This window comes from Argopecten irradians, chromosome 13 (assembly GCF_041381155.1).
Source record: "Argopecten irradians isolate NY chromosome 13, Ai_NY, whole genome shotgun sequence".
Lineage (NCBI taxonomy): Eukaryota > Metazoa > Mollusca > Bivalvia > Pectinida > Pectinidae > Argopecten > Argopecten irradians.
In genome coordinates this window covers 10,572,591-10,644,679 of record NC_091146.1, presented here as the reverse complement: position 1 = coordinate 10,644,679, position 72,089 = coordinate 10,572,591, and the positions used below count along the sequence as shown (strand labels likewise).

Below are 72,089 nucleotides of genomic sequence, written 5' to 3'. Positions count from 1 at the left end.
TTTGAGGAGTCCAAGTCTCAAGTAAATCAAGTACCTGTACGTTTTGGGAAATCTGCAAGACATGAAAGATGAGTTCTGTACATATATGCCACGAAATAATATTAACAAGGGCATCACAAAACAGCAGATCCACTTGCTAAATTTTGACCTTAATATTCAATAGGTATCGCCTTTGGACCATTGTACTTCAACCCACCAAATCTAAAAATAGATCTATAAAACGGCTAGACAGCTATCGTTGACAAAAGGAAACATTTGATCTCTGGACCTCGCCTTGTAATATCAATACATATGTAACTACATGTAAATAAGCTTTCCCATTCACCTAAGTCTAGAGTTTTTAGGTTATCTACATTTAATTGTTACTTGTATTGCAAAACAACAATTCATCAACATGACCATCAAAAATAGTTTATAGTCATCACACGATTTAATAGGCTTTCAATTTATTTTTGTCAAATCCAGCAGTTGAACATACTAAATAGTTATTGAAAGTATCATACAATTTTACATCAGGTATCCCTGTAAAATCTGCTGTGTACCCTGGTCATCTGATTAACTGTGACCTATGGTTTGACACTAAGTCAAATTTTCCAAAATGTTTTATTTTCAACATATAAATGCATTATTAATTTTGAAAAAAAAAAACATTTTAAAATATCATTTGGTTCCAACAAAACTGGACAATTCAGAACAGAAAATTGTCCATCCTGTTTACCCCCCATAACTAACAAGGGACTCCGACCTTGTTTGTTTGATTCATTAACGTCCTATTAACAGCTATGGTCATGCAAGGCAGCCTCCAATGTATGCGGTGTGCTGCGTGTATGTTGTGAGAGGTGCGTGTTTTGGGAGACTGCGGTATATTCATGCTTTGTCTTCTTGTATAGTGGAACTGTTGCCCTTTTTATAGTGATATATCACTGAAGCATGCCGCCGAAGACACCAACCAACACACTCCACCCGGTCACACTGTACTGACAACGGGCGAACCAGTCGTCTCACTCCCTGTATGCTGAGCGCTAAGCAGGAGCAGAAACTACCACTTTTATAGACTTTGGTGTGTCTCGGCCAGGGGACAGAACCAAGAGCCTTCCTCACAGTGGCGAACGCTCAACTCAAGGCCAAAAGTGAGGCGGTGCCAAGGGAGGCATTTGGAAAGAGAAAGTCAGTTAGGAAGAAGAGACAAGAGAATCCAGAGGGATCTTGGCGCCCACCAAAGAATGATCTATGTCTGACAAACGAAAGAGGGATCTTTTCTCTGCTTTTAAAACTTTTACTACATATTACTATATATGAAATTTGAGAAAGATCCTTTGATAACTATCCGAGATATAAAACGGTAACAAATATCAATTATCAAATTCCAAGATGGTGGCCTGTCGGCCATCTTGTTGACCGATTGGTCCTAAAATTCAACATGCACAACTAGACCAGTAGGGAAACATGGACATGCAATTTGAGACAGATCCTTTCAGTACTTTTTGAGAAATAGTGGTAACAGGCTTCAACTAACCAAATCCAAGATAGAGGCCTTTCAGCCATCTTGTTCATCAATCAGTCTCAAATGCAATATGCACAACTAGACCCCTAGGGGAACATGGACATGCAATTTGAGACAGATCCCATCAGCACTTTCTGAGAAATAATGGTAACAAGCTTCAACTATCAAAATTCAAGATAACGGCCTGTCGGCCATCTTTTTCACCGATCGGTCCGAAAATGTGATATGCACAGCTAGATCCCAAGGGGAACCTGCACATGCAATTTGACACAGATCCCTTAAGTACTTTCTGAGATAAAGCGGTAACAAACATCAATTGTCAAAATCCAAGATGGCGTCCTGTCCGCCATCTTGTTCATCCATCGGTCCAAAAATGCATAATGCACAACTAGGGCCCTAGGGGAACCTACATGTGAAATTTGAGAACAATCCCTTAAGTACTTTCTGAGATTTTTGTTTGATTAATTAACGTCCTTTTAACAGTTATGGTCATGTAAGGACGGCCTCCCATGTATGCGGTGTGTTGCGTGTATGTTGTGCGAGGTGCGTGTTTCGGGAGACTGCTGTATATTCATGTTGTGTCTTCTTGTATAGTGGAACTTTTGCCCTTTTTATAGTGCTATATCACTGGAGCATACTGCCGAAGACACCAAGCAACACACCCCACCCGGTCACATTATACTGACAACGGGCGAACCAGTCGTCCCACTCCCTTTTTGCTGCGCGCTAAGCAGGAGCAGAAACTACCATTTTTATAGACTTTGGTGTGTCTCGGCTAGGGCACAGAACCCAGAGCCTTCCTCACAGGGGCGAACGCTCAACTCAAGGCCAAAAGTGAGGCGGTGCCAAGGGAGGCATTAGGAAGGATAAAGTCAGTTAGGAAGAATAGAAAAGATAAGATCCTAAATTTAGTCGCCTTTTACGATCATGCAATAGGGGCAGCAGGTACAATTCTAACGCCCTACATGCAGGGCCAACTTTCTGAGAAATAGCAGTAACAAACTTCATCAATCAAAATCCAAGATGGCGGCCTGTCGGCCATCTTGTTGACCGATTGGTCCTTAAATGCAATATGCACAATTACATCCCTAGGGGAACCTACATGTGAAATTTGAGAGAGATCCCTTCAGTACTTTCTGCGAAATAGCGTTAACAAACTTTAACTATCAAAATCCAAGATGGCCGCCTGGCGGCCATTTTGTTGACTGATTGGTCCCAAAATACAATATGTACAACTAGGGCCCTAGGGGAACCTACATATGAAATTTGAGAAAGATCCCTTTGGTACTTTCTGAGAAATAGCGGTAACAAGAATTGTTAACGGACGGAAGGACGCACGGACCACGGACGAAAAGCGATTTGAATAGCCCACCATCTGATGATAGTGGGCTAAAAAGATAAGATACTAAATTTAGTCGCCTTTAACGATTTTGCAATAGGGGCAGCACGTGCAATTCTAACGCCCTACCTACAGGGTTTGTTTGATTAGTTTAACGTCCTATTAACAGCTAGGGTCATGTAAGGACGGCCCCCCATGTATGCAGTGTGTAGCGTGTGTGGAGTGCGTGTTGCGTGTTTTGGGAGACTGCAGTATGTTCGTGTTGCCCTTTTTATAGTGCTATATCACTGAAGCATGCCGCCTAAGACACAAAGCAACACACCCCATCCGGTCACATTATACTGACAACGAGCGAACCAGTCGTCCCACTCCCTGCTTGCTGAGCGCTACGCAGGCTACTTTATAGACTTTGATGTGTCTCGGCCAGGGGACAGAACCCAAAGCCTTCCTCACAGGGGCGAACGCTCAACCCAATGCCAAAAGTGAGGCGGTGCCAAGGTAAGCATTAGGAAAGATAAGTCAGTTAGGAAGATACGATCCTAAATTTAGTCGCCTTTTACGATCATGCAATAGGGGCAGCAGGTACAATTCTAACGCCCTAACTGCAGGGCAGTAGATGATTGTGTGAGGGTGTGTATGTCCTAATCTGATTAAATACAGATCCTTACAACCACTCTGTTATATAAAGGATCTGACAATATCCCATAGGGGGTCACGTCCAGTTTTCAAAGGTCATCTGGACATGACCACCTAATGGGCTTTTCTCGGATCCTCTTATCTAACGTAGTGAGAGCCCTGCAGGTAGGGCGTTAGGATTGTACCTGCTGCCCCTATTGTATGATCGTAAAAGGCGACTAAATTTAGGATCTTATCTTATCTTTTCTTCCTAACTGACTTCATCTTTCCTAATGCCTTCCTTGGCACCGCCTCACTTTTGGCCTTGGGTTGAGCGTTTGTTTGCTTGTTTGATTTATCAACGTTCTATTACCAGCTATGGTCATGTAAGGACGGCCTCCCATGTATGCGGTGTGTTGCGCGTATGTTGTGCGAGGTGAATGTACTGGGAGACTGCGGTAGGTTCGTGGCGTGTCCTCTTGTATAGTGGAACTGTTGCCCTTTTTATAGTGCTATATCACTGAAGCATGCCGCCGAAGACACCAAGCAACATACCCCACCCGGTCACATTATACTGACAACGGGCGATCGCCCCTGTGAGGAAGGTTCTGGGTTCTGTCCCCTGGCCGAGACACACCAAAGTCTATAAAAGTGGTAGTTTCTGCTCCTGCTTAGCGCTCAGCAAACGGAGAGTGGGACGACTGGTTCGCCCGTTGTCAGTATAATGTGACCGGGGGCATGCTTCAGTGATATAGCACTATAAAAAGGACAACAGTTCCACTATACAAGAATACACAACATGAATTTACCGCAGTCTCGCAAAACACGCACCTCGCACAACATACACGCAACACACCGCATACATGGGATGCCGTCCTTACATGACCATAGCTGTTAATAGGACGTTAATTAATCAAACAAACAAAAAATAACGTAGTGATAATAAGGATCTGTATTTAAATCAGATTGTGTATGTCCTATAATTATCTGCTGGTGTGTATAGGTAGAACAATGGTTATGTGTATATTTCTATGTGAAATCCTATGTATGAAATAACTGTGTTAATGTGAGTTTTGTATATGTAAGTGTGTGTGGATGTGGTCACCTGCTGATGTGTATAGGTACATAACTTTATATGTATTTCTTTTCTCTTTTGTATCAGATGTGTGCGAGTACATATGTGTGGATATTGAGCATAAGCTTATGTGTATAGGTCTACAATGTTTAACAGGTATACATGTATTTGATGAGCGTACATGTGTGAGAGTGTATGTGGTTGTTGGATGTGAATACAAATATAGGTATAATGACTATTGATATATGTGTGTGGTTTTGAGAGTGAGTATCTTTAGTGAGAGTATGTGCGTGTAGTGTCATATACATGTTTTGGCATGATATATGTTTAATGGAAACTAGAAAAATAAAAAGTAAAATGAAAACAAGAAATTGGCAGTGTTTAAGTTTTCGGTATAAAACTATTTTATACTTGCTTTTTATCTATTTCGTTTTTTCAAAAAGCCTTAATATAAATGACCTAAAATGATGTTTTCTAACAATACTGTGGGTGTGTTGCAAGGGGACCCTTTGTGTCCAACCTTTGAACATTTTTTTTAATTATGTTTGATAAAAAAAGCATTTCATTATTTTATACACATTAATAATAATATTAACTAATTATTTTCAAACAAATTGATTTTTCAGGCAATATATTTCAAATTTTTTGCAGGATAAAAATTGAGAATATTGGGTTTAGTTGTGCATATTGCAGTTTGTAACTGCTCGGTTAACAAGATGACTAAATGGCCGCCATCTTGGATTTCTTTGTTGAAGTTTGTTACCACTATTTCTTAGAAAGTACTATAACGATCTGTCTCAGATTTTATATGTAGTGTGTTTGAAAAAGTGAAAAGCAGGGAAAAGATCCCTCTTCCAATTGTCAGACATAGATCATTCTTTGGTGGGCGCCAAGATCCCTCTTTGATCTCTTGAATACCATTATAAAACAACGGTTAGTGATGTAAATTTGTAGACAAACATATACTATAAAATTAGGTCATTTTTAATCTTGCATTTTACTTAACAGTACAAAAAAGCCTAAAATAAGATGTTCTTGGGTGAAATAAATTATTTCTTTTTAATATCATAGGATACAAATTAAGGTAATCCATCCATTGTATGTAGATAAAAAATATTTTAGAGATGCTCAACCGCTTAAAAATTGTAATTTTTCTCTATCAAAAACATGAGCAGACGATTTAGTATTTTTCTTTGGTCACAAACGTTATTTACTTTACACCATCACCACCATTGAAAGGTTTAAGCTTCTAATTTTACTATAAAATAAAAATATCATAAATAATTAATTGCAGTACTGATTGAGCATGTACCGAAAACAAAATAAATCATTTTAAATGATTTTTTGTGTTAATTAGACATATATATACCATGAAACACTAATTATTTTTCATATGATGGGTATCATTTATGCCTTGTCGGCGGTGGAGCATGTTTAAATTTAATTAAACATGATAAAAGAGGGAAACACTGATCAGTTCAATTTTCAAATAAAACATGTATTATCTACGTCCTGTTAACTGCCATGGACATGTGAGGACGGCCTCCCATGTATGCGATGTATAGCTTGTGTAAAGTGCGAGTTATGGAAGACTGTGGTATGTTCGTGTTGTGTCTTCTTGTATAGTGGAACTGTTGCCCTTTTATAGTGCTATATTACTGAAGTAAGCCGCCGAGGACACCAAGCAACACACCCCATCCGGTCACATTATACTGACAACGGGTGAACCATGTATAGACTATTGTGTGCCAGGGGACAGAACCTCTAATGTGTCCGGATAGGGTGTGCTTGGTCCGTGTGTCTGTCGGCACGCTTCCCTGACTATTTCAAGGAAAAGGTTCCACTATTACAAGAAGACTCAACAGGAATATATCACAGCCTCCAAAAATACAGACGTCCTCACACCTCATCAGAATGCACACCCTGGCTGTTGATATATAATAACCCAAATGATACCCAGAGTCCCCCCCACTGAGATGTTGTGTCGAGAGATTTGTTATTATAGAAGGTAAGTATATTTACCTCTGATATAGCGCTTCTCTTGGTGGCCCTTTAATATTCCCAATCTATCCTCCAAGGATTCAGTCCGAAGAATGATAAGCATCTTGGTTTTTCCAAGTGGAAATGCCGTAGTGATATGGTTCAAACAGAAATCGTGTAGAATATCTTTTTAAACAATTTGGAGATTTCATACCAGTAATTAAATTAGTTTGGTTAAAAAACCTTGGACATCGAAAGTTGTAGCCGAGATTATAAAATTTAAGCGTTAATTTTAAAGTTGCTTTAAACAGAATTATGATTAAATTATTATTCTGTTTTGCTAAAAATGATAATCGCATATAATTAATTACAATTGTAATAATAATAATAGACTTTATTTAAACTTGATTATACGTTGAGCTTAGCACATAGTCAAGATAAATATAAAATATATAGAAACATTTATATGCATTCATGAAAAATTTGCACATATGAGGAAAATATAGAATACACCTACAGGGCGAATTAAGACTTCATAAAAATTCCTTTGTTGCTTTCTTATAGGATAAAGAAATGTGTATTCCAAACATATTTTCTTTAATATTAAAACGATTTTAGGTCATCTGATACGTAGCAACTGAAAGTGTATATTTTATGGATAATAAAAACAACTTTATAAACAACAAATGATGTTAATTTAATGCGTTCTAATTGCATTTACATTGTTACCAAATTGGCCCCGGTCTGGACTACTTTCATATGTAAATTTTAAATAATTGCAAAACTTTACAAGGAACAACAAAAGGAAATCATTAAGTTAAAATGAAGTTAAGTATGATGAAAATTTTCAATAATAGTTTATTTTTCATTGCTGAAAATAGCACTTCAATGACAAAGCCATCTCATGGAACCCATCGCCAAATTGGACCTTTTTGTGTGGTTTTTAAAGTATGCATACCATTTGATAATTGATTTCACATATTGTGTATCGTAATACTAATTTACAAAGAAAATATCGATGCAAGATACCACTTACAATTTACACCACGTCCAATCACAACTTTTGTTATGTTGTTACTATGACGACTTGTAATAACATGAATATATTGTACATTGTTCCGATTGACAAAGAAGACATTCCTTCTGAATGTTTCAGATACCATTTGAATAATGTCATTTGCACCACAACCGAATCCATACAACTGATGTGTGTTTCCAACCTGTTTCTATGAAGACTTGTAGTATGTTTATACTTCAGATGGATGTTCGTCTAACTTCTTAAAATTTAAATTTTCGGTTATCAAATCAAATATAAAAAAGCATTGTTATTACAATATTACCACTATGTGTAAGATATGCGATTGATTTTAGGTTCCTTTTGCACCAGGCATGTATCCCTACGTTTTCTCAAAAAATACTCAGGAATTCTAAACAAGTTATACATTATATATTTGGCCGGATAGATAGCGATACAAACATGATTTCATCAGTGTTTGAGGTGGAATTGTTTTCTTTACTATTGTTTTTGACGTTGATGTTTTTCGCTGAAACTATTATAGAACTACGCACCACTAATACCAAGCCGCTTACTCATCAAGACATTCTGCTTATTCAAACTTCCACGTACTACCAATGTCTGGAGATGTGTGTGACCTTCAAATTATGTCGACACCTCCAGTATGATAATAATTATTGTGAAATGAACTCGGACGATGACGAAAGACAGGAAGTGTGGAAGAACGATTGGAGATATAGGGCCATAAGGAGAAGCGCTATACCAGAGGTAAATATACTACTATAATAACAAGAGGCCCAAGGGCATTTGACTACCTTGGTAATAATCGTATAGGAATCTAATTACACAGTGTCATGGTAGCGATCTTCGATTTGGGATCGCCCAGAGATGTAACAACACGTTGTCAGTACCATGTCAGGATCATTTCATTCAATTTTCAGCCAAATCGCACTGGTAGAACTATATTAGAAGAAGTTCAAAATATGTTTTCAAGATGGCGGCTGGGGCGGCAATCTTGGATTTCGGATCAACCCGAAATAACTCAGCACTTTGTCGGGACCATGTCAGGATCATTTCATAAAAGTTTCAGCCAAATTGCACCTGTAGAACTTGAGAAGAAGTTCAAAAGGTTTTTTTTTTTCAAAATGCTGTAGCGGCAATCTTAGATTTCGGATCAACCTGAAAAATAACAACACTTTGTCAGGACCCATTCCTATTAAAATACAGATCCTTACTATCACTACGTGTGATATGAGTATCTGACAGTATCCCATTAGGGGTCACGTCAGGATGACCTTTCCAAATGGCCAATCAAATTGGCACTGTCAGAATCTTGACAGGGGACGAACTAGTTTGAAAGCTGTCCGAATTGTTTTCGTGTACGTAGTCATCTCGCCCAAAGTGCACAACAATGCTCAATGAGTATGCTAACTTGGACGAAGTGGCGTTAACAATTGACGTGGAAATATGTAGAACATGTATTTGATCTGGAGTACTCGTGATAAAAGGTCATCCGAACGTGACCCCATATGGTTTGTTTGTTTGTTTGATTTATTAACGTCCTATTAACAGCTATGGTCATGTAAGGACGGCCTCCCATGTATGCGGTATGTTGCGTGTATGTTGTGCGAGGTGCCTGTTTTGGGAGACTGCGGTATATTCATGTTGTGTCTTCTTGTATAGTGGAACTGTTGCCCTTTTTATAGTGCTATATCACTGAAGCATGCCGCCGAAGACACCAAGCAACACACTCCACCCGGTCACATTATACTGACAACGGACGAACCCGTCGTCCCACTCCCTGTATGCTGAGCGCTAGGCAGGACCCCATATGGGATATTGTCAGATCCTATATTTAACGGAGTCGTTATAAGGATCTGTATTTCAATTAGATTGGTCAGGATTATTATATGCAAGTTTCAGCCAAATCGCACATGTAGAGATGAGAAACTCTGGGTTCTCGTTTTGCTTATTACATATCAACAGCCAGGATTATTTAATGATTTCCTCCCGTTGGTGCAGTCTGTTGAGGTGTGTTGGCGTCTTTATTTTTTGGAGGCTGTGATATATTCGTGTTGTGTATCCTTATAATAGTGGAACCTTTTCCTTGATATAGTCAGGGAAGCATGCCGACAGACACACGGAACAAACAACATCGTATCCCAACACATTAGGTATTCTGTCCCCCGGCCAAGACACGCAATAGTCTATGCATGTGGCGGTGGGAAAGCGGTGGGATAGGGGACTGGTTTGCGAATGTGTCGATGACCTTGTTTATCATCTAAAAACACTTGATAGAGTAGACATTTTTTTTGAAGTATCAAGTAAAATGTAACTGGTTTTATAATTCTATTGTAGGGCATTGGCGGTGTATGTCAAGGACACACGTGTGGTATAGATGAGATGTGTATCCAGGCTGGAACAATGTACCATTGTATTAAGCATGGTATTATGAACATTTCACTTACATTGTAATACCTTCACTAGGTAATCGAACCATGTTCCTCTCGTCTCGCCTTAATGCTGACAATGCAATTTAAAGATGCTCCACCGCTGACAAATGTTATTTTTTTCAATATCAAAAATAGGAGCAGACGATTTAGTATTTTTCTTCAGTTACAACTGTTAGTAACTTTACACCATTATAATCATCGAAATGTTTGAGCCTTTAATTTATTTTAAGTTAATATGAAAAAGAATTATTTGCATCCCGAAACAAATCCGTGGCACAATATTCTATATGGAATGAAGTACTGATTGCGCATGCACCAAAAGCAAAATAAATTTTATATTTTTTTTTTTGTGTTAATTAGTCATATATTGTTCAAATGATGAGTATGTTGCAACGGGCCGAGACATTTCGTACCTGCACACAATAGATGTAAACAAACATGTAGACGAACACGTTGTGTTAGTGTTATTTCGGACTGAAGAAGGCCCTATAGTGGCTGAATATATATCTTCCATAGAAATGATTTTGATTTTACTTTGAATTTATTTATTTTGGCCTTTTATTTCGGATTATTAATATACTAGCTTTATACCGTTTTTCCTCATTATGTTGCATGGTTATTTTTATGATAACAAGGAGACTGGTATGGTTATTTGTTTGGTTACATGGAGAGTAGTGTGGTTATTTTTAGTGTTACAAAGTATTAAACACCCAGTAAGAACTTTTGTTTTATCTGTAGGTTACCCTACCACAAGATGCCCGCGAGAATGGGGACGTATAAAAGATATGTGTTATATTGTATCATTGGACCAGAAGACATGGGCAGAAGCAAAGGTACTGTATTTTTTATGGTCATTTTCATAATTACACTAACCATTAACTTCAAGAAGGAAATCCAGCATAGTTACATACTAACCGCACGATCATAGTTACAAAAAATGCGCACCATTGATGACAGTACTGAATGATAGTATTCATTATAAGGTTATTGACTATTTCAATAATTCTTTGTCAGTATACTGTGACCTGGTGGGGTGTATTGCTTGGTATCTTCAGTAATATAGTACTATTAAAAGGCCAAGAGTTCCACTATACAGGCAGATACAACATGAACATACCACAGTCTCAAAAAACGCGCACCTCACACTTCACACATTGCATACATGGGAGGCCGTCCTTACATGACCTTGACTGTTTATAGGACGTTAAAATAGTCAAACAAACAAACAAACTTATTAAGGATGTTCCGAATTTTATGGTTTTTATTAGCTCACCTGGCCTGAAGGGCCGGTGAGCTTATGTCAAGGCGCGGCGTCCGTCGTCCGTCCGTCCGTCCGTCCGTCAACATTTCCTTTAAATCGCTACTAGTCATAGAGTTCTGGATGGATTGTAACCAAATTTGGCCAGAAACATCCTTGGGGGAAGGGGAACAGAACTTGTATAAATTTTGGCTCTGACCCCCAGGGGGCAGGAGGGGCGGGGCCCAATAGGGGTAATAGAGGTAAATCCTATAAATCGCTACTTGTCCTAGAGTTCTGCATGGATTGTAACCAAATTTGGCCAGAAACATCCTTGGGGGAAGAGGAACAGAACTTGCATAAATTTTGGCTCTGACCCCCTGGGGGCAGAAGGGGGGGGGGCCCAATAGGGGTAATAGAGGTAAATCCTTTAAATCGCTACTTGTCCTAGAGTTCTGCATGGATTGTAACCAAATTTGGCCAGAAACATCCTTGGGGGAAGGGGAACAGAACTTGTATAAATTTTGGCTCCTGACCCCTCGGGGGCAGGAGGGGCAGGGCCCAATAGGGGTAATAGAGGTAAATCCTATAAATCGCTACTTGTCCTAGAGTTCTGCATGGATTGTAACCAAATTTGGCCAGAAACATCCTTGGGGGAAGAGGAACAGAACTTGCATAAATTTTGGCTCTGACCCCCTGGGGGCAGGAGGGGCGGGGCCCAATAGGGGTAATAGAGGTAAATCCTATAAATCGCTACTTGTCCTAGAGTTCTGCATGGATTGTAACCAAATTTGGCCACAAACATCCTTGGGGGAAGGGGAACAGAACTTGTATAAATTTTGGCTCTGACCCCCCGTGGGCAGGAGGGATGGGGCCCAATTGGGGAAATAGAGGTAAATCCTATAAATTGCTACTTGTCCTAGAGTTCTGCATGGATTGTAACCAAATTTGGCCACAAACATCCTTGGGGGAAGGGGAACAGAACTTGTATAAATTTTGGCTCTGACACCCTTGGGGCAGGAGGGATGGGGCCCAATTGGGGAAATAGAGGTAAATCCTATAAATTGCTACTTGTCCTAGAGTTCTGCATGGATTGTAACCAAATTTGGCCAGAAACATCCTTTGGGGAAGGGGAACAGAACTTGTATAAATTTTGGCTCTGACCCCTCGGGGGCAGGGCCCAATAGGGGTAATAGAGGTAAATCCTATAAATCGCTACTTGTCCTAGAGTTCTGCATGGATTGTAACCAAATTTGGCCAGAAACAACCTTGGGGGAAGAGGAACAGAACTTGCATCAATTTTGGCTCTGACCCCCTGGGGGCAGGAGGGGCGGGGCCCAATAGGGGTAATAGAGGTAAATCCTATAAATTGCTACTTGTCCTAGAGTTCTGGTTTAGGTCGATAGATAGATCTGACGTACACTATTAATTGTGAACCGTATATAGAGATTTCTTTCCTTAATTGCTTTGTTTTGTAGGAAGCATGTGCAGACCTTGGGGCTGAACTTATCCGGATTACAAGTATAATCGACTACACATATCGTACATATATGATGTATATCAGGATGTTGAAATTATGTAAGTTTGCTTTGATATAAATATACATATATATATAGTAGGTACCATGGCCGATCGGCGATATTCGCCGTTCGTCTGAAGTAAGTAAATATTTGCATGATGTGACCGGTATGGATGTCTTGCTTGCCATTTTCGTCTTTATGCTTTAGTGATATAACACTATGAAAAGGGCAAGAGTTCAATTATGCAGGGCGACACTTCACGAAAATACCGCAGTCCTCCAAAAAATGTACCGCCAGTCATGGCCGATCACACTATATCAGGCAAGGCTGGCCCCAATCTGATTAAAATAATATCCTTATTATCACTACATTTAATAAGCGGTTCCGAGAAAACTCCATTAGGGGTGATGTCCCTGTAAACATTAAAAATGCCTTAATTATTTTCTCGTACGTAGTCATCTCCTCCAAAAAGGTAAACCAAAGCTAACAGTTTAAGAATACTAGAAATGACGTTTTCAATTGTTGTACAGTTATAGAAAATGCATTAAATCTGAAGTAAATGTGTTATAAAGGTCGTCCGAAGATGACCCCTAATTGGATGTTGTCAGAACGCAGTGGTCACAAGGATTTGTATTTTAATCAGATTTGGTTTTCCTGATGCAAGTTTAACGTCCCATGAACATGCAGGATCATTACAAAATGGCCTCCCGAGTAAGCAGTGTGTGAATGTATGTAGGTGATCGATTATTTTAACGTCTTTTTAACAGCAAGGTCATGTTAGGACGGCCTCCCATGTATGCAGTGTGTAGCGTGTGTGAAGTGCTAGGTGTGTGTTTTGGGAGACTGCGATATGTTCGTGTTGTGTCTTCTTGTAAAGTGGAACGGTTTCCCTTTTTATAGTGCTATATCACTGAAGCATGCCGCCGAAGACACCAAACAACACACACCATTCGCTCACATGATACTGACAACTGGCGAACAAGTCGTCCCATTCCCCGTTTGCTGAGCGTTAAGCAGGAGCAGAAACTACCACTATTATAGACTTTGGTGTGTCTCGGCCGGTCAGGGGACAAAACCCAGAGCCTTCACAGGGGCGAACGCTCAAATCAAGGTCAAAAGTGAGGAGGAATTAGGAAAGATAAAGTCAGTAAGAAAGAAGAGAACAGATTATATCATAAATTTAGTCGCCTTACACGATCATGCAATAGAGGCAGCAGGTACAATTCTAACGCCCTACCAGTGTATGTGAAGTGTGTTGAGGGTAATGGGAGACTGCGGTATAATATTATTTGTTCTTGTAGAGTGGAACGCTTACCACTTTTTATCAATCTGATTAGAATACAGATCCTTATAACCACTCCGTTATATAAAACATAGTGATAATAAGGATATGTATTTTAATCAGATTGACTTTTTATTGCTTTATCACTGAAGCATGCCACCAAACAACACACATCCCCGACCGGTCACATTATATTGTCAATTGGCAAAGTAGTCGTCCCACTCCCTTATCATGCTTCAGTGATACAGCACTATAAAAAGGGCAACAATGCCACTATACAAGAAGACGCAACATGAATATACCGCAGTCTCCCAAAACACGCAACTCGCACTTCACACACGCTACACACTGAATGCATGGAAGGCCGTCCTTACATGACCCTGCCTGTTAATATGACGTTAAATAATCAAACAAACAAACCCTTATCGCTGCATGTGAAGGCTTCAGTATATTTAGTAAGGAAGGAAGCCCAATCACCAGCTGTTAATAGAACGCAACACCACGTAACATGTTGTAATTTTAGCGTCATCATCGCCACGTTTGCCTTCTGTTGAGCGCTTTGCCCTGTGGGTGGTAATTTCCGATCCTGCTTAACGTTCAATTTAAAGGGAGTGTGGCAATAGGACGTTAATATGATAAATAAAATGTCCCTGGCTGTTAATAGAACATCAAAATGATAAATCAAATGTCCGTGGCTGTTAATAGAACGTTCATATAATAAACCAAATGTCCCTTGCTGGTGATATAGTGTTAATTTGATAAAACAAATTTCCCTGACTGTTAATAGAACGTTAATATGATAAATAAAATGTCCCTGACTGTTAATAGAACGTTAATATGATAAATAAAATGTCCCTGGCTGTTAATAGAACGTTAATATAATAAATCAAATGTCCATGACTGTTAATAGAACGTTAATATGATAAATAAAATGTCCCTGACTGTTAATAGAACGTTAATATGATAAATAAAATGTCCCTGACTGTTAATAGAACGTTAATATGATAAATCAAATGTCCCTGACTGTTAATAGAACGTTAATATGATAAATAAAATGTCCCTGGCTGTTAGTAGAACGTTAATATAATAAATCAAATGTCCTTGGCTGTTAGTAGAACGTTAATTTAATAAACTAAATGTTCCAGGCTCTTAAATAGCACGTTAGTATGATAAATCAAATGTCCCTGACTGTAAATAGAACATTAATTTGATGAATGTCCCTGACTGGTAAAAGAACGTTAATATGATCCCTGATTGTTAATAGAACGTTTATATGATAAATCAAATGTCCCTGACTGGTAATAGAACGTTAATATGATACCTGACTGTTAATACAGCATTAATATGATAAATCAAATGTCCCTGACTGGTAATAGAACGTTAATATGATCCCTGACTGTTAATAGAGCGTTAATATGATAAATCAAATGTCCCTGACTGGTAATAGAACGTTAAAGGTGATAAAAACAGAAGGGACATGGAAAATGAGATAATACGCTAGAAACATTTGTAATGCCTATCTAAACATATACCAGTTTGATATTTGCTTATATTTTGTCTCTAATAGTAAAATTAATGAAAGCAATCTTCACATTTTTTCGACGACAGATTTTTTTCTATGGCTTACCTCCCTTGAGTTCCGATGAGTTGTGACGTCATCTGAGACAATCAACTACCGGAAGCCGGTGTGCCGATCGCGGAACTGTCAACATGCATGTGTATTTTAGCCACATGTCTTAGTACTTACGGAAATACACACAGAGAAAAATATGTTATATTTCGACTTATTGGGTAGCGTGATTTATCCCCTACATAATGACACATTATTGACGTCATAACCTATGAAATGACGTCACTACATGTAAATAATGATGTCATTAATGTCGCGGGTACATATGTCATGTGGCTTATGGTGTGCCAGGGGTTAAACCACGAATGAATAAGTAGTTCTTTCCTATTCAGTCCATCCTGGAGTAATACGACTGTGCATGTACGTAATTTATAGTTTACACATAAAATTAACCGAGGAGTTTTGATATACATAGAATCTACTGGTAATTTTATGTGCGAAATAAGATCGTAGCGAAAATGGACAATTATTGGGGCCCACCTCTTTAGACCTACGTTTTGATAGAAAAATCATCTGTTACAAACATACGGCGACATGAAAAATACATGCAGATTAAAAGAAAAAAATCAATAATTTATAAGTTGTGTCTTTTTGCCCCCCACCTTCTGCACATTTTTCATTTTAGGGATTTTCATATTTATTTTGGGTTACACAACAATGTGCCGGTGGTGTGAAACCGGTATGTTCAGATCTAGTCCGCTAAACCTGCCTATATTATTAGGCTTTTTTAATTTATCTTTTTTTGCCTAATATATAGGCAAAAAAAGCCTAATTATATAGGCAGGTTTAGCGGACTAGTTCAGATCGAGCAGGGTTGCATAATGATATGACGACATTCACAGTTATCATTATTTAATTCAAATTCGAAAAATTACCATGTTAAGAACGCTCTAAAGTGATCAAAATACATCGTAAAACTCATCTCAGCAATCGTAAATACATTTAGTAATATTTTTCCTACCCCCAAAAAACAAAATCTCTCGCCTTCAGCCCTCGCAAAATCATCAAAATACATCGTGAAACTCATATCTCAGTCATTCTAAATTGTAATATCTTTATCGGGGTCTCCCCCGAACCTCCGAACCCCCAAAACACCACAATGCTCGCAAATTTGGCCAATTTTAGTACTCATTAATTTTCTGTTATATTCTACATAGTACACTTGCGTATATATATGTAGAATGCGAATTTTTACCGATTTTTTTTATTTATACCCCTAGATCTTCTCATAATGGTCAATAGGCTATCTAGTGTGCTGTGGTCTGTGCGTATACTTTTAAAATTTACTAAGGTCGACAGGTTTCTTATTTCCAAAACTCCGCACGGTTAGAAAATATAATGAAGCGGTCTTGTAAATGATTTGTGTTTTATAAGAAATATATGTTGTTTCATGGTCCTGTGTTAGTTGAACTATTACATGTGTATCTTGTCCACGAGTACATGTCATCCATATTAGGTCATTGTATCTAGTATCTGTGTTTTGTGTCCCGTCTTTTTTATCGGCCGTGCGTGTATTGTTACTACTGTACATGTTATTTTATTTCGTTCACATCCGTAAAACTCATTATAGAACTTTAAGAAAATAAATAAGTCTAGCTCTTTCTGTGCGGTGTTCTGAAGGATTAAGCTTCAAATAGGAAATATAGAGGTGTGCAGTACGTACATAAGGCGGGATAGGGGCACGTTTATCGCGGTATGATAGGGTTTTGGAAATGGTATGAAGGGTGGCGATTTTTTTTTTAAAATATGCATTACATGTACATGTATGTGCATGTAGTATGTAGTCTCATTGTAATTTGGGTCCATTTTCTTGTAAAGTTATATTTCTTCTTGTTAGTTTAACTTTAAAGTCTATGTTTTGAGTTTTAAGTTACAGACAAAAGTCAAGCGCAACCCCCTTGAACAGAACCTGAGTCAGTAACACACACGTACACGGTTTCAAACGGCTTTGAAAGATGCTCCACCGCCGACAGAGCATAAATGATATTCATCATTTGAACAATAATTAATCGTGTATATATATGTCTAATTAACACAAACAATAATATAGAATAATTTATTTCGCATTTGGTGCATACGCAATCAGTACTTCATTCCATATAGGATATAGTAACACGGATTTTTTTCGGGATGCAATTAATTATTTATTAATTAACTTGAAGTAAAATTAGAAGCTCACAAACTGTTCAATGGTGGTAATGGTGTAAAGTAAGTAACTTTTGTAACTGAAGAAAAATACTAAATCGTCTGCTCCTGTTTTTGATAGTTAAAATTTACCATTTGTCAGCGGTGGAGCATCTTTAACATATTGAACATAACAATTTTATAGCCCAGAATATGACGATAAGAATGAGTAAGCTATCGTTTTTATTATTCATTGTATGTTATAGATTATATATTATATACGGATTCATTTCCACTATTCAATATAGCAACTACACGTAGCGCCACTGTTTTAAATATCTATAATCGCCAATTCCGCAACACTGCCCCATTGAGTTTCCCGGCTCTTGTCACAGCTGTTGGTCTCAGATGACGTCACGAATCTACGGCCACCTGGTGATATCAGGGGCGATAAGCGATGCGATCGTTCTAGACAAGGGTCGTTGTGGACTTCGTTTCAAGCACATTTTATGGAATATACGTCAAATACAACCTGTATTTTTTGTTGGAAATCATAGAGTGCACCACAATAAACAAATATCAACACAAAAATAGCATATTTAAAATCTGTTTTTATCACCTTTAATATGATCCCTGACTGGTAATAGAGTTTTTGTTTGTTTGTTTGATTAATTAACGTCCTATTAACAGCTATGGTCATGTAAGGACGGCCTCCCATGTATGCAGTGTATTGCGTGTATGTTGTGCGAGGTGTGTGTTTTGGGAGACTGCGGTATATTCATGTTGTCTTCTTGTATAGTGGAACTGTTGCCCTTTTTATAGCGCTATATCACTTAAGTATGCCGCCGAAGACACCAAGCAACACACCACACCCGGTCACATTATACTGACAACGGGCGAACCAGTCGTCCTACTTCCTGTATGCTGAGCGCAAAGCAGGAGCAGAAACTACCACTTTTATCGTTAATATGATAAATCAAATGTCCCTGACTGGTAATAGAACGTTAATATGATCCCTGACTGTTAATAGAGCGTTAATATGATAAATCAAATGTCCCGGACTGTTAATAAAGCGTTTATATGATACCTGACTGTTAATACAGCGTTAATATGATAAATCAAATGTCCCGGACTGTTAATAAAGATTTAATATGATCCCTGACTGTTAATAGAGCGTTAATATGATAAATCAAATGTCCCTGACTGGTAATAGAACGTTAATATGATCCCTGACTGTTAATAGAGCGTTAATATGATAAATCAAATGTCCCGGACTGTTAATAGAACGTTAATATGATCCCTGACTGTTAATACAGCGTTAATATGATAAATCAAATGTCCCTGACTGTTAATAGAGCGTTAATATGATAAATCAAATGTCCCTGACTGGTAATAGAACGTTAATATGATCCCTGACTGTTAATAGAGCGTTAATATGATAAATCAAATGTCCCTGACTGGTAATAGAGCGTTAATATGATAAATCAAATGTCCCTGACTGGTAATAGAGCGTTAATATGATAAATCAAATGTCCCTGACTGGTAATAGAACGTTAATATGATCCATGACTGGTAATAGAGCGTTGATATGATAAATCAAATGTCCCTGACTGGCAATAGAACGTTAATATGATCCCTGACTGTTAATAGAGCGTTGATATGATAAATCAAATGTCCCTGACTGTAAAAAGAACATTAATAAACCAAACCAACCAAATAACCAGTCGGACAGGTTGGCGTTATAATATGATACTACAGTAGTGCTTGTTGTTACAGCCAGATATAGCTACCCTGAGGGGAAGGTCTGGACAGGGTTGAATCTTACACAAATAGACCAACGACTCGTGCAATTATTGGATCTGACGGCGACCAACGATACTGAACCCTGTATGGGTTTAAATTATACCAGGGAACGACTATTGAGAGGGGATTATTTTGATCATGTTGCTGCCAACTGCACTGAGAAGAATGGTTATGCATGTCAAATGCGGTAAGTTTTATTGTGGTAGAAGCTGTGTACGAGCATTATCCGATCAGACTAACTCTTCCTGTCTCATTCTGTTTATTATCAACAATAATTTGAGACTTGATCTGCTTCGCGTGGAATTAACAAAAGCATGAAATATAAACATGAACATATGAAGGTAAATTGTATGATTTTTATGATAAAGCTAATCACTGATAGAAAGGCACTGGAAATTGATGCCAGGTAACTTTCTGTGGTCAATATCAATTAATGAGTTGTGATCTTTATGTTCTGTCTTTGTCGGCAACCTTCATTGACATAGCGCCTCTATTACAAAGACACAACACTAATGTACTTTAGTATACATACATACTCACCAATATTACAAACAGGGGAGGCAATCCCTAATGGTATTCATCTCGTATCTCCGTTTTCAAGTGACCCAAATCGTTATATGCTGCCAAACAGGCGCTTCGTCCAGAGTTAATTAATTTTGTAGACACAATAGTTATATGTGCCGTATTTTTCATACTCACGAATCAAGATGAGCTTTTAATATGTTATTCAATCACCAAAAATTACCAACTTTTTGAAAATTACAGTGCTTTCAATGCATAGGTTTTAATTTTACATGTACAAATAAGAACATTTATTTACATCAATAGTGAAGTGAAGTGAGTACATACGGTGAAGACGGTGGTCTACAATTTCTTTTTACATTTTTATAATGTTTTTAGTAATTATAAAGTGCTTTCTGCAGGTATGTTTTCATTTAAACATATTTAAGGCATAAAAACAACAATTTTTCAGTACGAAATGTCTGTGTTATAACTAACGTTTATAAGTCATCTGAAGTCATTTGAATGGTGTTTACAGCTTTATTCATCAAAAATCAATTCATCCAGTTAAGGCACATATAGCTTTAAATTCACGATCAGTTGTTACACCCAAACAAATACAAAGAGGGACTCGACATGAACGCATCGAACTGCCCCTACAAACACGAGCATCATACAAAACATACCACATACGTCGGAGATTTTAGTGATCTAGCTTTTAAAAAAATATTAATAGAACATATTATCAACCAGTCTAAAACAATCTGGTTTTTTCTAGGTCCACCGATCACTGGCCGTAAATGGGACAAGGCATACATCGAGTTACCGCATATATGGACATGGTGGAATAAATGATCCTTAGTAGATAACATAGTGGGTAATGAGGCACATATGATACATGGATAAGTAATTTTATCACATAATACGCCTGATATCTATTGACTTTGCCCTTGTAATACTTTTGCATTCTCAATGACGCACAAAAACAATGAAAAAACGCCCGCTTCAAGATGAAATTCGACTGAAATTATGACATAAAAGCAATGTTATGTATGACACTAAATACATGTAGTTATTAGATAAGGGAGATAACTCATATAGCTTTATTATCAATACATCCTATAAAAATCATATTAATTATCATGTATAAACAAATATGTTTGTAAACATGTTGATTATAAGTAGCCTATTGCATGATCGTAAAAGGCGACTAAATTTAGGATCTTATCTTTTCTATTCTTCCTAACTGACTTTATCCTTCCTAATGCCTCCCTTGGCACCGCCTCATTTTTGGCCTTGAGTTGAGCGTTCGCCCCTGTGAGGAAGGCTCTGGGTTCTGTCCCCTGGCCGAGACACACCAAAGTCTATAAAAGTGGTAGTTTCTGCTCCTGCTTAGCGCTCAGCAAAAAGGGAGTGGGACGACTGGTTCGCCCGTTGTCAGTATAATGTGACCGGGTGGGGTGTGTTGCTTGGTGTCTTCGGCGGCATGCTCCAGTGATATAGCACTATAAAAAGGGCAAAAGTTCCACTATACAAGAAGACACTACATGAATATACCGCAGTCTCCCCGAAACACGCACCTCGCACAACATACACACAACACACCGCATACATGGGAGGCCGTCCTTACATGACCTTAGCTGTTAATAGGACGTTAATTAATCAAACAAACAAACAAGTAATCTAGAATGACCTATTTCCAGAAAGTTCTGTGTGTTTATTTGTTTACTGTTTTTAGTTAAATATTTCTAGAAGTAGAAGGTTTTCCAATATTCTTGAATTAGGGTTTAGCTATATATACTCCAGCTGTCCAAGGCTAATAAGAACTGAAATGAGAACTGTAATGCTCCTGCTTAGCGCTCAGCATACAGGGAGTGGGACGACTGGTTCGTCCGTTGTCAGTATAATGTGACCGGATGGGGTGTGTTGCTTGGTGTCTTCGGCGGCATGCTTCAGTGATATAGCAATATAGCTATAAAAAGGGCAACAGTTCCACTATACAAGAAGACACAACACGAACATACCGCAGTCTCCCAGTACACTCACCTCGCTCAACATACACGCAACACACCGCATACATGGGAGGCCGTCCTTACATGACCATAGCTGTTAATAGGACGTTAATAAATCAAACAAACAAACAAACAAAATAATGAGACCTGTAATGAGACATATCAAGAATTGTACTGTGCCATATAAGATTCTATTGGGAGAGCTATTGTGACTTTATCTGTGGATTATTACAACACATTCTGTGAATTTATTCATATTGCTTGGAACTTTACAAATCATTTGTGGACATCCATTTTTCTCGTGGATTTGTGATTATTGTTAATTTGAAACCTGGAAGGATCAAGGATTATACCAGGACATTCGCATACAGATAAGTAACACTTTAAATCATCGTATTACTCTTGTACCACCACCAATTGCTTTAGATATTGTGAACCATATCTGTATAATATTGTATATGTAATTAAATTGTGTTTTGAATTTAGCTGTTGATTTCTCATTTCTGTTATTCGTTCATGTAACAGGAATTGGGGGCTCGTGTCCGAGATCGATATTTTAATTTGTGAAATCTAATTTTGAAAAATTAATTAAGAAATTTTCAAAATATGTGTACAAACTTGGAGTTTACACTTGAAACCAACAGCTAGATAAAGATGACTACTATGCAGGTAGAACAGTTTGTTAAAGCGCCATCCCTGGATGTTCTTTTGCAAGTTAGTAAGAAGGATTTACTGTTATTGGGTAAAAATTTTGGCCTTACTATCAAAACTAATTTGAGGAAAGCTGAAATTAGGAATGTAATTATAAGATATTTAGTTGACAATGGCAAATTTGACTCTAGTGCATTAGATAGTATAAAGGAAACAGTCAGCTCAGAAATTCAAATTAGACAAATGGAACTTGAACATGAAATGAAACTAAGACAAATGGAAATAGAGAAGGAAATAAAAGAGATGGAGTTAAGAGACAAAGAAAAAGACAAAGAGAGAGAGTTAAAAGCAAAAGAAATTGAAAGAGAATTAAAAAAAGAAATTGAAAGAGAATTAAAAGAAAAAGAGATCGAGAGAGATCAGATGATAGAACTAGAGAAGCAGAAAATTCAATCTGAAACAGAACTTAGAATTAAAGAATTAGAGCTAGCTTCTCAAGACGGTTCAAGTAATCCAACTTTTAGGGGTTTACAAGGAAACAGAGGTTTTGATGTTAGTAGAAACATAAGGTTAGTTCCTCCTTTTTCAAGAGAAAGAAGTTGACAAGTATTTTCTGCATTTTGAGAAAATAGCCGATAGTATGAAATGGCCTGAAGATAAGCTTACAATGCTTCTTCAGGGTGTCTTGATTGGTAAAGCTAGAAACATTTATTCTTCTTTGTCTGTAGATGAGATTTCAAATTACCAAGTAGTCAAGAAAGCTATTTTGAAAGCTTAGTTTCTGAGGCTTACCGCCAGAAATTTCGAAACTCGAGAGATGAAAAAACTGTAGAATTTGCCAGAGAAAAAGAACAATTATTTAATAGGTGGTGTGATTCTAAAGAAATTGAGGAGGACTTCGGTAAGTTGAGGCAATTATTGTTGATAGAGGAGTTTAAACGTTGTGTCGACATAAATATAAAAACTCACTTAGATGAGAGAAAAGTTGAAACACTTAGTGAAGCAGCGTCAATGGCTGATGATTACGCTCTCTCCCACAAAGGCTCAATTGTTCAAAACAGTTCTCAAGACAAAAACAGTACCACAGGTACAAGTAAATTTGGTCAGCCTAGGAACCCAACCTTTAGTGGCCCTTCTAACGACAAACTTAAATTAGGTGATAAGACTAAGTCTGATTCTAAAACAGATCTTAGGGCAGGTGGGGGGTCTCCTTCTGGTCCTGTTTGTAATTACTGCAAGAATGTAGGACATATTATGTCTGAATGTTATTCTCTCCAGCGTAAGGAGCAAAGGCGTAAACAGTCAGTTCCTTCTGTGTTAGCTATGTCAAAGCCTTGTCAGAAACTTAGTGATATCGTGGAAGATTCTAAAATGTCTGTTGAGATTACGAGCCAGAGTCTGATAGTGTCTTGGAGAAGTACTCTCCCTTCATTTCTGAAGGTTTTTTTTCACTTACTAGTGATATCACCAACTTGAAACCTGTGAAGATTTTGAGAGATACTTGGGCTTCTCATTCTTTAATATTAGTTGGTGTAGTGCCTTTGTCTGAGGAGACCTCATCTGGTAGTAGTGTTTTGCTTTAAGGTGTAGAGTTAGGTTTTGTAAATGTGCCTCTCCATTGTGTTTATTTAAAGTCAGACTTGGTTACTGGGCCTGTCACCATTGATGTTAGACCGGAACTTCCCATAGAGGGCGTGTCGCTCATTTTAGGCAATGACTTGGCTGGAGAGAAAGTTAGGGTAGATCCCTTAGTGTCCAGTATTCCAGATAAAACAGGTAATGCTGAGACTATTCAACAGGAATTTCCTGGTATTTTCCCTTATAGTCAAGGCTTTGGTTAAATTCTTTACATTGGTTTGTCTTCCAAAAGCTGTCCAATCGGACCAAGGTTCGAATTTCATGTCTGGTATTTTTCAACAAGTCATGTACCAGCTCCAGATCAAGCATTATAAGTCTAGTGCTTATCATCCAGAGTCTCAGGGTGCTTTAGAACGTTTTCATCAGACATTGAAGAATATGATGAGATCTTATTGTTTTGAAAACAAAAGAGATTTGGACGAAGGCATACACATGTTGTTTGGCGTTAGAGAATCTGTACAAGAATCTCTTGGTTTCAGTCCCTTTGAACTTGTGTTTGGACACACTGTACGTGGTCCTTTGAAAATTTTGAAAGACAAAATTCTTGACGAAGATTCTAAAGTGAATCTCTTAGAGTATGTGTCTAACTTTAAGCAAAGGTTGACAAGGGCATGTGAACTGGCAAAAGAAAATCTGGCCGTTACTCAAACCAAAATGAAAACATGGTATGATAAAGATGCCCGTGCAAGAAGTTTTGATCCAGGTGACAAAATTTTGGCTCTTTTACCAATACCGAGTCAGCCTTTGCAAGCTAGATATTTTTGACCTTATGTTGTTGAGAAAAAGGTCGATGATGGTAACTTCATTGTACAAACTCCAGGGAGGCGCAAGAAAACTCAATTATGTCATGTTAATATGCTTAAGAAATATGTAGATAGAGAAGAGAGCAAGACCTCTCAACCTATTGCTACTTTGGCCTCTGTACCATCACAAAGTGAAAGTACAGCTGATATTTGTAAATTAGACTTAGATGGTGGTGTACAAGATGTAGGTTTAGACTGTGGTGTTAAGTTACGGAACTCAGATGTGCTCGCGAACTTGGACAAGAAACTGTGTCATCTATCAGAAAAGGAACGCAATGAACTGAAAGATTTGATACTTGAGTTTAAACATTTGTTTCCGGATACACCAGGCAGATGCTATCTATCACGACGTATATGTGGGCGATGCGCCACCTGTCAAGCAACATCCTTACCGTGTCAATCCTTTGAGAGAAGAACATTTAAAAAAGAAATTCAATACATGTTGGACAATGATATTATTGAACCAAGCAAAAGTGAATGGAGCTCGCCATGTGTTCTGGTACCAAAGCCAGATAAGACATACCGGTTCTGTACTGACTTCAGAAAAGTAAACTATATCAGTAAAACAGACTCTTATCCAATTCCAAGGATTGACTCGTGTATTGACAAAGTTGGGAAAGCTAAGTACGTAAGCAAGTTTGACCTGTTGAAAGGATATTGGCAGGTGCCATTAACAGAAAGAGCTAAAAAAGTGTCGGCATTTGTAACCTCACAAGGTTTGTACCAGTACAAAGTTATGCCGTTTGGCATGAAGAATGCCCCAGCAACATTTCAACGTCTTCTTAACAGCGTGATATCAGACCTGGAAGGCTGTGATGGATACATTGATGACATCATCAACTACCACGACACGTGGGAAGACCATCTACGTGGGATTCGTGAATTCTTCGAGAGACTCGCTACCATGAAATTGACTGTAAACTTATTGAAATGTGAATTTTGTCATGCAACTGTTTATTTTCTAGGTCATGTTGTAGGACAGGGGCAGGTTAAACCTGTTCAGGCCAAAGTAGAATCAATTATAGATTTTCCAACTCCTGGAAGCAAGAGAGAGCTGATACGATTTCTTGGTATGGCTGGATACTACAGAAAATTTTGTCAAAATTTCTGTTATAGCAGCTCCACTTACTGCTTTGTTAAAGAAAAATGTCAAATTTGTCTGGTCAGACGAATGTAAGTCTGCCTTTGAGAAATTGAAAGCCATATTATCAAACTCACCAGTTCTGACTGCTCCAGATTTTAAACAGTTTAAACTGTTTGTTGACGCCAGCGATGTAGGTGTTGGTGCTGTTTTGATGCAAGAAGGTTCTGAACAAATTGTCCATCCAATTTGTTACTTCTCGAAAAAAAAATTGACAAACACCAGAGAAATTATTCCACCATTGAGAAAGAATGTTTAGCGTTGATTTTGGTCTTGAACCAATTTGATGTATATCTCTGCACTACAGTTGTGTGCCTGTGTTGGTCTTCACCGACCACAACCCTTTGACATTCATTGGGAAATGAAAAACAAAAATCAAAGAATTCTCAGGTGGAGTTTGACTTTGCAAGAATACAATCTTGACATCAAACATATCAAAGGGAAAGACAATATTCTGGTTGATGCTTTATCAAGGATTTAAAGGTTACTTGATATTTCAAGAAAGTTTCCTTTTCTTTAAGGAGGGGTGTGTTATGTATATCACTAAATACATGTAGTTATTAGATAAGGGAGATAACTCCTATAGCTTTATTATCAATACATCCTATAAAGTTCATATCATTAATTTAGGTTATAGAACTTTCTAGAATATTATCATGTATTAACAAATATGTTTTTAAACAGGTTGATTATAAGTAGGGATCTAGAATGGTCTATTTCCAGAAAGTTCTCTGTGTTTATTTGTTTACTGTTTTTAGTTAGATATTTCTAGAAGTAGAAGGTTCTCCAATATTCTTGAATTAGGGTTTAGCTATATATACTCCAGCTGTCCAAGGCTAATCAGAACTGTATGAGAACTGTAATGAGACATATCAAGAATTGTACTGTGCCATATAAGATTCTATTGGGAGGGCTATTGTGTCTTTATCTGTGGATTATTACAACACTTTGTGTGAATTTATTCATGCCTGGAACAAATCATCTGTGGACATTCATTTCCCTCGTGGATTTGTGATTATTGTTAATTTGAAACCTGGAAGGATCAAGGATTATACCAGGACATTCGCATACAGATAAGTAACACTTTAAATCATCGTATTACTCTTGTACCACCACCAATTACTTTAGATATTGTGAACCATCTCTGTATAATATTGTATATATAATTAAATTGTGTTTTGAATTTAGCTGCTGGTTTCTCATTTCTGTTGTTCGTTCTTGTAACAGCAATGCATCTTCTAAACCTATCTCGCGGCAAAGACAGTGCATTGTTAGCGACTCTCTGAAACTATTAGATATCGTCAAACTAGCTCAGATAATGCAAACACTTCGACACAATATTTTTTCGATAGCAGGGATATCGGTCACATTTAATTCACTAAAACGTAAAAAATTGTAAATAAATAAAGTTTGCTTTCAGAAAACTGTCCCGTTTATTAATATGTAATATTTGACTGTTGAAAGAAAATAATTCATTCATTATATCTGCTATTGGAGAAACATAGACATCCTTAATTATAAATTATGAAAGTGATATCGGTCACACTCAACACTTTGTTTTAATGTGCCTGATATCACTTCCGGTGACATAGGTTGTCCCCATTGATACGGCCCTGCAGGTAGGGTAGGGCATTAGAATTGTACCTGCTGCCCCTATTGCATGATCGTAAAAGGCGACTAAATTTAGGATTCTATCTTTTATCTTCTTCCTATCTGACTTTATCCTTCCTAATGTCTCCCTTGGCACCGTGTTCGCCCCTGTAAGGAGACGGAGTTCTGTCCGCTGACCGAGACACCAAAATCTGTAAAAGAGGTAGTTTCTGCTCCTGCTTAGCGCTCAGCTTACATGAAGTGGAACAACTAGTTCGCCCATTGTCAGTATAATGTAACCGGGTGGAGTGTGTTGCTTGGGGTCTTCGGCGGCATGCCTCAGTAATATAGCACTATAAAAAGGGAAACAGTTCCACTATACAAGAAGACACTACATGAATATACCCAAGACACGCACCTCGCACAACATACACGCAACACACAGCATACATGGGAGGCCGTAATTTCTTGTACTTACGATATCAGTAAATAATGAAATAATTACTCGCCTTACGATGTAAATACTATGTATTCGGTAAAAATAACAATAAAAATTACCCTTATTTACGTGTGACTTCTTTTCACATCAACATGTGTTTGATAAATCAGCTTCGAAAATGACGTATCGTCACAACACCAATAACTCTCTACACTCTTTTCTGAACGGGAACATTAAAAAATATTACAACTCCGAGTGCTGCCTCAGCAAAACAGTACCGAGTAACCTTTGTTGCATTGAGATCGGTTTATGTATCCTTTCCAGATGAAAATGAGCATTCTATTCATCATCTTAATTATTAAGACTTTGTGATTATCACCGCGTGCATCTTATTAATAACACAATTAAAACAAACCTTTTATGTTATACAAAAGGTCACTCAGATTTCGGACACCCAATTAAACAATAACAAGAGGCCCAAGGGCTTTAACGGTCATCTGACTACCATGGCCTTACATGACCTTGGCACCGCCTCACTTTTGGCCTTTAGTTGAGCGTTCGCCCCTGTGAGGAAGGTTCTGGGTTCTGTCCCCTGGCCGAGACACACCAAAGTCTATAAAAGTGGTGGTTTCTGCTCCTGTTTAGCGTTCAGCATACAGGGAGTGGGACGACTGGTTCGCCCGTTGTCAGTATAATGTGACCGGGTGGGGTGTGTTGCTTGGTGTCTTCGGCGGCATGCTTCAGTGATATAGCACTATAAAAAGGGCAACAGTTCCACTATACAAGAAGACACAACACGAACATACCGCAGTCTCCCAGTACACTCACCTCGCACAACATACACGCAACACACCGCATACATGGGAGGCCGTCCTTACATGACCATAGCTGTTAATAGGACGTTAATAAAACTAACAAAAAAAAATAACAAACCATAGCTGTTAAAAGGACGTTAATTAATCAAACAAACAAACCATGGCAATAGCTGTATAGGAAATTTATTAGAAATGGTGGCATGGTTAAAAAATAAAAGCACTTGTTCATGACCATGTAAAGATCATTTCATGTTTCAGTCAAACTGCATGGTTAGTACTTTAGAAGAAGTTCAAAATGTGTTTTGAAGATGGCGGCTTTGGTGGCCATCTTGGTTTTCGGGTCAACCCGACAAATAATGACACTTTGTTGGGACAATGTCCGTATCCTTAAAATTTTTCAGACCAGTTCCAGCAAAATCGCACTGGTAGAACTTGAGAATAAGTTCAAAATAAATTTTCAAGATGGCGGGAGTGATGGCCATCTTGGATTTCGGATCAACATAAAATATAAAAAAACACTTGGTCAGGACAATAACAAGGATCATTTCATGCAAGTATCAGCTAAATCACACTGGCAGAATTTGAGAACTAGTTAAAAATTCAAGATGTTAGAATATTTGAACCCCGTGACCTGGATAGTTGGTCAAGGTCATTCATTTTCATAACTTTATTCGCCCTTTATCTCAGCATGCTACTGGCTAAAGATGAATACCCTGGGCCTTTCGGCTAGTTTAAAGAAGTATTTAAAAGATATTAGCTAATTGACCCCTGACATTGAAAGAATGTCATGGTCATTCATTTCAACAAAGTGAGTAACCCTTCATTCCAACATGCAACAGGCCAAATTTGAGTACCCTGGACCTTTTTGTTAGTTAGAAAAAGTCATTTAAAGAATTTTGCGTATTTGACCCCTGTGACCTAGAAAATAAGTGAAGGTAATCCATTTTCACACCTGTAGTAGGCCTTCATCCCAGCATGCAACAGGCGATATAATTAGTACTCTGGGTCTTACGGTTATTGAGAAAAAGTTGTTCAAAGTTTTTAGCCTATTTGACCACTGTAACCTTGAAAATAGGTCAAGGTCATTCATTTTCACAACATTGGCCGCCCTTTATCACAGCACACCAGAGACCAAATATAAGCACACTGACCTTTTAGTTAGTTAGAAGAAGTCCTTCAAAGATTTTAGCTTATTTGACCCCTGTGACCTTGAAAGAAGATCAAGGTCATTCACTTTCACAACTGTGGTAGCCCTTCATCCCAGCATGTTAAAGGCTAAATATGAGTACTCTGGCCCTCGTGGTTATTAGGAAGAAGTCGTCTAAAGGGGCGACTAAATTTAGGATCTTATCTTTTCTTTCTTCCTAAGTTTCTTTATTTTCCTAACGTCTCCCTTGACACCACCTCACTTTTGGCCTTTAATTGAGCGCTCGCCCCTGTGAGGATGGCTCTGGGTTCTGTTCCCTGGCCGAGACACACCAAATTCTATAAAAGAGGTAGTTTCTGCTCCTGCTTAGCGCTCAACATAACGGGAGTGTAACGACTGGTTCGCCCGTTGTCAGTATAATGTAACCAGGTGGGGTGTGTTGCTTGGTGTCTTTGACGGCATGCTTCGGTGATATAGCAATATAAAAAGGGCAACAGTTCCACTATACAAGAAGACACTACATTAATATACCGCAGTCTCCCAAAACACGAACCTCGCACAAGATACACGCAAAACACTGCATACATGGGAAGCCGTCCTTACATGACCATATCTGTTAATAGGACGTTAATTAATCAAACAAACAAACAAATTGAAAGTAGGTCAAAGTCATTAATTTTCACAACTTTGGTAGCCCTTCATCCCAGCATGCTACAGGCCAAATATGAGTATTTTAGGCCTTATGGTTATTGAGAAAAAATCATTTGGATGACGCACGGCGGACGCCGACGGACGATGCATGATGACTATAGGTCATCTGACTCGAAGAGATGACATAAAAAGTTAATAAAATGGTAAAATAAAATCAACCCCGCGAAAATAGTTTAAGTCATACACTATTTAATTATTATGGACCGGGACCGACATGACTGTCTGTAACAGAAATTGTGTTAAAATAAAGTTTACAAATGCTGAAAGTGTATTTTTTTGTCATATTGGCCTATTCTATGGAATACGGACAAACAGTGCCGTCTTGTTACACACGCCATAGTGTTTAAAAATACATAAATGATGTTTTGATTCTGTGGTATTCAGTAAAAGAAATCAGCTACGTTCTTGAAAATAGGGGTTGCTGAAAGCTTTGTTAGCAAAAAGTTCCAATAATAATAAAAAAAAATATTTACCAATTTGTAAATATTGCCGTCCATTTATTCTTTATTCTTGATCTATCAATACTAGTTCTATGTAAAACGACCATACATATATTCAGTGACACGTGTATTAAATGACGCTACATGACTGTCTCTGTGGTATTTTAAGACTTCAAATTATTGTAACTGTACTTTGAAACGGAATCATTGAACTAACTTGATAAATAATTGAATTCAAAATCACAGGTAAGATATACAAGTGATTATACATGTACAGTATGAAATGACATTTAGAATTTTATATGAAAAGGCTTCAGGACGCATTTTGTTCAGTTCTGAAAAGCGCTTATCTATCTAGTTTACATCCATATAGTTATTGAAGTGATACGCAATCTGCAATCTGATTGAAATACATATCCTTATAACCACTCCGTTCAGCATAGGATCTGACAATATGCCATATGGGTTCACGTTCGGATGACCTTTTACCACGTGTATACCAGATCAAATACATGTTCTACACATTTCTACGTCAATTGTTAATGCCATTTCGTCCCAGTAAGCATACACATTGAGCATTGTTGTGTTTTTTGGGCGAGATGACTACGTACACGAAAATAATTCGGACAGCTTTTTCAAACTAGTTCGTCCCCAGTCAAGATTCTGTCAGTGCCACTTTGATTGGCCATTTCCAAAGGTCATCCTGACGTGAGCCCTAACGCGGGATATTGTCACAATCTGATTAAAATACAGATCCTTATTATCACTACGTTTGATATTCGCGGATCTGACAATATCCTATTCTCCAGAACTAGAAGGCCCAGGGTACAGATATTGGGTCTGTGGTATGCTTGGAAGAAGGACTATCAAGTTTGTTAGAATGAATGACCTTGACCTGCATTCAAGGTCACAGGGGTCAAAAAGGCTAATATTTTTAAATGACTTCTTCTCAAGAACCAGAAGGCCCAGGGTACTGATATTAAGCCTGTAACCTTCTGGGATAAAGTGCATCCAGGTTTGTTAAAATGAATAACCTTGATCTTCATTCGAGGTCACTGGGGTCAAATAGGCTAAACTCTTTAAACGACTTCTTCTCAAGAACCAGAAGGCCCAGGGTACTGATATTGGGCCTGTAGGATGCTGGGATGAAGTGCTAACAAGTTTGATCAAATGAATAACCTTGACCTTCATTCAAAGTCACTGGTCAAAAAGGCAAAAATCCTTTTAAAAACTTCTTGTGAATAACTAAGAGGCCTAGATATCTAGTATTGAGCCTCTGGCATGCTGGGATGAAGGGTTATCAAGTTTGTTTAAATGAATGACCTTGACCTTCATTTAAGGTCACAGGGGTCAATTAGGCTAAAATCTCATAACGACTTGTAAATAAGTAAGAGTCCTAGAGACTGGATATTGGACTTGTAGCATGGTGGGGACCAAGGGACCTGCATTCATGGTCTATTTCATCATACATATCAGAACCTGAACTTCTTCTATCAAAAGAGTTCTTTGAGTGTTGTATTGTGCCAATAGTCAGATGACCGTTAAGGCCAATGGGCCTCTTGGAATCAGTGTATGACCATGATTATTGGTAGTTCGGTCAGTGCAAGCGGTGGGAAGTAGGCATATACTGTGGTTACAAGTACATGAATATACTGTACTGAATTTATCATATTCGTTAAGAAATATAAGTCAGGCATTGTATGTGTGTGTACATTTCTATTATCAATATCTGGAGGTATACATTCTACATGTTCACATGTACATACAAGGTACTGTATCATATCATAGGGACCCGAGAATTCGTTGCAGTCTACATGTATTTGAATTTTCCGTAATATGTCTGAAGATGTGCGATACACACTACGGACGGTCCAAAATACATTAACTTTAACAAATTCCTAGGTCCCTGTGTATCATATCGGTTCCTTTTCCCCACCTCTCTTCCGGTCCTATACCCGCTGTGTTCAAAAGTGTTATATTCGTCACGAACAACTTGTAATTGTCATCATTTGTACTGCTTACGGTTAGAATGTGTACTTTGTGTATATGTCGTGTTTAATTCTTTGGTAATTATTGCAATAAAATATGTTCCGATCAACTTATAGTGTGGTGCCATTTTAATTAAACATATATCGTACCAAAGACCATCGCAAGAAGCAAATATAAAAAATATGCCCTAAATAAATTTCGCTCTGATAAGAATTATAAAACAAGTTCTAACAACATTTATTATGACCACTTTTGGAAGCACGGTAGGAAGCGAAGAAGAGGTTTTAATATTAAGTCCAACCACACAAAATAAACACCGCTATGAATATGCCGAAAAATGATTTTATGATTTTTCGATTGATTTAGGCTACACCAAATCAAAAATGTTTTGTTTTTGTATATCCTACTAAGCGTCCAGATTTATCAAGATAATCTATTTAAAGATGCTCCACCGCTGACAAATGGTATTTTTTTTCACTATCAAAAACAGGAGGAGACGATTTAGCAATTTTCTTCAGTTACAAAAGTTACTTACTTTACACCATTACCGCCGTTAAAAAGTTTGAGCTTTTAATTTTGATTTAAGTTAAAAACATGAAAAATAATTAATTGCATCCCGAAAAAAAAAATCCGTGGCACTATATACTATATGGAATGAAGTACTGATTGCGCATGCACCAAAGGCGAAATACATTATTTTATATTATTTTTTGTTTTAGATATATACACAATTAAACAGTTAATTGAGCGAGGTGCGTGTTATGGGAGACTGCGGTATATTCATGTTGTGTCTTCTTGTATAGTGGAACTATTGCCCTTTTTATAGTGCTGTATCACTGAAGCATGCCGCCGAAGACACCAAGCAACACACCCCACCCGGTCACATTATACTGACAACGGGCGAACCAGTCGTCCCACTCCCCGTTTGCTGAGCGCTAAGCAGGAGCAGAAACTACCACTTTTATAGACTTTGGTGTGTCTCGGCCAGGGGACAGAACCCAGAGCCTTCCTCACAGGGGCGAACGCTCAACTCAAGGCCAAAAGTGAGGCGGTGCCAAGGGAGGCATTAGGAAAGATGAAGTCGGTTAGGAAGAAGAGAAAAGATAAGATCCTAAATTTAGTCGCCTTTTACGATCATGCAATGGGGGCAGCAGGCACAATTCTAACGCACTACCTGCAGGGCCAAGACAGCAAAATCCCACTGGTAGAACTTGAGAATAAGTTTAAACTATATTTTCAAGATGGCGGGAGTGGTGTCCATCTTGGATGTCAGATCAACATAAGATATAAAAACAGCTGGTCACGACCATGACAATGATCATTTCATGCAAGTATCAGCTAAATCACACTGGCAGAATTTGAGAAGTTCAAAATTCAAGATTTTAGAATATTTGACCCCCCCTGACCTTGATAGTTGTTCAAGGTCATTTATTTCAATAACTTTGGTAACCCTTCATCCCAGCATGGTACAGGCCAAATATGAGTATCCTGGACCTTTTGGTTAGTTAAAAGTCATTCAAAGATTTTAGCCTATTTGACCCCCCACCCCCTGTGACCTTGAAAGTACATCATGTAGGTCAAGGTCATTAATTTCCACAACTTTTGCAGCCCTTTCCCCCCATGGTACAGGCCAAATATGAGTACTCTGGGCCGTATGGTTATTGAGAAGTCATTTAAAGATTTCAGCCTATTTGACCCCTGTGACCTTGAAAGTAGGTCAAGGTCATTAATTTTCACAACTTTGGTAGCCCTTTATCCCACCATGCTACAGGCCAAATATGAGTACGCTGGGCCTTATGGTTATTGAGAAGTCGTTCAAAGATTTTAGCCTATTTGACCCCTGTGACCTTGAAAGTAGGTCAAGGTCATTTATTTTCACAACTTTGGTAGCCCTTCATCTTAGCATGCTACAGGCCAAATATGAGTACTCTAGGCCTTATGGTTATTGAGAAGAAGTCGTTGAAAGATTTTAGCCTATTTGTCCCCTGTGACCTTGAAATTTGGTCAAGGTCATTTGTTTTCATAACTTTAATAGCCATTCATCCCCGCATATTACAGGCCAAATATAAGTTATCTGGGTCTTATTGCTATTGGAAAGAAGTCGTTCAAAGATTTTAGCCTATTTGACCCCTGTGACATTGAAAGTAGGTCAAGGTCATTATTTTCACAACTGTAGTAGCCCTTCATGTTAGCATACTACAGGCCAAATATGAGTACTCTGGGTCTTATGGTTATTGAGAAGAAGTCGTTGAAAGATTTTAGCCTATTTGACCCCTGTGACCTTGAAAGTAGGTCAAGGTAATTAATTTTCTCAACTTTGGTAGCCATTCATCCCCGCATACTACAGGCCAAATATAAGTTCTCTGGGTCTTATTGCTATTGAAAAGAAGTCGTTCAAAGATTTTAGCCTATTTGACCCCTGTGACTTGAAAGTAGGTCAGGGTCATTTATTTTCACAACTTTGGTAGCTCTTCATCCCAGCATGTTACAGGCCAAATAAGAGTACTCTGGGCCTTATGGTTATTGAGAAGAAGTCGTTCAAAGATTTCAGCTTATTTGATCCCTGTGACCTTGAAAGTAGGTCAGATCATTAATTTTCACAATTTTGGTAGCCCTTCATCCCAGCATGCTGCTGGCCAAATATGAGTACTCTAGGCTTAATGGTTATTGAGAAGCAGTCGTTGAAAGATTTCGGCCTATTTGACCCCTGTGACCTTGAAAGTAGGTCAAGGTCATTAATTTTCACAACTTTGGTAGCCCTTCATCCCAGCATACTACAGGCCACATATGAGTACTCTGGGCCTTATGGTAATTGAGAAGAAGTCATTTAAATGAAAAGTTTACGCACGGCGGACGCCGACGGACGGTGCATGATGACTATAGGTCATCCCGACCGTTTGGGTCAGATGACCTAAAAATCTAAACAGTTCGGTTTTGAAAGGTATCAAATTGAGCTAGAGTCAGGTCTAGTCGCAACTGAACCAAGCTACAAGTTAGAAATAATACCGTCATGTTCCGGACGGAACCCGACGTTGTCTGCTAGAGCTGGTAATGACGTTATCTGTGTAAGTTTTTTTGAATGAAGGTAAGGCTATTTATCATGATAAACAAAAATCTCAGTATGTTCAGTGTGAAGAAATATCAGACGATTCTCTCGCTGATTTTGATATCAAAGGTTTTTCGGAAAATGAGGTAAACAATAACACAAAAGAAAACGGAGAGTGACGTAGCAAACCTTCATAAATATTTTTAAAAAAACTTAATAAGAAACGGGCGATAGAATTCCCCCAAACCATCTCTGCAAGCTTCTTTGCATGTATTTTATGAATATTCGTAACCCAAAATGGGAGGAGTATGAACCGTCAACAATACGAGGGATCCAGTATAGTATTGATCGTTATCTAAAAACTAAAGATTATGGGAAACAGGTTGCCATAAACACCGAATTTGCGAGCAATTGAAAGGATTTACCTCTATTTCCCTATTGGGCCCCACCCCTCCTGCCCCGGGTGGTCAGTCAGATCCAAAATTTATACAAACTCTGTTCCTCTTCCCCCAAGGATGTTTCTCGCCAAATTCGGTTAGAATTCTTGCAGAACTCGATGACTACATGTGGTAGCGTTTTAAAGAAATGTTGACGGACAGACGGACGGACGACAGACGCTACGCCATGACATAAACCATGAAACCTTGTTAAGAACGGTATGGTTATTGAACACTGTTCATATCGGGATGAGAGGTGTGACAGAACACCGTGATATGAGGTGGGGGTTCGCCAAATTATGTATGGATACAGAGGACCATGAATTTATAGAGTTTAATAAACGACAAACCAAAACAAGACCTGGCTCTAAAATATCAGAGCTGTTCTTCCGCGGGCCTGGGTCACCCCCGAAAACTCAACTCGCTGTCCTGTCGCTACTTACAAGACCTACAAGTCAGTTTTGTCCAGTCACTTACTGTAACCCTGATGACCCCTACTATATAGCTTTCAACACTAAATTATGAAAATCAAACACATGGTACAAATCACAGCCCGTTGGTGTCATTACATTTGGAAGCTTCATGAGATTAATGGCTGAGAATGCAGGTAGACATATCACGTGATCTTTGTGATTATATAACGTAACCTTGACCTACAAATGTACATTTCGCTCTGTCATAACAACGACGACTATTTAAGCAAATGTCCGATTAAAATCAATTAGTTCTTACATATATCTTAGCATGATGCCTTTTTCCCTCATCAGGTGTAACAAAAAGATCACCAGATGATTCTGGAACAGTCGCTATGGGAAAACGGCTAACAAACAACAGCGCCCGGAAATATTTAGTGCAAACACTAAATGATACCGGCCTACCTCTCAATAAAATTGCATAGGTCTGTTTTCAATTTCAAATTATGTTTGTTTCCAATTTAGTTGTAATAAACTGTCTTTTAAACGTTATCTACTAAAGTAGATAACAAAATGTATAACCAAAACACCACTCACCTTTTAATCGAAAATATATCCCAAACACAAATTGATATGATCACTTAATCACAAAACCAATACCCTTGTGAAGATAATCATAATGCTAGTTGTTTCAGATCAGCGGCCATAAAACATACAGTGTAAACAGCTACTCGACAATAAACTGCAGCCAACAGCGCACTATCACGGGTGTTGTCGAACTCCTCCATCACGTCTACTGGGCCAGTGACTGGCACTGTTCAATTTCACCAGACTGATGTCCCTCCATCCCCGAATTTATCACTGCCTCTTGCTCCTTAAATACACTACCTCATTCCTTTTCGGAGGTCCTATTTATTGCGGCACCTTTAATGTGACAATAAACAATACTCGAACTGCTGCACCAAGAAAACATGTTCGTGTCATCGACAGTGCCAGACAGCGAGTGAAACTGAATGAACTGTTTGGCGGGAAAACCGTCTTAGGCGTGGGCATTTCAGTGAATCCCCACAAAAAAATAGTGCAGTGTTTTTGTTTTTTTTTTAATATCAAGAATATCTTATTCATAATTATGACTTTTTTTTTACTGAAAAGTCAATGGAATGACTATGTTAACTAATATAGTTTAATAATTTTCTAGTTGGTCTTTTTTTTGCATATTTATTAGCAACGATTCACAAATGGGTCAAATTCTTCCGCGCTTCGATAAACGTAAACACAACACTGGCATGTCAGAGAGTCTATCACTAGGAAAAAAAATCACAAACATGAAAAAAAATTCGAGAACTGCTCCCCAAAAAATCAACAGACAACTGTACTCTTTCACCTCTTCCAGTTCATACTTGCTCTTCATCAACATTATCTGTATCAGCTTCAACAGACATGATACCACTAATATAATCAGATCATACTTACAAGAGATGTTCCACACCATCGACCAAAAGAAGATCTTCGAATGTTGAACATGTTTCAAAAATTTCCTACATTCCCCATGCCTCTGAACATGACCATTGCTATACAGAAGGAAGTGTTCTTCCCAAGAAAACATTCCGTGAACTTTGTAACAGTTCGCAGGTTCAACAAGAAATTGATAATGTCCAGCCTATGAAACCGACCCAAGAAGAAATCCAAATCCTATTGAGAGTTGTTTCCACTTGATCAGTACCTATGTGAGTGGAGTATATAATCCAGAATAACTGCCCTGCAGATAGGGCGTTAGAATTGTACCTGCTGCCTCTATTGCATGATCGTAAAAGGCGACTAAATTTAGGATCTTATCTTTTCTCTTCTTCCTAACTGACTTTGCCTCTATTGCATGATCGTAAAAGGCGACTAAATTTAGGATCTTATCTTTTCTCTTCTTCCTAACTGACTTTATCCTCCTTCCTAATGCCTCCCTTTGGCACTGCATCACTTTTGGCCTTGAGTTGAGCGTTCGCCCCTGCGAGGAAGGCTCTAGGTTCTGTCCCCTGGCCGAGACACACCAAAGTCTATAAAAGTGGTAGTTTCTGCTCCTGCTTAGCGCTCAGCATACAGGGATCGGGATTTGTTTGTTTGTTTGATTAATTTACGTCCTATCAACAGCTACGGTCATGTAAGGACGGCCTCTCATGTATGCGGTATGTTGTGCGAGGTGCGTGTTTTGAGGGACTGCATCCGTTGTCAGTATAATGTGACTGGGTGGGATGTGTTGCTTGGTGTCTTCGGCGGAACCCAGAGCCTTCCTCACAGTGGCGGACGCTCAACTCAAGGCCTAAGTGAGGCGGTGCCAATTAGGTAGGATAAAGTCAGTCAGGAAGAAGAGAAAAGGTCCTAAATTTAGTCGCCTTTTACGATCATGCAATAAGGGGTAGCAGGTACAATTCTTACGCTCTACCTGGAGGGCAGAGATGGATGCAAACACTTTTTAGCAATCAATTAACAAGTTATTATAATTTATTTTCCTTCTTCAATGATAAATTGAAAACCACATGTTTTGATGAATTAGCTGTGAAAATCATTTTAAAGGCATGAGAAGTATTTATGTTTTTATAAATATTTGCAACAGCCCAGAATGTGTGCACTGTAATAATGTTTGTTTGTTTGTTTGATTAATCAACGTCCTATTAACAGCTATGGTCATGTAAGGACGGCCTCCCATGTATGCGGTGTGTTGCGTGTATGTTGTGCGAGGTGAGTGTACTGGGAGACTGCGGTATGTTCGTGTTGTGTCTTCTTGTATAGTGGAACTGTTGCCCTTTTTATAGTGCTATATCACTGAAGCATGCCGCCGAAGACACCAAGCAACACACCCCACCCGGTCACATTATACTGACAACGGGCGAACCAGTCGTCCCACTCCCTGTATGCTGAACGCTAAGCAGGAGCAGAAACTACCACTTTTATAGACTTTGGTGTGTCTCGGCCAGGGGACAGAACCCAGAGTAATAATTATTATTTTATAAGTATGTTAATTTGAAAACATGTCTGAAGAAGTCGCTCTAAAAGTGTTAAATGATGCAGCGTGACTTCTTGGTTTGACTGTCTGTACTCATTTCGCTGCACTGTAAATGTAAATACCCATTATCATTATTTTGGACCAACACTGCTCACATGTTATACGATACTTGCAATGGTTTGCCTTATATAAAACAGAGTGTTTGGTATCATAAATGGGGTATTTGTTTGTAACTAATGCAGCTAATTCTGTTGTTTATCCGGTATTGAAAAGTGGATTTGGATTTAGACTGTATTCTCCTCTGAGAAATATCCCAACAGGGTATTGTATGTAATTCTAGCAATATCTGCATTAACACAGATCTCATCTGTTAGTAATTCAGAGTTATCAAAACATATAAATGCAGTCAATATCTGACTTAAAACATTCAATGCACTGCCAGTATTTTTTTTTTTTTTTTGATTAATTAACGTCCTATTATTGGCCCTGCAGGTAGGGCGTTAGAATTGTACCTGCTGCCCCTATTGCATGATCGTAAAAGGCGACTAAATTTAGGATCTTATCTTTTCTATTCTTCCTAACTGACTTTATCCTTCCTAATGCCTCCCTTGGCACCGCCTCACTTTTGGCCTTGAGTTGAGCGTTCGCCCCTGTGAGGAAGGCTCTAGGTTCTGTCCCCTGGCCGAGACACACCAAAGTCTGTAAAAGTGGTAGTTTCTGCTCCTGCTTAGCGCTCAGCAAACAGGGAGTGGGACGACTGGTTCGCCCGTTGTCAGTATAATGTGACCGGGTGGGGTGTGTTGCTTGGTGTCTTCGGCGGCATGCTTCAGTGATATAGCACTATAAAAAGGGCAAAAGTTCCACTATACAAGAAGACACAACATGAATATACCGCAGTCTCCCGAAACACACACCTCGCACAACATACATGCAACACACCGCATACATGGGAGGCCGTCCTTACATGACCATAGCTGTTAATAGGACGTTAATTAATCAAACAAACAAACAAACAAACGTCCTATTACAATTCTAACGCCCTACCTGCAGGGCCAACTGGCAGTGTCCGCTACAGGTGTAACAGCAGTTATGGAGTTGAGGGTAATCATCCTTATTGCAGACAAAGTAGGTACACCAGAATTCCCATCTACATAACTTTGTAGAGCAATTATCCCTAACTGCCTGGTCAATTGGTACATTTGTAGCAATATCACTATTGTTGAAATATGTTATTACCTCGGCCATTTGCCCATCTCTGCCTGCTCATCCTACTTCTTGTAGATATGCTGTGAAATGTTAATAAATTTTAAAATATTAGTTTCTGTAACTACATATAGTTAAAAAATTAATTATATGTAGAGAAACAAAATCCAATGGATCTAAGAACATATATAAAAGTCTATGACTCCCTTCCATTTTCTGTCTATGACTTCACAAAACCACAAGATATTAATTAAGAAATTGAGAATAATGCTTAAATGTCAGGATAACTTGGTTGAGGGTAGACTTGCACTGATAGTACATGTGGTGTCATGTGTTTGCGAGTGTAATTAACGTTATACTTTTCAAGAGAGAAAATAAAACAGCGTAAATTGTATGCACAAAATAATGAGGTCTTAACAAGAGAGCTCCCAAAATGAAATAGTGTTGATTATTCTAATAATTTTGTTTTTCTTGTTTGTTTGATTTGTCATGTAAGGACGGCCTCCCATGTGTGCGGGATGTTGCGTGTATGTTGTGCGACGTGCGTGTTTGGGGAGACTGGTATATTCGTGTTGTGTCTTCTTGTATAGTGGAACACTGTTGCCCTTTTTATACTGCTATATCACTGAAGCATGCCGCTGAAGATTATTTAGGATACCGTCATTCTGATAATGCAAACACTCTTTGCATCTAAATATGTTAATACACCTCAAGTGACTTTTTGTTGTACTAAAAGCTTAATTATTATAAATAAACATTATGGCCTTGCAGGTAGGGCGTTAGAATTGTACCTGCTGCCCCTATTGCATGATCGTAAAAGGCGACTAAATTTAGGATCTTATCTTTTCTCTTCTTCCTAATTGACTTTATCTTTCCTAATGCCTCCCTTGGCACCGCCTCACTTTTGGCCTTGAGTTGAGCGTTCGCCCCTGTGAGGAAGGCTCTGTGTTGTTCCCTGGCCGAGACACACCAAAGTCTATAAAAATTGGTAGTTTCTGCTCCTGCTTAGCGTTCAGCATACAGGGAGTGGGACGACTGGTTCGCCCGTTGTCAGTATAATGTGACCGGGTGGGGTGTGTTGCTTGGTGTCTTCGGCGGCATGCTTCAGTGATATAGCACTATAAAAAGGGCAACAGTTCCACTATACAAGAAGACACAACACGAACATACCGCAGTCTCCCAGTCCACTCACCTCGCACAACACACACGCAACACACCGCATACATGGGAGGCCGTCCTTACATGACCATAGCTGTTAATAGGACGTTAATAAATCAAACAAACAAACAAACTGATATGCAAAGTGAGTTTGTATGTATTTAACTTACAACTTGGAAAGACTGCTCTGAATTTTTGAATGTTGATAAAGTCCTTACGGAATTCATCTCCTCAAAGATGTATGCATTGTGCCTCATCACCAATAATAAACTTGATACTTTGCTGCACCTCCGCAGTCCGAAAAAGACGAAACACATGGTCATTTAAAAAATGTTCTGAATGCCCAATATAAAGTGTATAATTATGATGGCAAAATTGACGTAGTTCTTCATGATCCTGGAGTCTTGAGTGAATGTCTGAACATATACACAGAGAATTTAAATAGCTTTGAACTTGTTCACTGTTTGTTTGTTTGTTTGTTTGATTAATTAACGTCCTATTAACAGCTATGGTCATGTAAGGACGGCCTCCCATGTATGACGGATTGATCCGAATAATACCAGAATTTGTTATTTTTTGTAGAATTTCAAAATTTTGGTAATACACAAATTACATCATTAGAATTTGGCAATACTTGATTAATAGATCTACATTGAATTTGACCAGGTTTTAAATAATTATAATACTTATCACGATATAAATTTATATTAGACAAAGCAGTTTTTGTCTTGATTGAAAACGTAAGTTTATCTAAAAAGCGACCAATTGCCTCAATTGCCATTGTTGGCCCTGCAGGTAGGGCGTTAGAATTGTACCTGCTGCCCCTATTGCATGATCGTAAAAGGCGACTAAATTTAGGATCTTATCTTTTCTCTTCTTCCTAACTGACTTTATCTTTCCTAATGCCTCCCTTGGCACCGCCTCACTTTTGGCCTTGAGTTGAGCGTTCGCCCCTGTGAGGAAGGCTCTGGGTTCTGTCCCCTGGCCGGGACACACCAAAGTCTATAAAAGTGGTAGTTTCTGCTCCTGCTTAGCGTTCAGCATACAGGGAGTGGGACGACTGGTTCGCCCGTTGTCAGTATAATGTGACCGGGTGGGGTGTGTTGCTTGGTGTCTTCGGCGGCATGCTTCAGTGATATAGCACTATAAAAAGGGCAACAGTTCCACTATACAAGAAGACACAACACGAACATACCGCAGTCTCCCAGTACACTCACCTCGCACAACATACACGCAACACACCGCATACATGGGAGGCCGTCCTTACATGACCATAGCTGTTAATAGGACGTTAATAAAACAAACAAACAAACAAAAACAAATTGCCATTGTACCGGTGGTAAAAATCGTCAATAAATGATATCCACATTTTCATAATACTGTGATTATTGTCACATAAGTAAATTACAAGATGTAAAACACAGACCACAAATGTTGTCAAGAGCTCGTCTATCACCACATAGTCATAGTTTTGTAAAGGTAATCAACTGCGTACAATAGTTATCTTAAGTTCACTGTATAACGTAAATCAAGCTTGGCAGAACGCACAGAAAAGGCAATCAGGAATCCTTATGTTTACCACAGACAGAGCCTCGCAGACGACATCATCAATCTCGTCAGTATGGGGAGTGCCCTTCCGGTAACTATTTATATCGACCAATCAAACTGGCAAGATCGATAGCCCTGACCTGTCGTTGTATTTTCGTAGCGAAGCCTAGCGGAGAGTAGAACAAGAGATCCCAGAGGGATCTTGGCGCCCATCTAAGAACGATCTTTGTCTGACAAAGGAAATAGGGATCTTTTCTCTGCTTTTCAAGCTTTTACTACATATTACTACACATGAAATTTCAGAAAGATCCTTTGACTGCTTTCTGAGATATATAACGATAACACACTTTAATTATCAAAATCCTTGATGGCTACCTGTCGGCCATCTTGTTCACTGATCGGTACCAAAATGTAATATGCATAACCAGGGACCTAGGGGAACCTGCACATGAAATTTGAGACAGATCCCTTGAGTACTTTCTAAGAAATAGTGGTAACAAGCTTCAATTGTTAAAATCCAAGATGGCGTCCTGTCGGCCATCTTGTAAACCGATTGGTCCCAAAATGCAATATGCACAACTAGGCCCCTAGGAGAACTTACATGTGAAATTTGAGAAAGATCCCTTCAGTTCATTCTGAGAAATGGCGGTAACAATTAACTTTAACTATCAAAATCCAAGATGGCTGCCTGGCGGCCATTTTGTTGACCGATTGGTCCCAAAATACAATATGCACATCTAGGGCTCTAGGGGAACCTACATATGAAATTTGAGAAACATCCCTTACGTACTTTCTGAAAAATAGCGGTAACAAGAATTGTTAACGGACGGAAGGACGGACGGACGGACCACGGACAAAAAGCGATTTGAATAGCCCACCATCTGTTGATGGTGGGCTAAAAACTAAAGGCAATCCAGTCTAATCCAGACGGTTGCATCGACACACTGTGTGATGACTTACGAGTGGAGGAGTGAGGTATACCCTGAACTTTTGACTGCACACTCGTTATAAAGTTTGTAAGCAGATACCTAGGTGATAGGGAAAAAGTACCTTGCTTTATTGTTACCACACTTCGTGGTTCTGTAGTCAGGGTCAGTTTATCCGATTTCTTTTCATTTTTGACGTAGAAATAACTACATATATTGGATTGTATTGTCCTGATATGTATTTGTTGTTCTATTGTGGCCATTTGATGCCTCATTTCTCTACTTCGGTTGAAAAATGTCAATGTTATGACTATTTTTCAATTGGTAGTGAAATTCGAGATGGCGGCCACCTTGATGATGTTATAACCGGAAGTCCCAGTTTATACAATGTTACCTCTCTATTTCGTTATCAGTGGGTCATTAGGCTTCAGAAAAAAACATTGGTTCGTTAAGTTCTGTGTGTGTGTGTATGTGCGCGTGGGGGGGGGGGGGGGGGGTGGGCGTCGCACGATTGATGATTCCGTGCCCCCGAAACCGATGAAATTTGGTTAAATAGTTCAACAATTCTATCTGTGGTTGCGTCCATCGGTTTCGCTGGTCCCCTTCCTGTACGTTTTGTGCGCCGAGAACTCCTTTTTAGCTGTAGTCGTTATGTTAGACCATTTGGTTTTCACATCTTTTATCGTTCTAACACCTTTCCAAGGGGGAACTTATATTACGTGAGCAGCAATACCAACCCAAACTGCTTGTTTCCGTTGGTTGGTAATGGTTTTGGTCAATTTCGAGTTTAACAGTCCGATATTTTTTTCCCTAATTCCGTCAAAATGATTGTCTTGCGTGCAATAGGACAATCTGATTGAAATACAGATCCTTATACGTAGTTCGCAGAGTAAGATTCGAAATTTAGTCGCCTTCTACTCTAACGCCCTACTCCTTGGGAATATATGCGGTAAAAACACTCCAAAACATACTATGCCCTACAACAACAATAGCGTCAGGTAGGATAGGCTTGACTCATTACTGTAATACAATCTATAGAGGAGCTGTACAATAATGAGTAATTGGAGTGTCAATTAAATTATACAATACAGTATACCATATTACGGTACAATTCTATACTTGTTCATTCGCCAAATATTAACACTTCATGTATTTGATAGATGTAATCAATGAACAATTGAAGGTATATACTATGTTATTTATGAATGCGTCAGACGATAATAATGTAGATAATAATGTAACCCGGCGGGTCGATATGTTATGTTGTTTGTGTTGCATATCCCTCTATTGATTATTCCATGGAACCTGATATCATAAGTGATACTTTATATGCCAAGTATACACATTTTACTTGTATGTCACTTTTGGGCTGAAGGCAGAATACAATTGACAGATTGCCAGACGATATGTAGCCTCGTGCTCCCAACACACATGTTTCTATGCCGTTGTATGTAAAATGCAAACTCACGTGCGGTACCCGAACGGTTAAATTGATAGATTGTGATCCGTCACTTATTTTCAGACGGACAAATCTTAAGAGTAAGGAGTGCCAGGGTGATTCTTATCGAAGTAAGACGATATATACAGTGTTTAGATAAATTCTAAACACAAATAAAATGTCCTCCACCCTTGGTACTAAGACGATGTCATTTGTGTTATTGGCAATGTTACTACTACGGTTAGCTGTGTGTCTTCATGAGGTACGATGGAACACACCATTTCCATTGCTTATGCAGGATTTCCTTGTGATAAATCTACCGACGTTTTATCAGTGTATGGATCTCTGTGACTCATTTAAGTTGTGTCAAAGTTTTCAATACCACAAAATCGACAAAATTTGCACGTTGAATTCGGACACATACGACGGATAACATAACAGGATGGCAGGCCGGTACGATTATACACCCTTGTCGAAATCCATGATTCCTCAGGTATATGTTTTTACTTGTCTTATTAGAACGAATATACATATCCGACCGTTTATACCTTCTGACTGGGTACGAAATCGTGCCTGTGTGTCTTAATGGAGCACTTTGGCACAATTTTCCATACTTTTTGTAGGTCTCCAATTATTTCATGAGCATACATGTATTTAAACAAACATAATGACCATTCTTCTATCTACATTATTTATATGTGGAAAATTAATTACTCTCTCCAATTATTTTATGCGTATACATGCATTTAACTAAATATTACGACCATTCTTCTATCTACCTTACCACTCACAAGATGTCAAGTTCACAATATGCAGACTTGTTTATTTATATGTGGAAAATAAATTACTCTCTTGTAATTTGATATTGTATCGGGGTCAGTTATAATAACTAGTAGGCAAGTGATACAAAACATATACGATAAAATGCAAAAAAAAAAGTTTGAATAATGTTTTGCATAGTCATTTCTTTGCTCAAGTAGCAGTTATAAGCACTAAGTGTAGCTCTAAGTAGACATACTTATCTGTTTAAAAGAGTGTTGATATTAATATTAATTAGTATTAATATTGCGGTTATTATATGATGTGCTGCTGTATACACACAGGTGACCGTATTATTCTTTTACAAGACACATTCGTTTGTACTTTGTAGCTTTGAAATCCTTTCGTGGGTAGAAATATTTGATTGATAATTACAATTTTGTATATATTGTTTGTTTGTTTCATTAAATTGACGTCCTATTCACAAGCTTACAGGAAGTGTTGCAACCTACACACATCCCCTGCCGTCAATTACATTTTTAACCCACCATCATCAGATGGTGGGCTATTCAAATCGACTTCCGTCCGTTTACAATTTCTGTTACCGTTATTTCTCAAAAAGTACTGAAGAGATCTTTTTTCAAATCTCATTTGTAGAGACCTAGATTCCCCTAGGACCCTAGTTGTGCATACTGCATTTTGGGACTGATTGGTTTTATAATTAAAGTTTGTTACCGTTATTTCTCAGAAAGTACTGAAGGGATCTGTGTCCAATTTCATATGTAGGATCCCCTATGACATTAGTTGTGCATATTGCATTTTTGGACTGATCGGTCAACAAGATGGCCGCCAGGCAACCATCTTGAATTTTATTAGTGAAAGTTTGTGACCGCTATTTCTCAGAAAGTACTGAAGGGACTGTTCTCAAATGGTCATGCAAAGTCTCAAGTAACCAATTCTAATCGCCTTTTCTCCGTCGTCGTCCGTCGTGTGTCTGAAAACAATTTACAGTTTTGATGACTGGAGAGGCCAAAAGGGATAAAATTGGTTAAAATTTCAAAAATCGTCTTTACTCACAGATGTGGTAGAATCAAATACTCTTCATAGATTGAAGAAAAATTGTTAAAAGGATTCAATGGCAATCTCATAGGGATATTTCTGACATCTTTCGACTAATTTCCTATTACAAATGAACAAATAATGCTCAAAAATGTGTTTTCCCAATATAAACTATAGTAAACTTAACCCCCTCCCAAGGGGGAAACGAGAGACCCCAGGGTCGTATAATTCACAATTTGTGTAAAGGACCTTAAGACCTTTCTATCTATGAAGAGTGTGTTGCTTGGTGTCTTCGGCGGCATGCTTCAGTGATATAGCACTATAAAAAGGGCAATAGTTCCACTATACAAGAAGACATAACATGAATTTACCGCAGTCTCCCAAAACACGCACCTCGCACAACATACACGCAACACACCGCACACATGGGAGGCCGACCTTACATGACCATAGCTGTTAATAGGACGTTAATTAATCAAACAAACAAACAAACATTCAACGCGTCCTTTCCATACTGAATGCAGACTGTGAAATGCTTCTACGTATCTAATTTGTACTTATTAGATCCAAACTAGACTACGGTTCGGTTGTCTATTGATCGGCTCGCAGCCCATATTATACAGATGCTTGATTCCATCCAGAATCAGGAATTACGTCTCTTTAAGCTTTTGCATTAACACCTGTTAAGAGTCTCTATGTGGAAGATAATGAACCATCTTTAGGCGATCGAAGAAAGCATATTTGCGGTATGCTGCCCAACTGAAATCCAATCCCAAAAACCCCGCATTTATTCTTGTATTCAATCCACAACATTAAGACACCAAAGCAAAGTCTCATACCAGCATTTGACATAATTTTTAAAAAAAATGTAGGAACTAAATATAAATCTCGACGCGATATCGGATGAACAACCATGTCTCATCCAAACACCAGATATTAATTTATCCGTACATAAGAGGGAAAACTCCCGTGCATTACCCAAAGAACACAAATCCTTATTTCGGGAATGCATCAGGGCTTTCTCTACCCAGGGGAAAAATAGGTACCTTTTAGGTACTTTTTTAGGTGTACCTAAGGTATACCTTAGGTATACCTAAGGTATACCTTAGGTACTTTTATGGTAAGAAAGAAAAAGAGGGAGAATGATGAGGGGTTTTATATAGTCAATATAGGTACATTTTAGGTATGTTTTAGGCACAGTTTAGGTATACCTAATATGTGCCTAGTGGCATGATGTGCCTAAAACATACCCGAAAGCTACCTAAAACATACCCAGAGAAATATACCTAAAAGATACCCGAAACATACAAAGTACCTAAAACATACCCGAAAGCTACCTAAAATGTACCCGAAAGCTACCTAAAACATACCCGAAAGCTACCTAAAACATACCCAGAGAAATATACCTAAAAGATACCCGAAACATACAAAGTACCTAAAACATACCCGAAAGCTACCTAAAATGTACCCGAAAGCTACCTAAAACATACCCGAAAGCTACCTAAAACATACCCGAAAGCTACCTAAAACATACCCGAAAGCTACCTAAAAGGTACCCGAGAGCTACCTAAAACATACCCGAAAGCTACCTAAAACATACCCGAAAGCTACCTAAAACATACCCGAAAGCTACCTAAAAGGTACCCGAGAGCTACCTAAAACATACCCGAAAGCTACCTAAAACATACCCGAAAGCTACCTAAAATACCGAAGCTACCTAAAAACCGAAAGCTACCTAAATACCCGAAAGCTACAAACCCGAAGCTACCTAAAATACCGAAGCTACCTAAAACATACCCGAAAGCTACCTAAAAACCCGAGAGCTACCTAAAACATACCCGAAAGCTACCTAAAACATACCCGAAAGCTACCTAAAAGGTACCCGAGAGCTACCTAAAACATACCCGAAAGCTACCTAAAAGGTACCCGAAAGCTACCTAAAACATACCCGAAAGCTACCTAAAAGGTACCCGAAAGCTACCCGAGAGCTACCTAAAACATACCCGAAAGCTACCTAAAACATACCCGAAAGCTACCTAAAACATACCCGAGAGCTACCTAAAACGTACCCGAAAGCTATCTAAAACATGTCCCATGTTTTTTAACATGAACTCACAACTCATTAAAAACATGATATAGAAATATGAAAATAGAAAACATTTAAAAAGTTTATTGTAATTTTAAAAATTGCTTTTTAAACAAAACAAATCTGATCAATTGCAAGTCACAAAAATAATCAACATAATATTATTGATAGTTGAATACATCATTCAAGATACATAGTCACTGTTCGATGCAGTAATTTTCAAAAGCTTTACTATCCATGTCCTTTTAGCATTTTCACATCAATTAATCCATCATAAGACACTGGATGTGGCGATGTAATCTTAGGAAAGGGTACAGTGTTTCCATGTCGATTGCAACTGATGAATATATCTCTTCACAATGTGGACGGATTTGCACAGGATAATGTTGTTCTGGTGATTCTTGTTGGAGTTTACTGAAAGAATAATGGTAATATTAAAGCATGCAGGAATCCAAAAGATCTAAACACCAGTAGTTATCGAAATATGTAATCACTAATGCAATTCAACACTGAAACAGTTTTTGAAAGATTTGATGAATGGTTTACACCATCTAAACAACGGCATTCTAGATATGCAAACATTCAGAAGGAGTTAACAAGAGTTAACAAAATATGAAGCAAGGCCACTTTACATCATTGGATGCAGACATATTGAAGTTTCCGCTAATATTAACAAATCAAACGTAATAAGCTCATTAAAAATTGTTTTACTCAACTTAGGGAAACAAATGCTTACACATTTTGATTTAACAGTCAACAAGAATTTCTTTCAATGAGACTACCATTCCACATCTCCACCATTAACTAAAGTCCTACTGTAAATATGTTAGACTATTCTAGTTGTATATGTATGTCAAAGGTCACAATGTAGGTCATGATAACCCACCAGATATAAACCAAGAAGTTCCAGTGAATTGAAGTATAGGTATAAGAGCCTAGTAATACTTGGCCCATCCTAGATTTCCAGGGGTTACGATCACTTATAATCTTTTACACCCTGGGAATATGTCATAGCGAAACTGAAGGCTCTGTGTATGACATCAGATGAGAAGATAGTTTGGTCCTTTGATATACATCAAAAGACTCAATTAACTGTACATTGCATGGCTTTGAAGTTGAGCATCACTAAATCTCTAGATCTGCTGCAGGCCTGTGATTGGTCAGTTTTTTCTCTTGAACTGCCTTCAGTTTTGCTATGATATGTTCCAGCGAAATCAAGGTTATAAGTGATCATATAACCCTTTGAAATCAAGGTCTTGATTTTACATTTAGGACCTGGAAAAGTTTTCGAAAAAGAACATTACCTAATAAAGAATTGATTTTATCACCAAAAAGGATATTTTAGTTTTTTTTTTTTAAATTGTTTCCCCTCATTTAACTATTAAATACCTTTAAGTCACATTTGCTTTGCATACAACACTGAAAATAAACTAAACATGAAGTTTACCCTACATGTACATGAAATTAATCTATTTTAATAAAATCCTTACATACATTACCACGCCTAATATAATCATCTTTTGTAGTGTATATGCCGGGGGAAGTGTCTTCTCCACTTTTTAACTCCAATGCACACAGCAGTATTACCTGATGAAAGTAAAAAAAAAAAAAATGAATGAAGGATAGCGACCAATTATAATAATTATAAGAATGATGTAATATGTTAGTGGTTTCTCAATTAGAATTATCATCATTTCAATTAATATTTTAATTCATCTAGATTTGTGAATGAATTGATTAGTTGCTTTTGCACACAAACATTGATAATTCACAATTCATTTCCATATTTATGAGTATTTTTACCAATGAAAGTGTCTGATTGGTGCAAATCTCCAATAATTGGTCTAACTTGTGATTGTTTTCTTCTTTCCTCACCATGGCCCATTCTGATATTCCTGGAAAAAATTATATGAATCATTACAAGTTAATTGGAAGCATCATATATACATCAAGAAGTAAATTTCACCAAGATAAATACTAAATCATTAGAACCATAAATATGAAATATACTGTATATAAAATTCCAAAATATAAACAAATAAATTTTAATTTCATATTTATGTACAAATTGAAGATAAATATATATCTTCTACTTTCTATAGCTTGATTTCTTTATTCATATAAGACTATGTATCCAATTTAAAAATAAATTTCACAAATTTATATTTGAATTATAATTTTAATTAATCAAAATCCAGCCAATTACATGCAAATATGGACCCATAAAATGCTTTGTATTTCAAAATATTCCATGCATATTTGTAACAGCTTTCAATCATCAAAGTTTTGCAGCTTTGTTTAACAGAATATTAAGGAAAATTACCCGGACACTCTCTTTCTTTTCAATGTCGGTGACGATTATTGATGAGACCTACTTTTCTGTTGCCAGCATGAAGACAACGTCCAGATATATATTAATATTACAAGTTACATTTTTTAATTCAATAATAGTATATGGTGTGCAAAACATCACAACTTGCATACCAAAACCCATAAAAGACACTTTTTGAGCTAAATAACAAATAGACAGTAGGCCTACATATTTTCTTCTCAAACCGTGAATTCAAAAATAATAATAATAATAAACAATCAAAATCGTTCAAACTCATCTAAATTATGTCCAAAATTCATGAAATACTTGGTATACTAATAATCTAAGCCATGCTTTCAGTAGTTATACGACTTATTTATTTACCAAAAACAAGAAATTTTGGTTCTGTGATATTTTTAAAATTTACAACCTGCTGCTTGTAACCGGTAATTTGAGCTACGGTGAAAATTGAAAACGTACCTGAATTCTGACATATTAAACTTGCCGTGATTGATGAATCAGCTAACAAGCATGAAATAAACCCCCATCAAGTTGATTTTCTGTGGTATACAGGACAAAAACATCGTCTGTAGGCACGGCAAAGCAGAGCCTGGGTTGTTTACATTTTCAAATACTTCCGTAAACACCTTCCTCTATTTTCCCGCGAAAAGTCACGTGATTAACAAAGGGGATTCCCCGGCCGGGATTCCCCTGTACATCATAAACAAATCCTTGTCTCCGTGAGACTTTCGGCAAATATTTCAACTGGTGAAGTTGTTAATTGATTTAATTGTATAACTGAAGTGTTTCTGGTGTTATTCTAGTAGAAAGATAATTTAATCAGCGACAGCGTATTTACTACAACGGTGTTTACTGTTGGTTTCCGGCATGCAGACTGTGCCCCAGTCAGTCAGTGAAGCTTTCAGCACAAATATTTCGACCAATTTTGATGTTGATAATTGATGAAAGTAAATAAATAAAGTATTCCTGGTATTATTGTAATGGAAAGAATATTTACTCACAAGTATCAGTCTGACTAGCTATTTACGACAAAATTGTTTACTGTATACATATCGGTTTACGGCATGCAGCTTGGAGAACATGTTCACTACACGTGTGTTTATCACTAATTTGAACGATAATTTCCATACCTATAAAGTAGAGTGTTTGTTTAATCCAAGCTGGATAATGGGCCCCAGACCCCTTTTAATGGAATGTATGGATAGTTGTTTAATTGTATGTAAATTTAAAGGATTTATTTTGCATGTACATCGATCTCAATCTGGATTTCAACACACCAATATTACAGGTATTTTGACGTAAATCTGTTCTGAAAGTCATCAAAATTATTTCATAATGTTCTAAACATGGTTTATTACATCCTGTAAGATGTGAAACAATTTTAAAATTGGCCATGTTTGGGAAGATTTAAGTTAATGCCAATGCAGGTGTGAAAATTTACATGTTTAGAAATGCCCTGTGATTTTGATTACCGTCATAAACCAAGCATATTTGTTTCTTATAATTTTCAAATAACTGTGATTAAATGATGAACAGAAGATTATACAAATGTTGAAAAGGAAAAATAATGAATTTATAGTATTATTGTGTTTAAATAATGATTATATATTTGAAGATAATTAAACGAAAATTTCTGAGGAAATTTGACACATCCAATTGCAAGACTACATGTAATTTAATTCACAGAAAACACAGGAAAGAAGTACATTTGAGAATGTAGAATATATTCAAGTCTTAATATGTACATGAATCAATTTATCATAGTCACATATTACTCCATCCTAACATATTTCAGATACTTGGACCTGGCATGGAAAAATCCTAAGTCAAAAATAGGTACATTTTAGGTACTTTGTAACATTCAGAAATGAAGTCAATATGAGGCACATTTTAGGTAGTCTAAAAAAAAACTAAGTTGAAACTAGGTACATTATAGGTATTTCTAAAATATTCAAAGTCCACCATAGGCACATTTTAGGTACTTTGAGAATTTCAGAGTCCAAATTGGGTATGTTTTAGGTACTTTGAGAATTTCAAAGTCCAAATTGGGTATGTTTTAGGTACTTTGAGAATTTCAAAGTCCAAATCGGGTACATTTTAGGTATATCTCAAAAACCATAGGTATCTTTTAGGTATACCTAAAACGTACCTATTCTGATAGGTACTTTTTAGGTAGCCTTTAGGTACACTTTAGGTATACCTCAAAGTACCTATTTTTCCCCTGGGCAACAAAGTAATCTAGCGAAACAAATAACAAACTATTTGAAATAAACCTACACTTAATTATAAACTGTCCAGTCAGAGAGACCGTAGATGAAGTGGTTCTCTCGGCTCCCAATATCTTACACATTCCTATCTGTTGAGAAGGAAGGATTCTCCTACATGCCATCCATGTGATTCTCCTCTCACAGTGGAACATATTTTAGTGACATATATTTCTTTTAAACTCATAGATAAAGGGGCCGCGGTGGCCGAGTGGTTAAGATGTCCCGACATATTACCACAAGCCCTCCACCTCTGGGATGCCTCTGGGATGCGGGTTCGAATCCCATGTGGGGCAGTTGCCAGGTACTGACCGCTGGTCGGTGGTTTTTCTCCGGGTACTCCGGCTTTCCTCCACCAACAAACCTGGCACGTCCTTACATGACCCTGGCTGTTAATAGGACGTAAAATAAATAAACCAAAGATATAAGTATTATGATGTCTCCGACATGTACACTTTGATTCATGTCGTGAGACCACAGGTTTACAACGCGCAAAATTTTTTTTTTTTTAAAAATACTAAAAACACTGAAAGGTTGTTTACTTAGCCCTGTGTTGCTTGGTGTCTTCGGCGGCATGCTCCGGTGATATAGCACTATAAAAAGGGCAAAAGTTCCACTATACAAGAAGACACAACATGAATATACGGCAGTCTCCCGAAACACGCACCTCGCACAACATACACGCAACACACCGCATACATGGGAGGCCGTCCTTACATGACCATTGCTGTTAATGGGACGTAAAGTAATCAAACAAACAAACAAACAAACAATGTATCCCATTTCCAGAAAATGGAGTAATTGATTTTAAAATGCTCTGAATACCACAAAAATTATCCGATCTGAATATTATTTCATATCGAAAGTTGAATTACGAGGATTCGTGTAAAAATCGTTAGTCGGAAAAGTACACGCTACACGTTAGTCGGAAAAGTACACGATACAGGGCTAAGTAAACAACCTTTCAGTATTTTTAGTATTTTTTGTTTTTATATTTTTTTTTCGCGCGTCGTAAACCTGTGGTGAGACACAATCATATTTTCAACTAGAAATTGTCACCGGGACAATTTGACGGGCTTTTCACCTTAAAGCTACTCCGTTCAAGGTCATTCATAAAACACTTGGCAGTGCTTATAAGTTTCAACATACCAAAAGTCCAATACCAGGTCTTAGGCCTTTCAGAACTCTACAATAATTCATTTGAAGATTTTAGGATTGTTAGCCCGAGTGCGCTTTGATATAGGTCAAGGTCAATCACATTAACAAACTTGGTAGGCATTTATGTCAGTATGCTTCATGCTTAATATTAGGTCTCTAGGCCTTCTAGAAATTGATAAGAAGATTTTTTAATGATTTTGTCGAAAAATTGCATTTTTGAACTTTGTCCCTTATTTCCTACCGGAAGTTGACGTTTTACAGAAAAGTTGTAAGAAAATGAATTGTTTCATTTTTGATTCTACATAACATATCCAAAAATGAAAGTAATTGGCTGTGTGGTTAACGAGCTACGGCTGTCTCAATGAGCTGAATTTTCACAGGATTATTTTCATAACTCTACAATCACACGCACTCTGTGACCTTGGATGAAGGTCAAGCTCGTTTATTTTTTCAAACCCGATAGTCAACTACCTAAGCTTACTTCATGCAAAACATGAAGCCTCTATACTATGTAGATCTTGAGAAGAAGATTTTTTCGTGATTTTCACCGAAAACGGCGAATTTCCATTATGAGTCAATGATCATTCGGAAGTTGACATTTTAGAGAAAAATGTACAATTACAAAGTTTCTCAGTATGCTATTCTACATAACATACAAAAACATGAAAGGAATTGGCTCAGTGGTTAACGAGTTATGGATGTCTAGGTTAAACCGGAAGTGACGTCATTGCGGCCATATTTGAATTTGAATCCACACCATATTAACAAGAATTGGTCACGGTGACAAGTGGAAGATTTGTAGTGCGTTTGGGCTTGATCGCACTGGTGGAATCAGAGGAGATGTTTAAAATATAATTGTCGAAATTTGAAAAAAAATCTTAGTTAAATATTAATTACGTCATAAAAAATTATTTAGTGGACTAATTTTTAATTTGAAGACATCAAAACCTTCAGAATGACATACTGCATTGATTTGATGCAAAAGGTTCGGAAAAAATTGAATAATGAAAAAATTCTAAAAATAGTCACTTTTTTGTAAACTTTGACCTTTAGCGAGCTTTTTAACGAGACATATTTTGTGGAAACATGTATGAGTAAAAGTTAGATATGTTCATACCCTACAATAAAATACCTTAAGATTTAAAATACCTTTCATACTTTTTGAGTTATAGCAGTTTTTGTGTTTTTAGGTTTTACGTCATGGCGGCCATTTTGGAATTTTTGACCTACTTTAGTTTGTTCATGGAACACCTTCAGATACATGGTTTAATCATACTGAAATCATTTTTATCCTATGTCTTACCGTTTGACCGATAGAGCGTTCACAAAAACAGGAAGAAGAATAATAATAATAAGAATAATAATAATAAGAATAAGAAACTTAACGAAAACAATAGGTCTTTTCACCAAAAAGTGAAAAGCCCTAATTATCTCCAGGAGATCGGCATTTTCAAACAAAATATGAACGTTTTGCCATCTTTTCATCAAACTGAACAAACAGACAAATTTTGATATATTAAGATCAATTCAACATTCTATCCTTTCAACCACATTTTGCATGACTTTTCTCGTGTTTTAACCAAAATACTTTTATCCCCAACAATCTTGTTATCACTAATTAATCCTTGCAATCCGTGTTCTGATTCGTATAGGCCTATGTTTTAACCTGATCTTTTAGATACAAGCAATAGATATTTGTTTTTCATTTGGGTCTATTACATAACTTGTAGTTTAGCCCTAAATGACATTAGTTGTAGATGGGCCGTAAAATTGAAATAAACAAAATGCATGCGGTGTGTTGCGTGTATGAAGTGTGTGAAGCGTGTTTTGAGAGACTGCGGTATGTTCGTTTTTAGCTCACCTGGCCCAAAGCGTCGTTGAGCTTTTGCCATGGCGAGGCGTCCTTCCGTCCGTCAACATTTCCTTTAAATCGCTACTTGTCATAAAGTACTGCATGGATTTTAACAAAATTTAGTCAGAAACTTCCTTAGAGGAAGGGGATCAGATTTTGCATAAATGGTGACCCTAACCCCCCAGGGGCAGGAGGGGTGGGGCCCTATAGCGGAAATAGAGGTAAATCCTTTAAATCGCTACTTGTCATAGAGTTCTGCATGGAATGTAACCAAATTTGGCCAGAAACATCCTTTGGGGAAGGGAAACAGAGTTTGTATATATTTTGGCTCTGACCCCCAGGGGGCAGGAGGGGCGGGGCTCAATAGGGGAAACAGAGGTAAATCCTTTAAATTGCTACTAGTCATGGAGTTCTTAATGGAACGTAACCAAATTTGTCCATAAACATCTTTTCGGAAGGGGAACAGATATTGAATAAATTTTGGCTCTTACCCCCGGGGTGCAGGAGGGGCGGTGCCCAATAGGGGAAACAGAGGTAAATCCTTTAAATTGCTACTAGTCATAGAGTTCTGCATGGAATGTAACCAAGTTTGACCAGAAACATCCTTTTCGGAAGGGGAACAGAGTTTGTATATATTTTGGCTCTGACCCCCCGGGGCAGGAGGGGCGGGGCCCAATAGGGAAAATAGAGGTAAATCCTTTAAATCGCTACTTGTCATAGAGTTCTGCAAGGAATGTAACCAAAGTTGGCCAGAAACTTCGTTGAGGTAAGGGAAACAGAGTTTGTATAAATTTTTGCTCTGACCCCTACGGGGGCAGGAAGGATGGGGCCCAATAGAGGAAATAGAGGTTAATCCTTTAAATCACTACTAGTCATAGAGTTCTGCATGGAATGTAACCAAATTTGGCCAGAAACATCCTTGGGGGAAGGGGAACAGAGCTTGTATAAATTTTGGTTCTGACCCCCAGGGGGCAGGAAGGGGGCGGGACCAAATAGGGGAAATAGAGATAAAGCTTTTGAATCACTACTAGTCATAGAGTTCTGAATGAAATGTTACCAAATTAGGCCAGAAACACAGTTTAGGTAAGGGGAACAGAGTTTGTATAAATTTTGGCTTTGAGCCCAGGGGGCAGGAGGGGCGGGGCCCAACAGAGGAAATAGAGGTTAATCCTTTTAATCACTACTAGTCATAGAGTTCTGCATGGAATGTAACCAAATTTGGCCAGAAACATCCTTGAGGGAAGGGGAACAGAGTTTGTATAAATTTTGGCTTTGACCTGTCCTTCGGAAAAAAAACAATTATCCTGTAATCAGAACATTACTTGGCATTACAATAACCAGGTGAGCGATGCAGGCCCTCTGGGCCTCTTGTCTTGTATAGTGGAACTGTTGTCCTTTTTATAGCGCTATATCACTGAAGCATACCGCCGAAGACACCAAGCAACACACCCCACCAAGTCACATTATACAGACAACGGGCGAACCAGTCACCCAAATGCCTTTATGCTTTGCGCTAAGCAAGAGCAGAAACTACCACTTTTACACAAAAGCCTAACTCCACGGGCAAGCGCTCAACAGAAGGTTAAAGGTGAGGCGGTGTCAAGGGAGAAGTTAGGAAGAAATACGTTAGTTAGAGAAAAAGATAATATCCTAAATTTATTCGCCTTTTCCTATCATGCAATTTGGGCAGCAGGTAACGCCTTATCTGCAGACGGTTTGAATGAAACTACCTCATTAAAACGATAATATATGATTTACATTAATCTGATTAAAATTAAGATCGTTAGAAGCACTCCGTTCAAAACGTAGTGATAATAAGGATCTGTGAGTCTGTATTTCAATCAGACTGAATTTACCGTATATATGAAGAAAAATACCTGCTCAGAATTTAGTCAATCCATAAGATATACTGTAAAACAATTTATTTTCGCGGCGCATTTATTTGGCGTTATAATACCTCACTTATTGTGCATTGTATACCTCACCTTTTAAACGTTGTTAATCCACAACACCAGGACATATTCAGACAAAATCAAAAGCTCATACCAACATTTGGCATCAGAATTTCAACGTTTTTGCAGGAACTAAATGTAAATTTCGACACCATTGACGAGTACACCATATCAGTTGTACCACGATGGCTCATTCAAACACCTGATATCAATTTATCTTTGCATGAGAGGGCAAAGTCCAGTGCATTACCCGAAGAACATAAATCCTCCTTTCGGGAGTGCATCAGGACTTTCCCTGATCATGTTAAGATCTACACTGACGGCTCAAAAGATGGTGATAAAGTTGCGGCAGCATGCTGTACATCTAATCACTATTCCTCTATCCGACTTCCAGATGTTGCCTCCATTTTCTCTGCGGAAGCTTGTGCTATAGGTCTGGCCCTTGACCCCATCGAAGAACACCGCATTGAAAAGGCAATCATCTGTTCAGACTCTCTTTCGGTTCTTCAGGCTTTGAAATCAAGAAGCCCTAGAAATACTCTAATCCAAAATCTTTTAGTCCGAACATTTCGATTGTCTTCTAAAACTCAAATTACTTATCTCTGGTTTCCCAGCCATGTGGGTATAAAGGGAAATAAAAAGGCCGATAAAGCAGCTTAAACTGCTCTTCGCCTAGCACAAACAAATTTGAAACTACCATACACCGACATCAAACCTTCATTTCAGTCAGCCATCAAACACCATTGGCAACAAAGGTGGTCTACCGAAACAAACAATAAACTGTTTAAAATTCAACCTACACTTAATCCTAAACTGTCCAGTCGGAGAGACCGCAGAGAGGAAGTTGTTCTCTCTCGGCTCCGAACTGGACACACATATTTTACACATTCCTATCTATTGAGAGGGGAGGATCCTCCTACATGCCATGCATGTGATTCTCCTCTCACAGTGGAGCATGTTTTATTGCATTGTATTGATTTTAAACACATACGAGATAAATACTATGATGTCTTCGACATGTTCACACTGTTCCATGTCGTGAGACATAATCGTATTTTTAATTATCTCACAGAAATCGGTATTTTAAACAAAATATAAACGTTTTCTCATCATATCATCGTATCAACTCAACATTTCACCGTTTCATCAACATGAGTTTTCTCATGTGTTTTAGCCAAAACTATTTTATCCCATGCAAACATTTTTTTATCAAGTAAACGTTTACAATCTGTGTTTTAGTCCTTACTTGCCCTTTCTTACCCTGATCTTTTATCCTGATATTAATGCCTGACTTGTAGTTTGGCTCTTAATGACTTAGTTGTCGATGGGCCGTAAAACTCAAACCAACAAAACAAACAAATGTTAGACCTGACCTGTTGTGCATTGTAAGACCTCACCTGTTGTGCGTTGTTAGACCTCACCTGTTGTGCGTTGTTATACCTCACCTGTTTAGCGTTGTTAGACCTCACCTGTTTAGCGTTGTTAGACCTCACCTGTTCAGCGTTGTTTGACCTCACCTTTTTAGCGTTGTTAGACCTCACCTGTTAAGCGTTGTTTAACCTCATCTGTTGTGCGTTGTTAGACCTCACCTGTTCTGCGTTGTTAGACCTCACCTGTTCTGCGTTTTTATACCTCACCTGCTTAGCGTTGTCAGACCTCACCTGTTTGGAATTGTTAAACCTCACCAGCTTGGCGTTGTGAGTCCTCATCTATTTCGCGCTGTTTACAGTAGTTGGTTGCTTATAGTAGTTGGTTGTTTACAGTAGTTGGTTTTTGCAATAGTTGTTTATTTACAGTTGTTTGTTATTTACAGTTGTTTGTTATTTACGTTTGTTGTTTATTTACAGTTGTGGGTTATTTACAGTTGTTTGTTATTTACAGTTGTTGTTTATTTACAGTTGTGGGTTATTTACAGTTGTTGTTTATTTACAGTTGTTGTTTATTTACAGTTGTTTGTTATTTACAGTTGTTGTTTATTTACAGTTGTGGGTTATTTACAGTTGTTGTTTATTTACAGTTGTTGTTTATTTACAGTTGTTTGTTATTTACAGTTGTTGTTTATTTACAGTTGTTGTTTATTTACAGTTGTTTGTTATTTACAGTTGTTGTTTATTTACAGTTGTGGGTTATTTACAGTTGTTTGTTATTTACAGTTGTTTGTTATTTACAGTTGTTGTTTATTTACAGTTGTGGGTTATTTACAGTTGTTTGTTATTTACAGTTGTTGTTTATTTACAGTTGTGGGTTATATACAGTTGTTGGTTATTTACAGTTGTTGGTTATTTATAGCTGTTGGTTATTTACAGTTGTTGGTTGTTCCCAGTAGTTGGTTTACAGTATTAGGTTGTTAATGTTAATTTTATATTTGTTTTCTGCAGGTTACGCTACCATGAAATGTCCCGAAGGATGGGGTCATATCCGTGAAGTATGCTATATCCTCACAATAGAAAGAAATACGTTTCAGCAAGCAAAGGTAGGTGTTCCAAATACTCGGCTCCAGATTTGTTTGTTTGATTAATTAACGTCCTATTAACAGCTATGGTCACATAAGGACGGCCTCCCATATATGCGGTATGTTGCGTGCATGTTTTGGGAGACTTCGGTATATTTGTGATGTTTCTTATTGTATAGTGGAACTGTTGCCTTTTTCAGGTCCTCTGATGTGAAGGGTCAGGATGACTTATTGTCATTGCACCGTCTGTCGTCATGCGCCGTCCGCCGTGCGGAAACTTTTTCATTCAAACAATTTCTTCTCAATAAGTGAAAGGCCAATGGTACTGATATTTGGCCTGTGGCATGCTGGGACAAAGGGCTACAAAGTTTGTTCAAATGAATAACATTGATCTTCATTCTAGGTGACAGGGGTCTAATAGGGATAAATCTGTAAACGACTTCTTCCTATGAACCAAACGGCCCAGGATACTCATATTGACCTGCAGCAAGCTGGAATGAAAGGCTACCAAGTCTGTTTAAAATGAATGACCTTGACCTTCATTCAAGGTCACAGCGGTCAAATAGGTTAAAATCTTTTAAACGCCTTCTCAAGAGCCGAACTGCTTAGGATACTCATACCAGTCCTCCTTGTATGCTGAGCGCAAAGCAGGAGCAGAAACTAACATTTTTAGGTCAGGATGAAGGTGAGGTGAGCTTATGGGATACCGCAGCGTCCGTCGTCCGTCAACAATCGACTTCTTCTCCATAACCGCTGGTCGAATTTCAACAAAATTTGACTGGTAGCATCCTTATGGGCTACTAACTGAAAATTGTACAAATGATGGGGCTGACCCCACAGGGGGCTGAGGGGCAGGGCAACAAGGGGTCAATTTGGCTATATCTATATAAACGACTTCTTCTCTGAAACCAAGCATGGGAAAGCACCCATAATGCAATGGTAGCATCCTTATAGGGTAGGGATTCAAAATTGTACAAATGATGGGGCTGTCCCCCCGGGGTCCTGAGGGGCCGGGTCAAAAGGGGTCAATTTGGATATTTCCATATAAACGACTTCTTCTCTGAAACCAAGCATGGGATAGCACCCATAATGCAATGGTAGAATTCTTATAGGGTGGGGATTCAAAATTGTACAATTGATGAGGCTGACCCCCCGGGGGCCTGAGGGGCGGCGTCAAAAGGGGTCAATTTTGTTATTTTAGAATTGTACCTGCTGCCCCTATTGCATGATCGTAAAAGGCGACTAAATTTAGGATCTCATCTTTTCTCTTCTTCCTAACTGACTTTATCCTACCTAATGCCTCCCTTGGCACCGCCTCACTTTTGGCCTTGGGTTGAGCGTTCGCCCCTGTGAGGAAGGCTCTAGGTCCTGTCCCCTGGCCGAGACACACCAAAATCTATAAAAGTGGTAGTTTCTGCTCCTGCTTAGCGTTCAGCATACAGGGAGTGGGACGACTGGTTCGCCCGTTGTCAGTATAATGTGACCGGGTGGGGTGTGTTGCTTGGTGTCTTCGGCGGCATGCTTCAGTGATATAGCACTATAAAAAGGGCAACAGTTCCACTATACAAGAACACACAACACGAACATACCGCAGTCTCCCAGTACACCCACCTCGCACAACATACACGCAACACACCGCATACATGGGAGGCCGTCCTTACATGACCATAGCTGTTAATAGGACGTTAATAAATCAAACAAACAAACAAACAGTTAGAAGGAAGAGAGAAGATAATATCCTAAATTGAGTCGCCTTTTATGATCTTGCAATAGGGGCAGCAGGGATAATTCTAACGCCCTACCTGCAGGGTGGACAAAAGTTACTATAACTTGACCTCTAATAGAATGATGTCTGTGGAATGAAGAATACGTAATAATATTGTGTGTCTTACAGAATTATTGTAACACTAATGGAGCAGAGCCATTGACGTTTGATTCCAACGACGAATTACTTGACCACATGACATGTATCCATTTCCAACTGCAATCATTAAGTATGCGTATTTGTTTCTTGTTTGATAATATCTCGTATTGTTCGAGTGACCAACTAAGGAGATTGGTTAGTTTATTATTAACATTTTATTTAAATACATGACCCTAGCTATTAATAGGGAATCAAAGAAAGAAAAACTTTTGTTCAAAAACGATGGCATTATTCTCCATTTAAGGACACAGGGTTGATTAATAATTAGTAAGCATAATACTGGGCCTGTATCATAAGCATACGAGGATGAAGGGCTACCGAGTTTGTTCAAATGAAATACCTTCCATCTTACCAAAGTCATCTAATATACATGGTTCGGACAATTACAGCTCCAGCTTAACAGGTCCTTGTATTGCCTTAATTCTATGAGTATTGGCCACTACTGTATACATTGAGTATGTTGTATTGTTCCAATTTTCAGATAACCAATAAGGCCGATTAGCCTTGTCTCTACTAATGGAAATATTTTCGTTAGCATATTTCAGTATAAACGCTACATGAATGATTTGGACAGGACTGGCCTATTCATCGCACATGCCCTCTTGGATGCCCATAAGCCTCTCTGATACAAGCTATACAAATTTATGTATTGGCTTTACTTATAGACGAACAGGTGCAAACCTTCCTGCATTGGTTCTTGAAGACTCTTTGAAGATCGTTAGCTGCAGTGAGGAGCACGGCGTCGCATGTCAACTCAGGTATATAGTGTACTATACTGTGTTACACGGGTATACCCGTAGTTATCTTGGAACTTCTGTACTAATAAGATATATATTTTATCATCACTATTGATTCATGAACAAGAAATTTTTCATAAAAAATGTACATGCATTATATTTTGTCCGCATTGATCACTTGTCCCACATATGCACTTATGAAATACCCAATAGGTTTTGTTTACAGAAATATATTGAAATATTAGTAAAGAAAAAAATAACTTAAAACCATTTGATAATCACGATTGACGTACACCAGCATGGCGTATGACCTCCGACCGCCTGCTCCTCTGTAAACAGTTCCTTTATTCACTATTTCTCAGAATTTACTGTCTTTTTCCAAATTTTACTTTCAAGGCTCTTCTAGATGCCAAGTTAGTCATATTGAATTTTGGGGCTTGGATTTTGACAATTGACGTTTGTGAATCTGAGTTAAATACACACTGATCATTATTATCTTTCCATTTGAGTGATTATGGATTTTGTTTTGTTATTCCTCAACGGAATGATTATAAAGATTATATTTTTATTCAGATTGACTGTTTCTATTTGCCAGAAAGTAATATATATTACGCACAATACACAAGAGACTAATTTCAGGTGTAGATCGACTAATTAATAGTAAAGCATATTGAAATCTGACACTGATTAGAAAACAACGTGTCCATCGGATGATTGTTTTGGATTTTGATAATTGAAGTTATATAATATCGCGCCATAATGGGACATATACATTCAATTGATTCAATTGCCCTCTCTTACATTTGTGCGAAACGCAGGTGGTGTGCGGCAATATCCTTCTAGGATCTCTTGTTTGAATTGAATCTATTTGTTTGATTAATTAATGTCGTATTAACAGCCAGGGTCATGTACGGATGACCTTCCGTGTATATAGTGTGAGGTGCGTGTTTTAGTAGTCTGCGTTATATTCGTGATGCGTCTTCTTGTATAGTGGACTTGTTGCCCTTTATAACAGTTGTCTGCCCTTGCGGGCCATTACAAAATCATGACGTCACAATGGATACTTTATCACAAAGGAGGTGACTGTAATATGCATAGACGGAATACGTATTTTGTTTTTATATTCCCAGGTCTATTGATCACTGGCCGTAGTAAGACAAAGGACACATTCTTCGTTTAAAGTAGACAAAGGACACATCCTTCGTTTGGTGTGGACAAAGGAAATATCTTTCGTTTGGTGTGGACAAAGGACACATTCTTCTTTTGTACAAATGGCAAGGGGGGGGGGGCTTATTATCACAGTTGAATAAAAGCAACCAACAACAAGGACCAGCCGGTACGGCTATATATATACAAGGTAGATAATATGGACATATGGAGGGCGTAGGTAGTGTGTTGCGTGCGTGATTATGGAGACTGCTATATGTATCTCTTCAATAGTGGAGTTTGCCCTTTATGTGTCAAAAGAATTGAAGATTTTTGCTTTTACAAATTGTTAATCATAACTACTCGTATTATAAACAAATAACTGAGAATAAATAAAATCGCAAATTCTTTATAATAAATAAAAAACCTGATTTTGTCATCATTACTGTTTTAAGAACCATGGACAGCAAAAGTCATTTAGGGAGGGACTACTGTCTTTAGAATTGCACGAATAAAATGGCCAAACTTTAAATTAAACGAGTCGAAATGTAAGCAATTGAAATAAACACCAATATGTATGACTCATGTACTAAATCACAAAAAATGACCAGTCTGACTAGCCGGTATCTAGCCGTGTTTGACACTGCAAAGATTCTACCAAGAAATGCGCCGTAATATATCGTTTTGGTTTGTTTTCAAAGGTCATTCAATTAGCACACCTGTACAACGTCAATCTAGGCTTGATATCGGTTTGGAATGTTAAAAGTCTCAAAAGCCAGACACCCGCCAATACCGCTGATTCTGGCCATGCATAAGGACGACAAACAGTTCCTCTAGTAAAGTAGTTGCCAAACGAGTAAAATTACAAAACATCTTGGCAAGTGCTTTTTACTAAAGCAGTTGCCATTGTAATCACACAAATGTGTCCGACTACAGTTAAGTAAAGCAGCTGCCATGTCGGCTGATATGGGTTATCGTAGTTTTGGGCCAATTCGTCGACAAGAATGCCTTCAAAAGTCCATCTTGTATTGTGATAACTGAAGTTTGTTCCCGCTTTTTCTAAGAAAGTATGCAGTTTGTAGTTGAATCACAGTAAAGATCGAACTTTCCACTGTCAGACAAACCTCATTCTTTAGTGGGATATCTTCTTGTTATTATTTCTAATGTATTCAATCAATTTTGAAATAAATATAATACTTTAAACAGTTCAGTTCAATGATGGTTGTTCCTTTATTAGAAGTTATAAACAGTGTTTTAATAGCAATAAGTGACAAAAAGAATCAAACTTTATCAACTACCTGACGTTCTTCCATTCCTAGTATTTGTTCCATGAGAACCAACAAACCGTGACACTTCCAAGCCAGGGCTAAAAACTTTTTGTATTAATGTAATCTGATACAGATCCTTATGTTCCTTGTTATCACTACGTTTAACTTTTATTACAGATAATGATCTGTATTTTAACCATGTCAGTTTTATATTGCACTGTACACATATATATTCTATTTCAAAATATCCGAATTTGTAAAGTGGTGATTTTAAGTTTGTATGTTTGATTATTTCAACGTCCTATTAACAGTCAGGGTCATGTAAGGACGGTCTCCCATGCATGCAGTGCGTCTCCAGGCCAAGACACACCAAAGTTTATAAAAGAGGTAGATTCCGCTCCGGCGTAGCGCTCAGCATACAAGGGAGTGGGACGACTAGCCCGCCCAGTATAATGTGACCGGGTTGGGTGTGTTGCTTGGTGTCTTCGGTGGCATGCGTCAGTGATATAACACTGAAAAGGGCAACAGTTCCACTATACAAGAAGACACACCATGAATATACCGCTCCACTATACAAGAAGACACACCATGAATATACCGCAGTCTCCCAAAACACGCACCTCGCACAACACACCGCATACATGGGAGGCCGTCCTTACATGACCATAGCTGTTAATAGGACTTTAATTAATCAAATAAACAAACAAACAAACTATTCCGAGACCGTAAAATGCAATCTTGGTCACCTCAACCAAAACACAGAGGCACGCAAATTATGAGACACATTTACTTATAAATTGATACGCATGTTAAAAGTATTGGAGACCTTTTGAAATCCATCTGCATCGTATGCGTATTTTTTGACACCAAGTTTTTCATTTTAAAGTTGTAAATGCATTATAATTCATAAAAAATCATTCAAAAATATAATTTGGTTCCAAATAAACTGGACAAAACAGAAAATTGCCCCTCCTGTTTAATCCCCCATAACTCACAAGGGACTCCGACCTAACCTTAATCATATGTCATATCATGATTTCCTAATTCTCGGGTATCTGTAAACAAAAAATAATGCTTATAGGTCATGGCCACAAGAGGGCCAAAATTGACACTCCTCCTTTTATTGACATTTACTATATACAGTCATTTTACAGTACTCGCTCTCTCTCTCTGTTTATTTATACGAAGTATAAATAGAAGTCCTTTTAAACTGATTAAAAATTATCTACAGATACTCATATCCACTCCGTTCGAAGAGTATCTTATCAAACGTAGTGATAATAAGGATCTGTACTTTAATCAGATTGATGGTATAAAACTCTCAAAGCAATTTTTATATAGATAATCTGATAAAAGAAAAAAATGTCCATGTTACAAAAATCGTACCATATTCTGTAATATATATACTTTATACTTAAACTAGTACAGGAAAAAATAGTTTGCCCCGGGATATAACTCGTTCAAGAAATAAAAAATAAATTAAATAGATATGGAAGTAAAATTAAATAAATTATTAAAGATGCTCCACCGCCGACAGAGCATAAATCATATTCATAATTTGAACAATAATTGGTGTTTAATCGTGTATATATATGCTTTATTAACACAAAAATAGCATGAAATAATTTATTTCACATTTGGTGTATGCGCAATCAGAACTTGTATTCTATTTAGGAAATAGTGTCATGGGATGCAATTAATTTTTAGCCCAGCATCATCAGATGGTGGGCTATTCAAATCGCCTTTCGTCCGTGGTCCGTCGTCCGTCCGTCCGTCCGTTAACAATTCTTGTTACCGCTATTTCTCTAAAAGTACTGAAGGGATCTTTCTCAAATTTCATATGTAGGTTCCCCTAGGACCCTAGTTGTGCATATTGTATTTTGGGACTGATCGGTCAACAAGATGGCCGCCAGGCAGCCATCTTGGATTTTGATAGTTAAAGTTTGTTACCGCTATTTCTCAGAAAGTACTGAAGGGATCTTTCTCAAATTTCATATGTAGGTTCCCCTAGGACCCTAGTTGTGCATATTGCATTTTGGGACTGATCGGTCAACAAGATGGCCGACCAGCCGCCATCTTGGATTTTGATAGTTAAAGTTTGTTACGGCTAATTCTCAGAAAGTACTGAAGGGAATGTTCTCAAATTTCATATGTAGGTTCCCCTAGGACCCTAGTAGTGCATATTGCATTTTTGGACTGTTCGGTCAACAAGATGGCCGCCAGGTAGCCATCTTGGATTTTGATAGTTAAAATTTGTTACCGCTATTTCTCAGAAAGTACTGAAGGGATCTTTCTCAAATTTCATATGTAGGTTCCCCTAGGACCCTAGTTGTGCATATTGCATTTTGGGACTGATCGGTCAACAAGATGGCCGCCAGGCAGCCATCTTGGATTTTGATAGTTAAAGTTTGTTACGGCTAATTCTCAGAAAGTACTGAAGGGATCTTTCTCAAATTTCATATGTAGGTTCCCCTAGGACGTTAGTTGTGCATATTGCATTTTGGGACTGATCGGTCAACAAGATGGCCGACCAGCCGCCATCTTGGATTTTGATAGTTAAAGTTTGTTACGGCTAATTCTCAGAAAGTACTGAAGGGAATGTTCTCAAATTTCATATGTAGGTTCCCCTAGGACCCTAGTAGTGCATATTGCATTTTTGGACTGTTCGGTCAACAAGATGGCCGCCAGGTAGCCATCTTGGATTTTGATAGTTAAAGTTTGTTACCGCTATTTCTCAGAAAGTACTGAAGGGATCTTTCTCAAATTTCATATGTAGGTTCCCCTAGGACGTTAGTTGTGCATATTGCATTTTGGGACTGATCGGTCAACAAGATGGCCGCCAGGTAGCCATCTTGGATTTTGATAGTTAAAGTTTGTTACCGCTATTTCTCAGAAAGCACTGAAGGGATCTTTCTCAAATTTCATATGTAGGTTCCCCTAGGACTTCAGTTGTGCATATTGCATTTTGGGACTGATCGGTCAACAAGATGGCCGCCAGGTAGCCATCTTGGATTTTGATAGTTAAAGTTTGTTACCGCTATTTCTCAGAAAGCACTGAAGGACTCTTTCTCAATTTTATATGTAGGTTCCCCTAGGACCCCAGTTGTGCATATTGCATTTTGGGACTGATCGGTCAACAAGATGGCCGACCGGTGGCCATCTTGGATTTTGATAGATAAAGTTTGTTACCGCTATTTCTCAGAAAGTATTGAAGGGATCTTTCTCAAATTTCATATGAAGGTTCCCCTAGGACTTCAGTTGTGCATATTTCATTTTGGGACTGATCGGTCAACAAGATGGCCGCCAGGTAGCCATCTTGGATTTTGATAGTTAAAGTTTGTTACCGCTATTTCTCAGAAAGTACTGAAGGGATCTTTCTCAAATTTCATATGTAGGTTCCCCTAGGACCCTAGTTGTGCATATTGCATTTTGGGACTGATCGGTCAACAAGATGGCCGCCAGGCAGCCATCTTGGATTTTGATAGTTAAAGTTTGTTACGGCTAATTCTCAGAAAGTACTGAAGGGATCTTTCTCAAATTTCATATGTAGGTTCCCCTAGGACGTTAGTTGTGCATATTGCATTTTGGGACTGATCGGTCAACAAGATGGCCGACCAGCCGCCATCTTGGATTTTGATAGTTAAAGTTTGTTACGGCTAATTCTCAGAAAGTACTGAAGGGAATGTTCTCAAATTTCATATGTAGGTTCCCCTAGGACCCTAGTAGTGCATATTGCATTTTTGGACTGATCGGTCAACAAGATGGCCGCCAGGTAGCCATCTTGGATTTTGATAGTTAAAGTTTGTTACCGCTATTTCTCAGAAAGTACTGAAGGGATCTTTCTCAAATTTCATATGTAGGTTCCCCTAGGACGTTAGTTGTGCATATTGCATTTTGGGACTGATCGGTCAACAAGATGGCCGCCAGGTAGCCATCTTGGATTTTGATAGTTAAAGTTTGTTACCGCTATTTCTCAGAAAGCACTGAAGGGATCTTTCTCAAATTTCATATGTAGGTTCCCCTAGGACTTCAGTTGTGCATATTTCATTTTGGGACTGATCGGTCAACAAGATGGCCGCCAGGTAGCCATCTTGGATTTTGATAGTTAAAGTTTGTTACCGCTATTTCTCAGAAAGCACTGAAGGACTCTTTCTCAATTTTATATGTAGGTTCCCCTAGGACCCCAGTTGTGCATATTGCATTTTGGGACTGATCGGTCAACAAGATGGCCGACCGGTGGCCATCTTGGATTTTGATAGATAAAGTTTGTTACCGCTATTTCTCAGAAAGTATTAAAGGAATCTTTCTCAAATTTCATATGAAGGTTCCCCTAGGACTTCAGTTGTGCATATTTCATTTTGGGACTGATCGGTCAACAAGATGGCCGCCAGGTAGCCATCTTGGATTTTGATAGTTAAAGTTTGTTACCGCTATTTCTCAGAAAGTACTGAAGGGATCTTTCTCAAATTTCATATGTAGGTT

The 72,089-nt window shown here is 38.1% G+C and overlaps 2 long non-coding RNA genes across 2 annotated transcripts; both read right to left on the bottom strand.

Annotated features, from left to right (window-relative positions):
- Positions 1-49,458: 49,458 nt before the first annotated feature.
- Positions 49,459-50,090, bottom strand: LOC138306083 (uncharacterized). Its single transcript, XR_011205774.1, has 2 exons — positions 49,818-50,090; positions 49,459-49,773 (listed from the first exon to the last, which is right to left on the bottom strand). It is a non-coding gene; the product is annotated as an uncharacterized lncRNA (long non-coding RNA).
- A 224-nt stretch (positions 50,091-50,314) lies between these two features.
- LOC138305950 (uncharacterized) lies at positions 50,315-55,070 on the bottom strand. The gene is made up of 5 exons (XR_011205738.1): positions 53,314-55,070; positions 52,326-52,417; positions 52,017-52,109; positions 50,543-50,936; positions 50,315-50,329 (listed from the first exon to the last, which is right to left on the bottom strand). It is a non-coding gene; the product is annotated as an uncharacterized lncRNA (long non-coding RNA).
- Positions 55,071-72,089: the final 17,019 nt, after the last annotated feature.